General features: G+C 31.7%; 5 protein-coding genes across 6 annotated transcripts in view; 1 reads left to right on the top strand and 4 right to left on the bottom strand.

Annotated features, from left to right (window-relative positions):
* The window catches only part of LOC125826088 (uncharacterized), a 15473-nt gene extending 12169 nt beyond the window's left edge, over window positions 1–3304 (bottom strand). Inside the window, exons 1-4 of one of the 2 annotated variants that reach the window (XM_049505388.1) lie at window positions 3154–3304; window positions 2782–3009; window positions 348–434; window positions 1–66 (exon numbers count right to left, since the gene is read on the bottom strand). The exon at window positions 1–66 is cut by the window's left edge and continues 24 nt beyond it. In XM_049505388.1, coding sequence (XP_049361345.1) covers window positions 1–66; window positions 348–434; window positions 2782–3009; window positions 3154–3228 — 456 coding nt within the window. In that variant the 5' untranslated portion in view covers window positions 3229–3304. Of the gene's footprint in view, window positions 67–347; window positions 435–2781; window positions 3010–3153 lie in introns of those variants that run through there. The other variant, XM_049505389.1, reaches the window with a different exon arrangement.
* Window positions 3305–21614: 18310 nt separating this feature from the next.
* Window positions 21615–30103, top strand: LOC125826429 (uncharacterized). Its single transcript, XM_049505758.1, has 13 exons — window positions 21615–21988; window positions 23291–23418; window positions 23514–23699; window positions 25170–25238; window positions 25320–25376; window positions 26785–26838; window positions 26906–26968; window positions 27075–27137; window positions 28154–28318; window positions 28486–28641; window positions 29588–29668; window positions 29778–29839; window positions 29970–30103. Exons 1-13 carry the CDS (start codon window positions 21817–21819, stop codon window positions 30049–30051), a joined length of 1338 nt encoding a protein of 445 aa, XP_049361715.1. The 5' UTR covers window positions 21615–21816; the 3' UTR covers window positions 30052–30103.
* A 1742-nt stretch (window positions 30104–31845) lies between these two features.
* LOC125826430 (NAC domain-containing protein 79-like) lies at window positions 31846–35561 on the bottom strand. The gene is made up of 3 exons (XM_049505759.1): window positions 35379–35561; window positions 33697–33962; window positions 31846–32448 (listed from the first exon to the last, which is right to left on the bottom strand). Exons 1-3 carry the CDS (start codon window positions 35551–35553, stop codon window positions 31846–31848), a joined length of 1044 nt encoding a protein of 347 aa, XP_049361716.1. The 5' UTR covers window positions 35554–35561.
* A 12284-nt stretch (window positions 35562–47845) lies between these two features.
* On the bottom strand, window positions 47846–52228 carry LOC125826788 (RNA-binding KH domain-containing protein PEPPER-like). Its single transcript, XM_049506130.1, has 6 exons — window positions 51876–52228; window positions 50864–51113; window positions 50641–50789; window positions 50293–50568; window positions 48729–48920; window positions 47846–48216 (listed from the first exon to the last, which is right to left on the bottom strand). Exons 1-6 carry the CDS (start codon window positions 52215–52217, stop codon window positions 48037–48039), a joined length of 1389 nt encoding a protein of 462 aa, XP_049362087.1. The 5' UTR covers window positions 52218–52228; the 3' UTR covers window positions 47846–48036.
* Window positions 52229–67139: 14911 nt separating this feature from the next.
* LOC125826580 (autophagy-related protein 18a-like) lies at window positions 67140–71327 on the bottom strand. The gene is made up of 4 exons (XM_049505931.1): window positions 70255–71327; window positions 69260–69464; window positions 68200–68326; window positions 67140–67366 (listed from the first exon to the last, which is right to left on the bottom strand). Exons 1-4 carry the CDS (start codon window positions 71113–71115, stop codon window positions 67273–67275), a joined length of 1287 nt encoding a protein of 428 aa, XP_049361888.1. The 5' UTR covers window positions 71116–71327; the 3' UTR covers window positions 67140–67272.
* Between the last annotated feature and the right edge of the window lie 762 nt (window positions 71328–72089).

Raw genomic sequence — 72089 nt, forward strand, 5'->3', positions numbered from 1 at the left:
ATCATGCTGAACTTTGACAACAACTTCCTGGCCATCACTAAAAGTTGCACGATGAACTTGAGCTATCTGTGGAAAGGTAATGTTGAAAGTAATTAGAATAATTTAAGTCTCATGTAATGAACAAAGGAAAACTAAAAAGCTAATGTTAGGACCACCATTGTTTTTTATAGCTCGCACCAACTTCCTCTATTATATCCCACATCTATGGGTACTTCTAATATAACTGAAAGAAATAACTATATATATCACTATCAAGGTAGGAAAGCAGTGGCTGAATTACTGCTAAACTGCCTAGTTGGAAATCCTTGTTTCCACTCTGTGCCTAGCTTTTTAGTTCAGACACTTACTGAGGCAGTTGCCAGAGGAACTTTGTCAAAATCCAAGAATAGATCATCCATGGTCTTCCCCAGCTCTTTTTCTATGGTTTTGCATACCTGGGAAATACAATACATTCAATTAGTAACATTTTATCTGATTAATTTTAGATATTCCTTTTATATATCTGATGAATATTAGATATTCTTTCTATCAGTCTGGTGAATGTTTAAATATTCACACAGCATAAACATGAGTTCAACTTCTGCAGATGTCTTGTATGATTTTAGTAAAAAATATATAGAGATATACAATACTCTAAGAGCAAAGAAATCTAAATAATTTCCTGCTAAAGCAAATTTGGCATCCCAAGATAGAAATGACAATCTGAATGATATAGGAGATAAGTAGAGAAACAAATATTTAAGGGATTTAAAAGGGGCCACTAAAATGTAAAGCCCTAATGCTTACTGGACACTAAGAGTTCCCTTAGGACCAAGCTAGATCTTTTCTACTGAGCTACTTTTGACATCGTTCTGTCTTGCAAGGACAGTTCAAGAGCGATAATTGTCCCTAATAAGCGGATGATAAACTGGTGCTTTTCACTCCACTATGGCATACAGGTTTTTCCATATTTCTGCCTTCACAGAGCAAAGGAAGGCCATCTTCTTGTAATTGACGAATTGTCGTCTCCCACAATCATTTTCAGTTCCTCTAAAACTTTCACTTCCAATCAAACGTGGACACTGGATGACAAGTGTGTAAGTGATTACAAAGTTGAGCTATAAAACCACATGGAGCAGTAGATTGTTTTTCTCAGTAGGTTTCGGCTAGGGAGGAGGGGTTCTGAAGAAGAGGGCATATAGGAAAACAAAGGGATAATTACATCAAATGACCATTCGGTCAATTTGATTACCAAAAAAATGGCCAATTTCTTCTCCACCTTCATAGTCGCCGCCAGTTTCTTCTTCCAGTTGTTCTTCTTCTTCTTCTTCTTCTTCCTGTTCTTCTTCTTCCAGTTTTTTCTTCTTCTTTATAAAAATTCGATGTACCGCAAACGTGAATTGTTTCGAGTGAATTATATATCAAAAAACTCAAAACATCAAGAGGATTTCATATCTAAATTTTGGGATTGTTTAGAGGTGATTTTGAGTTGATCGATATTGAATAGGTGTATACTTCATGTATACTCAGTGTATATTTCATGTATAGTTAAGCTATATTCAGTTTTTGAGTGTATCATAATGTATAGTCAGTGTATAACTTATGTATACGTAAGCTATATTGTATAGTCAGTGTATACTTTCTATAACTTTTGGCAAGCTATATTGTATAGTCATTGTATATTTCCTATGATTTTTGGCTATTTTTTATGTAAATAAAGCATGGCTATATTTGTTGTAAACTAATTACTTTATTGTATATATTTGAAACTACCCTGAACACAAAATTGAGGTTTTCGGATAGAAAAGTATCCTGTGAAAATATGTTAATCACTGAAAAGAGGAGGAATCATGTCTAAATATTAAAACAAGATAATTATTTCCAAAAAATACTTACTATACATGCAAAATTCCAGGCAACATAGAATAGATTTCCCTGTGCAGACCTTTGGTTCTCCCACTTACATCAGAGATGCGCCAGAGTATGAATCGTAAGTAAATGAATTCATGGGAGTTATTAGCATATCTTTTCACATCGACTTAACCTGAGTTGCTTCGATGATTAATAGCTAACTTGGTCTTCTTGGTCATGTTATAAAAAGCCCAATCAAAAGATCACTTTAAATATGATCAAACACAGCCTCCACTCTTTTACAGTTGTCTCTCCTCTATCTCCTACCAATCGCACCCTCTCAGACACACAACAAACAGAACACATGAGTTAGGATGTGCAAACCACTTTTTTTTATGCAAAAGAATCTTAAGAGAACCTTCATGATGTTTCTCAATTCTCAACGGATCAACCACAAGAAGATATTCAGGTTATCATTCATATATTCCTCATATGAGAACATTTCATGAAACTGCACATCCATAAAACTAACTCAAATCTCAATGTACAAATCATTAAACTGGAGACCCGCTATCACCCCACCCCTCTTCCAAACCCCAACAGAAAAGAACCCCTCAAATAGAGTGCAAGGAGAAAACAAATGAATGAAGGAGGAATGCCTGAAAAGGAGGAAAGAAAACCTATAACTTTGACTCGTCAAATCCAAATCACCAATTAAAGCTCTCTGAATCATCAATGCAAATAAGCTGAGAGAACCACAAAACTAACACCTCCATGTCGAATGCATAAGATACAAATAATTAATTTCAAGAGATTACAAATGGTTCCTGAAAATGTATTTTCTCTAGATGATAACAGTTCTAGCAAATGACTAAAATAAAGAATGCAATCACTAGCAAAAGGATTGTTATTGCAAACAACCCATTGTTGAAAATCCTTAGGTAAAGTTACCTCTTTTAAAGAGCGGGGAGGAAGAGAGTCCTGTAATTGCTTCAAAAGGTGTGTATAAGCCTCTGGCAGTACATCAGCACGTGTGGATAGGTACTGTCCAAGTTTCACCCACAAACCTTCTAGCTCTACTATTAAATTAAGAACACGCTTAGCATTGCGTTCATGAGCTTTCTCCCATAGAGAAGCTATCTTTAACTTGTTTGCCCATTTTTCTCGCTGCTGTAAAGCCTTCACATCACACAATAGTGTTCATAAGTTTTTCAGTCTGCTTAGTAAAAGGAAATAAGATGACAAAAGCCAGTTTGTCATCTTTTAACTTTCAGATATGACATTAGCATTAGTAACCTAGCAGCTACGCAACATAAATCATACCTTGTAATCAAAGTAAATGATAAGGGCTACAGCAAAAACTTTCACACGCCTCTTATAGATGTTTCCCCATCCCATTGATTGTATCCTGGTTGAGAAATGTATTTCTATCTAAGAATATAGATCTGCAAGAAGAGAGACTAAAGCAACTAAGAAAGTGTTATTTTGGAAAAAAATATGAGTCCTATCATCTTGCTAAATTAGCATGAACAATGGCAGTTAAAGGATCCAAAAGCAGTTATGAAGACCTCGGTCCCGAAATAATGGCTCAATGGCAAGCTAACAGACTATAAACAGTTAGGAAGACTTTAGTTCAGAAATACTTGCTTAATGGTAAACAAACAGAATATATGTTAGTCTGATGACTATCAATATAGTGTCAATAGTGGGAGGTACATCAAAATATAGCAACCCCTCTCCCAACCCAATCAAGAAAAGAAAAAGCAAGAAGAAACAAGTAACAGATTGGCATGCAGAAAAGTAAAACGAATAATCTCCTAAGAACAAAACCTTAGTTTACACATATTCTTTCCGATAGGTATTGACACACATACTTAAACCAGATTACTCATACCTGTGGTGTCATTTGGTAAAAGACCAATCCATAGTAAAGGAGTAATTGCAAGTAAATGTTTTCTTGCAGATATGAGAATAATCATAATGCAGGTACCCCCTCCATTTTCTTCCATAAGACACTCTTTCCTTTTTTATTCTTTTCCAAAGACTGGTTTTCTATATTTATGAACTACTTAATCTTACCATTTTCATTTTTCCTTTAATGGCATGCTATTACAGAAAAATGGCATATAGATGTCACTAAATATTAAGGGTATTTTTGGTGTGTAATACATATTCAGCTCATGTCAAAAAAAAATCTTTTTTATTTTCCATGTAAAGGGAACACGCTCGCACATGCACAAAACCTTATTGTTGCTTCTGTAGCCAGTGTTGTTAAAAGCTTGCTTTAAGTGCTTAGGCCCTAAAGTTCACTGCTGCATATATAGATTGCTTCAATTCGCCAAAGCCGCACTTTAGTGCAAGCAACAAGCATTGAGGCGAGAGCCTCATTGATCACAGGCTCTACGTTAGAGAGAGCAACACCAAACATTAAATACAGTTCAATGTGGGAATGGGACGCACATCACAAGCTCGAATCGTACCACTGAAAAGTAACCTAATATTTAAGTGAGAAAAGGGTACATGGACACGCCCATACTCCTCCGAGTTTCTAACCTGTGGACCAACTAGGGTTGGCCAGCTAATTCACAAGGAATTTTTCGGTTATAAAAAGAAGATCAACATAGCTGTAAAATTAGTATATCAATTGTTAAGAAAACATCCTTAATAAATATGCCAATGAGTAGGAACAAAATTTAGGAGAATAAAAACTTAAAATTGGGTCTTGGCATTAAAAACATAAATTTAAACAGTTTTCAAAATTAAGTGATTACTTTTGCTTCATTTCTTTCCTTCCACTGCTTTTAGTACTCTCCTTATTTGTGCCTTTATCAACTAAACGGGTGTTTTAGTTGTACCTTCTTCTTAGAACCCCAACAGACACTCCACACTGACAACACCTTTTTCATAAAAGCAAATATTTTGATTAATATATATTGGGAAAGGACCCTGCATATATAGTGTAAACAAGAAACAAATACACCTATAAGTGGACATATCCTTTACAGAAACCATCCAACCATCAATACTTACCGGGACAATATCGGCATATATTATATGTACTATGTACTCCACAACTATACGAAGAATGAAGATTTTCCAGTAACATCTATACAGTTACAAGAGTTACCAATTCCTCCAAATATTCTTCTATTTATCTCCTTCAACATTGTTCACATGAGCGGCAAAGGAATGACCTCACCTGACTTTATTATTTTCTTCTTTTTTTCCTTTTCTTCTTGATAAAGGGCTTTCATTTCTATGTCTTTTCCTGCCGCAGCAATAGCCTATGTAAAACTTGTTAGGGTTTTACCCTGATTTTCTTAACTTATTTGAAGTTTATTTTTTCCTAAAAGAAAAGACAAAACATTACCATAATGTTTTTATTTTTCCTGAAAGGAAAATATAATATTCTTCCATATTTGAGTTATTCTTTTCTTGGAATAAAAGTTTGGAACTCTATAAATTGAAGACCATCTTCTCATATAAAAAACACAATAGGATCCACAATGTAGTCGTTTAAAAACTCTGTTTATGGGGAGATTTAATCTCTCTACAGTTTTTTTTTCTTTATATTAGTTTTCATATAATAATATTAGTTTTTGGTATAAGTATTTGTCATCTAATTTATCAATCATATGATTTGCAAATTATAAGCTTCCGCATCACGCCCTAATCACCTTCAGAACCCAACAAAACTATACTACTTCTTGACTGATATGATTCATTTCCCTCAAATTCTCTAATTTAATTATGGTAATCACTTAAGTAAAGGTCATATTATAAGCACCTCGAAGTTACAACTGTAACGAAGTCCCACTGTAACTTGAGAAAGGAGAGTTTACATGCTCTTAGCCTCATTCAAGGTAAAATGCTGCTGAAGAATGGAGAAATATATGTGAATGACATCTTTGATTCAGCCAAGCATGACACTGACACTGAAATTAGAATAGTACCTTTCTATTTCTCTGTATTTTATATTAGTGTTGTATCAAATTTGTCTTTCAGTTCCCCCATTTAACTACAGCCTATGACCTAATAATTGTAGAACTCAAAATGAACAATTGCAGTTCCCATCTGTCCAAACCTAGGTTGATAGAGTTACCCAGTACCTATGTTAGGAGAGGTAGAAAGTACCCGTGGAATGCACGCAAGCTAACCAAGACACCACGGTTATCAATAAAAATGAAGACTTTCAGCATGTAAGTTCTCTTAAGTCAGAAAAGTTTAGGTACAAAATACACTTAAGCAGTCACAAGTGCTAAGTTGACATGCAAGTTTTGTCCTTTGCTTCCAAACAACAAGAAAGGCATAAAGGAATGCTACAACACGTCAAATCCTCTAGTTAAAAACAAATTACTTAACAAAACAACCAAATTTCACTATAAACATCAATAACAACCAAAGAAAACAAAATCCAACCTTTCCAGAGAATTCCAGATTATAAATGAACTTGCATTTATAAAAATTAGCAAAACATTTCCTTTACTCTTTCTACTACATACAATTAACAACAGTACTACTACATAAACAGATTAATTTGATCAAACACCAATTACCCATAAAATTAACTAGTACAAACACAAAAAAAAACCACCTGGGAAATAAATAATCCAAATCTTCAAAAAAAAAAAACTCAATTTTCATATGATAAGAACAACACTAATATTGAATTTCGCAAGGAAAACCTGGTTAGATCGAAAGAGAGTCTCGATTGAACGCAAAATTTGGGGAAAATTTAGCGGAATTTGAAGAGGAAAAGACGGAAATTCTTGGGGAAGCACGAGGTCGACGTCGTTTACGAAGAAAAAATCTATAGATGCCTCTAAATAGGCTTCACTTTCGGTTAACGCTATTTGGCTCTCACCAGCTTCCGACACTGATATCTATTTAATTGTTGTAGTAATTTTCAAAGCATATACATAACTGTTTTTTTCTTGTAAATAATAAAATATGACTTCACATTTGAATAATAGTAGCACGTTTATTTGAAAAAAGTACTTTTTTTTTATTTGGTCCACGATTATAAATATCTCAAAAAAAACTCACTCATTATGAGAAATTATATATGGCAAGAATTTGGCGTAGATTATTAGTTTCATTTCTAAATTATTGAGAATTTTAAAAATATTTATCTTCTTAATTAACTAAATTTAGATACACATTTGATTTGTCACATGACGTAGCAAGTCGTCTCAAACTTTTTTATAAGCATGTGGCTCTCAATAAAAAGTAGAGAGAAGTGTTAGTTACACCCCTAAATTTCTCTATTCTCATAGCAGAACACAATAGAATCCTAGCGAGTTTTGTTTATGGGAAATTTTTTCTTTACAATTTTTATGTTTATTTATTAGTTTTAAATTATGTAGGTCAATTGGTATCATATAATAATATTATGTCTTTTCGTATAGTTTTGTAGGATTTGCAATTGTAAGCTTCCGCATGACGCCCTATTCACTTTCAAACCCAACATATGTAAGTTCATTAGTCAAGTAAAATGTTGTATTTAAGGTTGTCAATAATTCGGAAATTAATAATTTTCGCCGAATTTAAAAGTATTTTTGACTTCTCTCAATTTTTAAAATAAAATAATAAAAATATTCAATTGAATTTATCATTAGAACATAATTGATATGATAACACTAATTGATTTTTTTATGTCATATAGATTGAAATCAGGAGATAAAATAAAATTTAAAAAGACATATATTTTACTACCGACATACACACAAATTAAAATGATCTTTATCACTTCTTTTGAATATAACTATTATGTGTTTTTTGTTTGGTTCCGAATATATTATGTGTATTTGCAAAAAGTATTGATTTGATATAATATAAAAGAACAATATAAATTGTCAAAGTTGAAAAATCATCTTTAAATCATTTGATGTTTACAAGTCCGAATTAAAGAAACTATAAATGACTGAAAAGTATTGTTAGGATATGTGGAATAATAATCACCAAAGACTCAACTTAGCTTATTAGTCAAATTAACTCAAATAATGATTTTATTTTAATATTAATATAATTTTGATATTTTCTCTATCAGAATCATTATTTATTTCTTTTTTGTTGTTGTTGTTCACAGGAAACTAAATGAAGAACCAGTAATAATTAGGGAAAATACATAAAAAACCCTCTGAACTTGGCACGAAAATTTACTGTAGTACTTAAACTACACGGGTGTTTATATACCCCCCTTAACATCTTTTATGTGAATTATTTTCAACCCTCCGAACATCAACCCAGTTGAAGGTTGGGCATTGTTACACACGCGCGTTTTCATTGGTCCACGTCACAAAGGGTTTTAAAAATATCTTACCCGTTTTATATAACCCACCCGTTCCCAAAATACAACCCAACCTTTTTTAAACAAATATCCCTAAATCTCTCTCAAATCTAAAGACCTAATCTAAAGAATAACAAGTCATTAGCGTGAAGGATTTGCTGAGTTTAGGATTTTCGTGAAGAAACAAAGGATTTGTGTGAAGAAACAAAGTTTCCAGGTTAGTAATCTTCGTTTAGATGATTGTAACATTTGATCGAGTTTAGGATTTTCGTAAAGCTTAGTTTTTTTTTATCTTTTTAGTTTGACGATGGATGTGTACGTTAGATTTCACCATGGTGGAAAACTACAACAAAAACCTCGTATTAAGTATGAAGGAGGTATTGTCACTGATTGTTTTGATGTAGATGTTGATAAATTGTCCTACTTTGAATTTGTTGATATAGTTAAAGAAATTGGCTATAATTGTTCTGCTTGTGTTGTTTATATTAAACCACATAAATGTCGACGTGTTGTTGAAGTTAAAAGTGATAGGAATATTATGGATATTGTACATAAATTAAAAAATGGAGATATTGTTAAACTTTATGTGACTCATTTAGTTGAAGAAGCTGTTGTGCCCCCCCCCCCCCCTTCCGAAATTGGATATCTAAATGATGTGGGTGGGGAATCTAATACTACTTTTGATAAGGAATCTGGTCAAACTTTTGAGGGTAGTGAAGGTTTAGGATTGGAAGAGATTGCACAACCTAAAGAACCTATTGTAGGTGAAGAGTTGGGTGAAGTGTTGGGTAGGACTTCTGCTAGTGTTGGAGAGGACTTGGGTAGGGCTTCTGCTGGTGTTGGAGAGGACTTGAGTAGGGATTTTGTTAGTGTTGGAGAAGACTTGGGTGGTATTTCTTCTGCTACTGTTGCATCTGATATTCCAGAAGTTGGGTCTGATTGGGAAAGTGAAATAGAAGCAAGTGATGATTCAGACAATGTAGATTTGTCTGATGAAGGAGAAGATGAGTATGGCAGTGATGTTCATGAGGAGGTTATAAATCTTAGGAAAGAGAAAAGGGCTGCTAAAATAAAAAAAGAGAAAAGAAAAGGGCCCTAGATTTGAAGGAGTTGATTTAGGAAAAAAAAAGAGTTGATTTGGGATATGATGAATATTTATCCAAGAAACAAACTACTTTTGAGGGTAAGATAGCTGGAGATGAGCCCTACTTTGATTCAGATGAAGCTGTTAGTTTTGAAATAGATATTGATGAAGATGTTAATGAGGAAGATGAGGTTGAACAACCTATAAGAAGACAAAGAAAAGCAAGAAGAGCAAAAAGAAATAAAAAGAAAGTTGTATTTGATCCTACCTGTCAGTTAATAGTTTAGGAGACTGGTCTTGCATTTGAAAGTGTTAAGCAGTTTAGAGAAACTATTACTAGATATGCAGTTCAAGAACATGTTGAATTAGATAAATATGTTAATGATGCAACTAGGGTGAGGGTAAAGTGTACAGCTGGTTGTTCATGGTTGTTGTTTGGAAGTATTGATTCAAGAACAGGAGATTTTGTGGTGAAAAATTATAATCCAGTACATAAATGCAATGGCACAACCAAAAATAAATTGGTGAATTCAAAGTTCTTATCAGGAAGGTACAAGGACAGAATTATTTCTGAGCCTGGCATTAGAGTTTTTCAGTTTCAAATTTTAGTGAAGAAAGAGTTGAATGTGTATGTAGGGAGGACTGTAGCAAGGAAAACTAGAAACATTGTGTTGAAACAAATTATGAGTGATCATGTGGAGGAGTTTAAAAGAATTTTAGATTATAGAGATGAGCTCTTAAAGACTAATCCAGGCAGCACATGTGTAGTGAGACTTAGTGAAGAAACTTTTGAAGGTGACAAAAAAATGTTTCAATCATTTTACATATGTTTTGATGCTTTAAAGAAGGCATTCAAAGCTGGAGCTAGAAGATGTATAGGATTTGATGGTTGCTTCTTGAAAGGTGTTTCTAGAGGTCAATTACTTGTGACTGTTTGTAAGGATGGGAACAACCAAATGCTACCACTAGCATGGGCAGTTGTTGAGGTTGAAAACACATTCACTTGGAAATGGTTTATCAAGCTTGTAAGACATGATCTTGAGCTAGGAGATGGAACAGAATTGACATCCATTACTGATATGCAGAAGGTATTTTTGTTTTCTTTTTCATTTATTCATTTGTTTTCTTTTTCATTTATTCATTTATTTTCTTTTTCATTTATTCATTAAGTTAGATCTCATGTTATTCTAAATGTTGTTGTTTAAAGGGTCTTGACAAAGCTATTCAAGATCTTCTGCCAAATGCAGAACAAAGAATGTGTGCAAGACATGTTCTAGCCAACTCGTCTAAGAATTGGAAAGGCATTGAAAGAAGAAATTATTTTTGGAGATGTGCCAAATCTACATATGAACAAGAATTGAAAAGAAATTTGGATCATATGAAGAAGTTAGGCACTGGAATATGTGATGACTTATTGTGGTACAATATAGAAAGGTGGTCTAACTTATATTTTAAGTTTTTCAGCTGTTGTGATAGTGTTGACAACAACATGGCTGAAAGCTTTAATTCATGAATTTTGGGGACAAGACACAAAACTATCATCACAATGCTTGAAGAAATAAGGATCAAAGTGATGAGAAGAATAAGACAATTGAGGGAGTTCTGTGATACTTGGATAACAAACATATCTCCAATGGCCCTAAAGGTATTGACAGAGAACACAACAAAGTCAATGAAGTGTAACCTTGAATGGAATGGTGAATATTGTTTTGAGGTTAAAGACAATTGGGATAACACATTTGTTGTGAATCTAGGCAATCAAACATGTACTTGTAGATCTTGGATGCTAAGAGGTATACCTTGTTGTCTTGTTATAGTTGCACATCATTTTAGAAAATTGGAGCCCATTAACTATGTTGCACATTGGTATAACAATGAGACTTATCTCAAGGTCTATAGTCACTACATTCAACCAGTTACTAACATGAAAATGTGGCCACAGTCGGCCAACCCTTCTGTTATACCACCTGTTATAAAAACACTACCAGGAAGGCCTAGAAAGTGTAGGAGAAAGGAGCAGAATGAAAACAAAACAGGAAAAAAATTGTCCAAGAGAGGTGTTGAGATGACCTGCAGTCTTTGTCATGCAAAAGGTCATAATAAGAGGGGTTGTCATTTGAATAATCAAGCTAATGCAGGCAGAGGAAGAGGAATGGGGAGAGGATGTAAGCCTAGTTCAACAAGGTCAAGTGTTGGTTCTTCTAGAGCACCAACTGCATCACAATCAAGCACAAAGAGAGGAAGAGGTCGACCAAGAGGTTCTACAAAACAGGTAATGTTTATAGTAATTCATTTAGTTGTTAATTTACATCTTAATCAGTCTAATATTTTTGTTGATCAACTTATGTTATAGGCTAGTGCTACTGGAAGGGGAAGAGGAACTGCAACTGGTAATGGAACAAGGATTGGTAATGTTGCTGATAGTTCTGGTGCCACTGGAAGGGGAAGAGGAACTGGAACTAGTTTAGCTGGAAGGGGAAGAAGAACTAGTGTAGCTGTTACTGCTACTGATGTTCCTGGTGCTACTGGAGGAGGGAAGAGGCCAGGAATGGTTGGAATGGGGATACTACATACACAGAGTGATTTTACAATCCACAATGTAAGTTGTCTTAATTATTTACACACTTTTTAATTTTAACTTATGAAGCATCTAAGACAACATATTTTGTGAATCTAGCTTGGAATGCCTATGAACTCTTCAATAGTGACTGAAAATCTTAGGCATCATAAATCAAGATCAGGCTTATAATGGAAAGGAAAGGTTGTTGTAACTCAACAAGGTCTTCAAGAGATGAGAGAAAACAAAAGAATGAGAACAAGGTCCAATGCTGCTGAAGTTTGATATGGAGACTGCTTTAGTTTGATATTTTAGCTATTTTTGGAACAATTATGCAGCTGTGATTGCATTAGTTTGATCTGTTTGTTTTTGAAACAATTATGTTGCAGCTGTGACTGCATTAGTTTGATCTATGTTTGTTTTTGAAACAATTATGCAGTTGTGACTGCATTAGTTTGATATTTTAGTTGTCTCTTTTTGAAATAATTATGCAACCAGTTTTGCATTACTTTTTTGTGTACAATTATGCAATTGTGACTGCAATTTAGCGAATGCAGTTGTAAATAAAACACAAACAAATACACAAACCACCAAATTACATTAATAGAATAAGAAGAACTCATTACAAAAGAGTCTTGCACCTAATTGGTTACAACATAAACAGTGCTACACTATACCAACATTGATCTCACTACATCAACAACTTAAGGTAACTTCATTGAACCTTTCTTCATATTTATCACCCAGAACCAATAGCTTATAGCTATAACCACAACACAACAACAAGCTACAACAAAAAAGAGCACATTCTGCCATGTTCTTCTCTATTTATTCTGCATCACTTTCATATTCTCAACCTTTTCTTGCAACATTTTCAATTTCATACCTAGACAATCATCATCTTGTTTGAAATCTCCCAGCTTGTCAACTTCTTCAATAACCTCAACCAATTCAAATGCAGGGCTGAGGTTTGAGAGGATTCTACTATATTCTCAAGCTCACCCAATTTCTGTATTAGTTTAGGAATCACAAATTTCGACCTCGGATCAATATTTTCTTTATCCTTCCAACACCAAAAGTTGCAAGATCTAGGACCCTTCAATAATGAAAAAGGATGAAGGAATTAGTGGTTAATCAAATTTTTAATCAGCTAAAAAAAATTAAACAAAAATGATCTTTACCCCATAATAAGGACATGACCAATATCTTTTTCCGGGGTTATTTGAAGTCCAAGATGTTTTCAAACGCACCACAAGTCCATGATTACAATAAACTTTTTTCTTCGTAGTATAATCATCTTCTTCCATACAAAGATTTGTCAAATTAATTGATCGCATTGTGTGCTACAATTTTATGCAAGAATTAACGAGAATCTGGAAAAAACAGAAAATAATAAAAAGGGAGGAAAGAAAAATCAAAATAATAGATGAAGAAGAATAGGTTTGAATCTTACATTTTGAAGAACAATTCCTTCAAAGATTCAACTTTCAGGTTTGAATCTTACATTTTGAAGAACAATTCCTTTAAACATTCAACTTTTAGGTTTGAAAGAGCTAAGATTTGAGAAAAATAATGAATTAGGTCACCATTTTTTGGATGATTGGGTTGATGAGGGAGAAGAGGTATTTAGGGTTCTTCAAAAGTGAAGATTGTTCTTCAAATGGGGAATGGGTCGGATATTACCGTTGGAGGGGTAAATTTAATTTTAAAAAAATGTTAAAAGATGACTAACACGCCGTTCTAAGCTGTAACAACACGCGCACAAGGTTGGTGTTCGGAGGGTTGAAAATAATTCACATAAAAGATGTTAAGGGGGGGGGGGGGGTATATAAACACCCGTGTAGTTTAAGTACTAAAGTAAGTTTTCGTGCCAAGTTCAGGTTTTTTTTTATGTATTTTCCTAATAATTATTCAAAATAATTGATGAAGATCCATTTTGATTTGTAGTCGGATGTCGTATATGAGCATTTTTTTTTTAATTTGTGAGGTTCATTTCTTATAAATGACATAAAAAATAATTACGATAAATTTGTTTCATTGATTTCATAAGAAAAAAGTTAAATTGAATACCTTTATTGATAATTTTTTTTGTATAACTTTGTTATATAATTCTTCACAATTGAGTGGTCTGCATGTATCTGAGCTTGTTTCTGAAGTTATATATATATACTAGATACGGATCAGTGTCAGCACGGGGTCCAATATATATTACTTTTTCTATTTTAATTTATTTATGTGATATATGTGGAATTTGAAGTTAATTAATTTTTTAACATGTTTTTATACATTAGAGTCAACCAACTTTTTTATATTTATATATATAGAGAGAGATTTTTTAAGTTGCTAATTATTGTGATTTATAGTTTTTTTTACGTAACTTTCACATAATATATATTACCCCTTTTGTGTTGATTTATGTGATACAAATGAAATTTCAAAAGTCAGTCAATTTTTTTATAAACTCTTTTTGATATTTAAATTATTAATTATTGTGATTTATATATATATATGTGTGTGTGTGTGTGTGTGTGTGAGAGAGAGAGAGAGAGAGAGAGATTTACAATATATTTTATGTATTTTGTATAATATATGTCTCTCTCTTTATCCCAATTTATGTGGTATAGATGAAATTTTGAGAGTCAACGAAAACTTTTTATATATTTTCAAATATTTTATGCTATTAATTATTGTGATTTATATATATGTGTGTGTGTGTGTGTGTGTGTGTGTGTGTGAGAGAGAGAGAGAGAGAGAGAGAGAGATTTACAATATATTTTATGTATTTTGTATAATATATGTCTCTCTCTTTATCCCAATTTATGTGGTATAGATGAAATTTTGAGAGTCAACGAAAACTTTTTATATATTTTCAAATATTTTATGCTATTAATTATTATGACTTATAATACTATTTACATAATTGTTTAATATATATATATATATATATAACAAATTTAAAAAGAAAATAACAAAATTACCAAATTACCCATGGCTACAAGCAGGCATGTGTATTTCTGATTTTATGTGTACATATATTAAAATGAACCCCTTAAATCAAAATAAAAGCTTGGCTTAGCGGCAAAGAGTTTCGGTTTTGGCTGAAATGGTGCAGGTGCGATTCTTGGTTGCAACATTTTTCCATTTGTGTTTTTTTTTTTTTTGCTTTGAAAGGCTAAATGAGCTCTGGTTTTGGGCTCAAATCCAACTCCATTTCATTGTTTTTGAAAGGCTGAATGTACTCTGATTTTGGGCTCAAATCTCAACACAATGAAATACCTCATTGTTTTCGGGTTCAATGTAATGCTTTATTATTTTTGTATCATTATTTTCCTCTCTATGCTATTTCTTTTTCTCAATTTATTTTTAGTTAAATTCATTAGACATATTTTTCCTACTTTTGTCTTTTATTCTTCTTATTTATACTGCTCATTTTATTTATACATAAGTCTATTTCCATGTACTAACTCGAAACTCTTTTAAAAAATGATGAATTATTATTAAATTTGAAATTGATTTACAAAAAATATTATATAAAATAAAATAAATTAAAGTTAATCGAATGAAGAAATTTAAAAGTCATGAATAGTCTTTTAATAAAATTTAATCAATTGACTTTCCCCCTTAATTTTATAGGTTTTTTTTGGAGTTCGATTTTGAAAAGATGAAAACTAAACTAAACTTATTTGATTTATTCATCATTTGTATTTTTCACAAATGACTAACCTAGTTAATTGAAATAAATGAACTAAAAAATTGACGATGTCAATTAGCAAACTTATGAATATACATTAGAGAAAATGGTCTAAAGCCCCTCCAATCTATACCCGAAATCTCAACTACACACTCCAACTTCACGGGTGTTCTATCACCCCCTGAACTGTTTAAAACTAAAATAATTTACTCCCTAGACGCTTACGTGGCACAATGAGTGTATCTCACTCTTTTAGAGAGAGTGAGGACCAACACAGAAATAAAACTTTATTTTTGAAATTTTCATCAATATGTGTATTTTTAGTTATTTTTTTCTTATTAATTTTCTTTCTTCTTCACAACAACATAAATCAAATCCATGGCAACACCAAAGTTCTTCACCATGTTGAAATCATTCCTATCACTACATTAATTGATACACCACAAATCATTTATAGCAATCTCATCCATTACTTTCCATAATCAAGAACTATATATATAAAATCTTTGATTTATGCACCAAAAATCTTTTAAATCAAAGCAAATTAAGCTTGGATAAGCTTAATACATGAACACCCAAATGATTTTCTTCAATAAACTTTGAATATTAAGATAATTTTTTATCCTATATTTAATACCCAACAGATCCATGACTATTTTAATAATTGGTCGTTTTCCTACGCATCTGAAAAGTTAGCGTCTATATTCTTCATCTTCTTCATTCCATTACTCTGAAATTTGGTGCAAAACCAACCTAAATCATCTCCAAATTGCCTTAAATTTTAGATATAAGCATCCCTCGATGTTTCCAACCTTTTGATATATTACCCACTCAAAACGGTGCTCGTTTGTGGCAAGTCGAATTGTTTGCTCAAGCTTTTAAACTAATTTTAATGGAGGTTTCAAGCTCGAGGATTTTCATGAAATTTCGGGTATTTCTTTAAATTTGAAAATCACAGCCACAAACTTAATCAATTTCAATGTATTCAGCCTCAAATAATTAACAACTATCTATGTTATCAACATGTTTCAAATTGAAGATCCAAAATACATTCATAAACTTTGACGTTTTTGACATTAAATTATTTTTTAAAATATTAAGTCAAAAAGGAAAAAGAATTAAAAAAAAGTTTTAAATAAAATTTCTACAGAGCGTGAGTCTCACCCATTAGCATAGATGTGGTTATGACGTTTTAAGGGTGTAATAATTCCTGTTTTAAACAGTTCAGGGAGGTGATAGGACACCCGTAAAATTGGAGTGTGTAGTTGAAATTTCGGATATAGATTGGAGGGGCTTTAGACCATTTTCTCTATACATTATAATATTAGTAACTCAATTCTTACACCCTTTTTAAAGAGTCTTAGGAGTAGAACACTGCATTATAAAAGAGAAAAAAAGCACAAGATTTTTTTGAAAAAAAAGCTCGATGAAATAGGATAAAAGTAGAAAAAACTAAACGCGGCATGACAATGCAAGTTAAACTTATTAGATTCAGATACTAGTTTCCTCCTATCTCGCTCAGTTTTTCATCTTGTAATTTTCACATGTTTACTTCTTTATACTTCGAACCCCCTTCACAGAAATCCTGAATCTGACATTGTTAATATATATTTTTACCTTAAAAGCATGAACTTCATAACTTGAATGTTAAATTACTATAATACCCCCACTTAATACACCCATGTATTTCTATTTGAATAGCATGTGTTCTCTTGGAAGGTTGTGACTTTTCCGATGAGGTGTGACTTTTTCAATGGGTTATGACTTTTCAAAAAAGGTTGTGACTTTTACAAAGGACTGTGACTTTTCATATAAGTTGTGACTTTCCAAAGGGTCATAACTTTTTAGATAAGGCACAATAAACACATGTTCATACTACCCTTTCTTGGTTAGAAATAGCGTGATTTTCTCTCATTTTTCAACCAAGAAAATTTTCTAATGTTCAACTCTTTTTTTTCTTACACTTCAAAAAATTTCATTTATGAGTGAATTTAAAGATCACTGGAATCTCAGGTACCACTATTCTGATGAAGTAAATTATTTTATTCTAAGAAGATATATTCATATATATTGAACATACCACAAAGTTACATGAATTTGTCATGCCTTACATGCATCAACTTTCCCTCATTTTTCATTTTGACACTTTAACTTAGCTTTGTTCCATTTTAACCCTTAAATTTCATTTTTTATGTACTATTTTAACATGAAATACTATTTTTATGATTTCTTTATTTTTATATATATTCTTCAATTGCAATTTCTTATTTTAAAAAAAATAGATGTGTGACTGTTAATTATCGTAAAAAAATTAAACATTCATGAACGAACATAAAAATTTCAAACAATAATATTATTTTTTGATATTTCTCTGTATTTTTGCATGAAAATAAATTGACGAAAGTTCTTTGATTTTCTTTCTTAAACATTCAATTAAATTAAATAACACAACTTATTTATATTTTCTTATCATCTAGGCTATCTAAATTTAACGCAAATACTCACTTTTAATTTTTAATATAAATCAATACGAATAAAAAAATCCATCTTCAAAAAGACTCGACTGACTTTGTTAATAACACTACTAAAAAAAGACTTTTGTTCATTGCTAATAACACTACTAAACAATGTTAAAACTTGACTGATTTTGTTAGGTTGTTGGTGATTTTAAAGAAAGAAAACCAACACAATTTCGTCGGTTATTTTTCACACAAAAATACATAACACTCTTAAAAAGAAATTATTATTTTTTAAATAGAATTATTTTTTGTTAATTTTTAATTTTTAACTAAAATTAACTGACACATGTTGATTTAAAATAAGAAGTTGCAATTGAAGAATATATATAAAAATAAAGAAATCATAAAAATAGTATTTCGTGTTAAAATGGTACATAAAAAATGAAGTTTAAGGGTTAAAATGAAACAAGACAAAGTTGAAGTGCCAAAATGAAAAATGAGAAAAAGTTTGAGGGGCTATAGATGTGTTTGGCCTAAATGGATTGTGGTCTTTTGTAGATTTGAAATTATAAAATAAGATATTATGAGTGAAACTGAATAAATAAATGAATGAGCTAAGTATCATGAGTGAAATGAAATAAATAAAGAGGCACAACAAAAAAACTTAAATGAGATATTATGAGCGAAACTTGAAATCGTGATATTTTCAACAAGTTTTTGAGTTATTCAACATAATAACTACTCCATCTGTCTAACAATATTTGTCCACTATTGACTTTGTATATTTCATAATAAACTATAAATATAAAGATAATTTTACTATATCACCCTTTGAACGTAATAAATTCAATGTCTTGAAAATGTAATAGAGAAATGACTATAATTAATGATAATGATAAGTGTAAAATTATTTATTGATTTCATAAAATTGACAAGTATTATTGGATATCTCAAAATAGTATAGTGGACAATTATTATTGGACGGAGGGAATAGAAAAAATATAATTTGTCATGACTCATGCATGACAACATGTTAAAATTTTTTTTTTTTCTCATATTGTTTATTTGTAGTCTTGAATCATAACAATTTAATAAGATGAACTATATTCATGTCCGCTTTTATAATCGTCGTTTAATTTATATTCAAAGTTAAATAATTTGAGAACAATTTCAAACACTGTTAGAGTTTTGCCGTGATTTTCTTATCATATTTGAGTTTTACTCTTATTTGAAAGAAAAGTTAAAACATTACCATAATTGATTTTACTTTTACTAAAAGAAAAATATAATTTTCTACCATATTTGGTTTTTCTTTCTTTAGATGAAACATTTGGAACTCTATAAATTGAAGAACTCCATTCTCATTCCAAAACACAATAACATCCACAATGTAGACACTTAAGAATTTTGTTTATGGAGAAAAATATTTTCTCTACAGTTTTAGTGTTTTTTTTTATTAATTTTATAATATGTAGATCAATTGGCCAAATATATAATAATATTATATTTTTAGTATATTTTTATTTGTCATCTGATTTATCACAATCATAATTTGTAATTGTAAACTTTTGCATGATGCTCTGATTCTTCCGAATCCAACACATATGTGATGGACTTGCAATAATTTGCGTTTGAAAAGTATGGCTTGCCAAGATTAATTTTGAACATTTTAAATTAAAGTTATGAATTTGATAAAATAAATTTTTAGATATTTTTAACTTAAATTATAGATTGTCAAATTTTTATTATATAGTGACTTGCCAAAGGCCACTTCAAACATTTAAGTATTACCAAAATTGTAACATTGACATGGCCACTTCAATTTTAGACATTTTAATTGACTATTTTAGTTTTAATTTTCTTTTTTCACCAAACTTAAAGGCTATTTTCCCACAAATAACAAAATTGGATATATATTTAAATAGCAAATTACATTTATGTAAATCATCCGTGCTGATACATACTACTGTTGGGTTCTGAAGGGGTGATTAGAGCGTCATGCGGAAGCTTACAATTTGCAAATCATATGGTTGATAAATCAGATAACAAAAACTTATACTAAAAAATCAAAATATTATTATATCAAAACTAATATAAAGAAAAACATTGAAACTGTTGAGAGAATAAATCTCCTCATAAACAAGACTCTTAAACGACTACATTGTGGATTCTATTGTTATTGTGTTAGAAGAAACAAACCTATATTTATAAAGTCCTAAAACCTTTCCTACTAGAAAAGAAGTCCTAAAAGGAGAGAATAAACCAAATATGAAAGAATATTATATTTTCCTTTCAAGAAAAGTAAAAACATTTATGGTAATGTTTTGTCTTTTCTTTAAGGAAAAATAAATCTTAAATTATGGTAAAAAAATAGGGCAAAATCCTAACAACTACCACATGTTGTACATCATTCTTCATTAAATGTACCTAAAATCACCGTAAAAGATAGATTAGGTGGTAAGTACTCTTTTATAATAATTAATTAGAAATTTTAAATTTGAACTCTCACTTTAGATAAAGAATATTTTAAAGAGAAGTATCGAAAATCTTTAAATTTGGTATAAATTATTAGTTTCGTCTTCGAGCTATTGACAGCCTTAAAAACACCCCTATTTAACTAACAAAACTTAGATACACTACCGATTTGTTACATGGCATATAACAAGTAGTCTCAAACTCTTGTAGGAGAATAAAACTCTTAATAAAAAGTCGAGAGAATTGTTGGAAACACCTTGAATTTGGCGAGAAGTTTGGGATATACTAATTTACTCATATAGTAAGATCGGATATATATTCATGTTGAGTTTAAAGGTGTTTCCAATACTTCTCTCAATATTTTAGATTCAAAATGTAAAAATGTAAATTAATCAAATCGAAAATGAATATCGAACATTGGGTAGAATGAAAAAAAAACATGTACCGAGGGGTGTGCATCGGTCGGTTCGGTTTTATGTATTATCGGTTCGGTTTATCAGTTTTTAATGCGTTAAACTAATAACCAAACCAATAAGATATTTTTTATCGATTTATCTGTTTTGGTCCGATTTGATTTTTGATTTAACCGATAAGAAAATACTTATAAAAATTTAATGCGATAAACACAATAACGTAACTTTACAAATGCTCATAATATAGAAACAATAATAGCAAAAAATGAAAAGAATTATCCAATTGTAACACAAAGAGATTAAGATGAATAGAGTTCTTACTTTAAATTGACGTTTTGTATAATGTGAAGTTGTTAACTCAAAGTCACTGTGAAGTGTGAATCGAAGGCTAAAGGATAAAGACAATAACTAGTAATGTATTGAGATTATTATATAATATTTATGTATAAAACTAAAAGTAGTAAATTACTAGTCTTAATGAAGTATCGATTTACCCAATAACCAATAATACCGAACCAATAATCCGATAACTTTTTTTTTATAAAACCATTAAAAAACCGTTTACCTAATAACAATAAATCAATAACATTTTTTCGATTCAATTTATCGATCAATTCGATTTTTTTACACTACTACATGTACCTAAATCAATGAAAGCCAAGTGTGACATGGGTTAAGATTCAAGGGGTGCTTAGATTCCACCATAACCAGCCACGTTTAACATTTAACAAGACAGCGCCAACCAACTACCCACATACCGCCGCGTCATACCCCCCACCCAACCCCACCATTAATACTCTACACCATAACCAAAGAACCCCTTTGATAAATTTTTCATTTTTACGCCACCCAAGACACATTTCTTGGAAAATCCGAAAAATAAACAAAAAAAATAAAATACCCAAAAAACGTATTGACTATATAGTTGTTGTTGTTGCAGTAGAAAAATCCAAGAAAAAAACCCCACTATCATCATATCACCAGAGCCTTAGTTTTTTCTCTGGCTTTGGGTTCAGACATGGCATCTTGGTGGAAGTTCTTGTTCATATCCTTTGTTTTTCTTGCTGTAGTTGTTCCTAAAGTCAAAGCAGATTCTGGGTCGTTGTTGGATGATGAAGTTGAAGTGGTTAGATCGGATGTTCCTACTTCTCAAGAATTGGAACATCTGAAGTCCAAGATCCAATCTTTAGGTTAGTTGGGACTTGGGAATTGCTCCCTTTTTACTTAATTGGTACTGTGAGTATGCATGTTTTGATTCTTTGGGAAGTGTCGTTTTTTGTTGATTTGTAGTACTGAGAAGTGTAGATGTTTACTAAATGGAATTGTTTGGAGGTTAAGTTGATTGGAGACTTACTTAAAGATGTAATTTTTTTTGGAAATTTGTTATTTTAGGTTAATTAGGACTCGTGAATTGCTTACTTTTTTTTAGTTGATACTGTGAGTAACTGAGTATGATTGTTTTGACTCTTGGGGAAGTGCAGTTTTTCTGAATTTCAGTACTGAGAAGTGTAGTTGTTTACTCCAAATGAGTTGTTTGGAGTCAATTTGATAGGTTGACTCACTTAAAGGTGTTATTTTTCTGAAAATCTGTTATTGATTGAGCTGGAAATTATGAAGAAAGAAGGGATTTTTTTGTAAGGCTAGCATATTGTTACAGGATTTTTCGTTGTATTGTGTATAATGTTCAAAACGAAGAGCAGAAATGAATGTTCACAATGAATTACTTTGAGCAGTAAAGAACTTGTGAAATGAACTTCAATATTTCAAGTTGAAGTTCAAATTCTTTTGAGAACTTGTGAAACAAACTTCAAGTTTCAAATGAAGTAACATTATTTTCAAGTGAAGTTGCTAAAGAAACATGGGGCTTAGATTTTGCTATAGGAAGCTGCAGATTCCAATTTGGTAGTTTTTCCAACTCCAAGTTGTATACTCTGTTCAGTCTCAGTAGAAGTGCGTCAATCTGAAGATGAACACAGTGATTTGATAGCTTTGAACATTTGGAGCAGAATGTTATGGCTCCATGTATGTTCTCGGGTTATGTAAAAGATGTCTTGTTGGTGTGCTGTTGAAAAAATATTCCACAGATAAGGAGATACAGTTTTGGAAACTGCACAAATTTAGAGATAATCTGCAATTACACTTCTCTTTTGGAAACTGTACAAATCAGAGATTATATGCAAAGCAGCACAACTAATTTGGAATAGTGAGTCGCAACCAAGAATAACTTTCACATCCTTATAAAAAATTGAGACAAGGTTATAAATTTGGGAGAGTGCCTATTCTGCAGTTATCATACTTTGTACTTTGTTATTGTCATTGGCTAATGATGTTTTTAAATTCCATATTGTTTTTTCCTTGTGTTGTGAGGTAATTCTGCAACAGTGAGTTTTGGATTGGTGCTTGGATGTAGATTTGTTTTGTTTCAATTTGGGCTACCAAATACTAATTATTAACCATCTCTCTTTCCTTCTAATGGGTTCTATTTTTCTCAGAATCAAACATTGAGGAGACTACGCGAGCACTGAAAGGAAAGGATGAGGCGCTTGCAGACAAAGAAAACATTATAAAAGAAATGTCAGAGAAGATTAAGTCATTGTCAACTGAATTGGCCTCTCTACAGGTGAGTCCCTCAAATTAGCAAGTTGGCTTTGTATGCTATTTTAGTTTCATAAAATGCCTTAGTAGTGTTGATGTAAGTCGTATTGTTTTGTATAGAAAAAGGGAACACTAAATTCTGAGGAGCAAGTTGGAAAGGCTCGTGCACTAGCTGATCAGCTTGAAAAGCAGGTTGAGATATTAAAAGAGGAAGTTGAAATGAAGAATAAGGAGAAAAGAGACTTCGAAGCGCATATAGGTGAAACAGAGAAAAGAGTATCGGAGTTAAATTTGAAGGTTGACAAGGTGAGTGTTTGATATGCTTTACCTTTTTTATAAAATAATAAGTAACTCATTTGCTTTCTTTTCTCTTTTCTTTGTAATTGTGTTATCTATGTCTTAATTAATTGCTACAGTAGTTATTCTAGCAGACGGAATTGCACCACAACAGATTCAACAACAAAGCATAAATGAAATTCATGTATTGCATTTTTAGATAGGATATCTTTTACGTATTAAAACAATGAAGGGAAAAAGAAGGAGGAGGAACTCTCATCACAGATGAGCTGCATTTGTTCTTCCTTCTCTTTGAACTTTTAAGATCTGAGGATTACATTTTCCTGATCAGGAAGATTTGGCGATCACGTTCTTTTGCTTGTCCTTGTAATTGAGAGTCTGGAGCCAAGTAACTGAACAGAAGTTTTAAAAAGGCAGTTGGGATATGCTATTCTGTTTCTTGTTTACAGAGATTGTCCTGCACATCATGCTAGAGTTATTATGGCAGCTATCCAACTTGTTCAACCGCTGCAACAAACCGTAAAGTACTAAAATGGAACAACTTCCAAATGCTGTCCCTGCTGGATTTTTTAAAATCAATTTAGTCCGATAGCAGATCTCATAAGAATTATGGACAAATGATTTAAAAAGTTGGCTGAAACATAGAAAGGTGGAAGTGGCTGCAGAACTCTGACTTTCATGAAAAATATTCTTGAAGTTTGATAGAATCTAAATCTTTAAGCAAGGAATGTAGACGATTTGTTAAACTCTAGGTAATTAAGGAGTCAACATTATGGTAATGTAGAATAAAATGAAGCCTGAGATATCATAGGATTGGAATGCTTTCCTCAGCAAACACCTTCATGTAGTCATTTTTAGAGCACAAAGAAGATGCTGGAGTTGTAATGCTGTAATTAATTTATTCCAAAAGTTTTTTAGAGAGTCTATCAAGTAGAATGTTGGCCTCCTCATGTGAACTGGGAATTACAGTGGAGGTAGGAAGTGTTATAATTTTGACAAATTGAATCTGACAGAGAAGTCAACTCAGCTAGGTGGTCCTACAAATGGAGAGAAGAACATAGGCAAAAGAAGAATCAAATGGTGGTATAGAATACCCATTTAATGACCGGATTTTTGAAAGAAAAAGTGCTTACAAATTGTTGTACTCGTCTTCATTTGACCTTTAAATGGTATCCTCAGTTGTTTGCAGTTACAATTCTTTGCTTCTAGTCTCAATTGCGTGGCAACGCATATGTAAAGTTCGATGGGAACCAAACCTTGTCCTCTCGTATCTCTGGATGATAACCCCATACAGGAGTAAGCGCAATGACTGTTTTCTTGTAGATACTGTGAAGATTATATGAACAATAAGCTGCCTGTTTTCAGTTACACAATTGATTTCGTTCTGCCACTGAACAGATGTTAAATTCCCAGGACTAGCTACGTGTAATATTTCAGCTAACCTTATGAAATTATTTTGTTTCTTTTTGGTTTATGCAGCTCGAAAAGACCGTTGACAAACAGAAGGAGAAACTGAAAAAAACTGAACGAGCTCTTAAACTTGCTGAGGTGCTCTTGATATTAAAAAACAGCTACTGAAGCTTGTGTTGTGAATAATAATAACTAAAGTCTCCCAATTTTGCTTATCAGGAGGAAATGATTAGAGCAAGGCTTGAAGCCACATCGAAGATGAAGGAGCTCATGGAGGTAGATGTTCTAGCTTACCTATATATTAACAATGTATTCAGGATTATGATTACTATTGAAGATGGGAGGTTCCATCTCAATTTTTCATCTAGCTGAGTAATGCTGTGATTCATACTAATGTTTCTATCTACCATGATATCGTGGTGCCATCAGGATTCCATCATATTGTGTTAAGAGTTTGATATGCCGATTTATGGTTAGCTAGTTGTATCAGTTCTCATATGCTTGAACTGGTGATATCAATAATTTTATGGACAGCTGGATGGTGGGTAGTTTTTGGTAGTAAGGGGGTAGTGTTGTGGTGGTGATGCTGGTCTTTAGCCTGCGGATTTGATGCTGGAGTAATTTATTTTGACGGCTAAAAGGGAGAAGAAATGTGATGATAGATTTGGTCTAAACCATTTGTGTATTATAGAGGATGATGATTGTCATGTAAGTGGGTGATATTAGCTAAAGTGAAGAACAATGGAAGGATGATAAGAATCACAATGACACAAGGCACATAGATAGTGGAGGAAGATATTCATGAAGGAAATTGTGGGTTGTTTTGGTTTTGCAAGAATGTGGCTGCAAATGTGTGGGTGTTGTGTTGTTTGGCGGTTGGCTATTTGCTACTTGTACATGAGCTTCAGGGAAGAAGAATTGTAGTAGGTATCCTGCATATATTTATTTAGAGAGCATCTCTAAAGTTCTACAACTTGTCTGCCCTTTATTTTAGGTGAGATAATCAAGTACAGTCTTCTTTTATTTAAATCATTGATAGCTGGTAGGGATTTTTTGGGTTCTGTTGATTTATGGTTAGCATGAAAAAACAATTTAAATATCTTATAATTTGGAATTTAGCAATTTTCCCCAAATTTTGTGGGTTATCATGAGCTTGTCTAGAATTGTATTATTAGAGTCATAAAGATCCTATGTGGAGTAAAAAGTTGGATTGGTTTTCACATATATTGTCTATATGAGGAGGGAAGGGTGGTTTATAGTTCCCCTTCTGTTTTCCCTCTTGCTTGGGTTATGGAGTTGTGATGTGTGGAAGCTGTCTCTGGTTTGTGGTGATGTATGGCGATATAGTTGTGAACGTTTTTGGATGAGAATCTGATTCATGGGGAACCAGGTTATGCTTCCTGCACCATGCATAGCCTAGCAATAAGTGGAAAAAAGATCAAAGTCGCATTCTGCATCAGTTGTAAACTGTGTAGGCCTCTTTAAGTGCAGCAATTCACTGGCTTAGTTCTTTATCAAATTTTTTTTTTCTTTATCAAAAAATTCACTGGCTTAGTTACAAGAACAAGAAAGAGTTGGAAAACCGAGAAGTTTGAAGACGTGCTCTTTATCTATGCTTTGTGTTGTAGATAATGATTGATTATATAAATGTTAACCTGGCTCTTTCCTTCTGCTTAAAATCCAGGTGCATGGGGCATGGCTTCCACGTTGGCTTGAAGTTCATATGACTCACTACAAGGTATTTTGAGCAAAAATCATAACTAACCTTCTCATAAATGGATTGCTGACTCTGCTGTGAATTTCAGTCTCTTTTGGAGAAGCATTGGCAGGAGCACGGAAAACCTGCTATGGACACAATGATACAGAAGGTACATGTCTTGTTGCTATTGGATCCTGTTTAACTGTTGATTATTGAACGAATGCTTGTTTGAGTTACTATTCTATCCTGTTTACCCTTTTTCACTTGCTTCTTAGGCAGTTGAGAAAAAGGCCCAAGCTGAGGTATGGGTTGCGCCACATATAGAAACAGTCAAAACAGTAAGTCAGCTTTGCATCATTTAATGTTTGAATCTCTTATTACCATATTAAATTTAATTAATTTATTGGATGAGTTCTCGGAAGTTGTGAAAGCCAGAAATGGTATGATGTCAAATACTTTGGAATGTCCCAAAATGGAAAAGAGTGTCATATATATTGGAAAAAGATGGTGTAGTTCCTTGTTTTAGGGCATACCACTTCTTCCTTCTCTACAATAACATCCCAGTGTGGTCCCACATTTCCATTCTCTGTTTCTCATCATTTTATGTTATGCTTTTAATATAAAGAGAAGTCACTACATTATGTGTGTATATGATTAATTGAAAGTTTGATGCCTAGACATCTTTTCAAGGTTCAACAAATATGAATGAAGATAGGACTATATTTATCTGGGAGCTCCAGTTGTTGCAGAATTAATAAAGTGAGAGAATCTTAGTTTCTTCTTGTGAATTCTGATCTCTGTGTGCCGAGTGACCATCTAAAAACTTTAATGGGCATACCACATTGGGACTGATTTTAACCCAACCCATTTATTAACTCACCCCAATTTAACTAGCCCAATTCCAGCCCACCCCACCCATTTGACACCTCTAGGCATACATTAACGAGTATGTTATTACATTAACTCACCTCTTCATGGAAATAAGTATTTGAACAATAAAACTAAACCAATTTGAGATTTCCTGTTTACAAAGCAGTAATGGTACCTTGCTAGGTAAAAATGTTAAAATGGTAAGAGTATCTTTATTTCTTCCCAAGAGATGAGTTCTCTTATCTGCTAAATGACAGTCACCGGACATCTGGGGGAAAGAAAATCAAGAGTTAGTAGGACAAGCTAAAGAGTGGGGAGTAAGATGACTTCCAGATCTGGGAAGACTCTCTATTAGTTTTAATAGATGTAGATACAATTATCTACTTCAAACATTCATTTTACTCCTTAAGCTAGTTTTTGTGATGTATTTGTCAAGATGGAGGATCTTAATAATGTCTCGTGTTTGCTGTTCTACTCTTTGAAGAAATGGATGCCAGCTGTGAAGGAACAATGGGTGGTAATGACCACTAACCTCAAGCCACAAATGGAACTGGTTAGGACCAAAGGATTTGAGATTTATGAGACATCTAAAAGCGCCATAACTCCACATATTGTCAAGGTTCAGGAGCTAGCAGAACCTCACGTTCAGGTAACATCCCTTATCTGTTCATTTAAACGAATAATATTTTCTGATATATCAAAAGTACACTAAGGAATACAACTTCCTGTCGTTGTACATGCATCAAATGTATAACTTATACCTATTTTTCCGGTTTTATTTGTATGTGATGTGATGAAAGCATAATTTTTTCACAGGAACTTAAGAAGTTCAGCAAGCCATACATTGATCAGGTTGCCACTGCTACAAAACCTCATGTTGAAAAAGTTTGTATTGCTGTAAAGCCATATACAGATGTGGCAGTTCATCATTATGGGAAGTTCCTGGAGTCTGCAACAGTATACCATAGTCAGGTGTGTGAAAATAAAGTGATATGATAGTCCCTGAAATATTCAGATCTCGCAGAGGTTTACTTGTGGTTGAGATATGCAAGTCTAGTCTCTTTCTAAACATTTCCTGTAATTTTACTGCTGCATCAGTTTCTCATGTATTCAGGTTCCGACAACCCCGTAGACCCAAAAATAAAATGGACTAAAATAAATCCTGTAGAGTCTGAAGTTACATTTTCTGTCTGTCTTCTTGGCGCTTCTGTATTCTTATGCGAGAGGCTTAACTTTTTAGAATGATTTTGCTAAGCTACTAAATTATCCACAATAACTTCGCGAAATGTGTTGCAAATCAGTTGATGAAGAGTGCTTGAGCTTCCAGTGTGTATTCCCAACAATTTCCAATTTTCAAATGCTTTTGTGATTGAGCTCTGTATTAAAAGATAGATCATTCACTTGGTATTGTCAAATGAAAGATAAACAGATCTTTAGGCAATTAGGGGCAAGGGATAAGGATCCAGCTAGGACAAATTAGTCTGTATTGTTTATTATGTCTTAATTCATTGAATGGAGGAAATGGTCATTTTTCTTCTGGTGGTTGTGTTGTATTCATCTTCTCTTTACCTTCTTGTGGTGATGAAGAAGAACATACCCAGTGTAGGGGAGGGGGGGTAGAGTGTACACACATACCTTACCCCCATCTCGTGGAGGTGGAGAGGCTGTTTTCGAGAGACCCTCGGCAAGATGATTTAGAAGAACGATTATGTGATATTCTAGGGTTTGAAGAGTACCTTTTGAATTGTTGTTGGAAGAGGTAACAAGGTTATATGGTTGGATGAGTTGAACGATTTAAATGATCTGGTGGAAGAATCGATGAAACAGCAAATGCCTTTGCTACTATGCATATGTTGCTTATAGTATTTAAATTGTCTTGGTCCATATATTCTAAATCAATGTTTCATTCCATCTGAAGCTGCAAGGTACAGTAGATGAAACACTGAAGAAACATGAGCTTACAAGACCTCTTGCAACAAAGGAGTTCGTCTGGTTTGCTGTACGTATCTGATTGTCATATTCTATGGTCTTGCCATCCTGTCCTCTGCCGTTTTATTCAATTTGATGATTTCATACTAAGAAATTTTTGCTGATCTTATGTGGTGTAGGCTTCAGCAGTGTTGGCTTTGCCCGTTATAATTCTGTTCAAATTTTTGTCTGGCATTTTCTGGTTAGCACAGTTTCCTCTGCTCCTTTATTTGCCTTTTTCCACAGTGATCTACCCTTCTATATTGAAGCGTCTGTATATCTACTTAATTCTACAAGGCTCAGAATTGTCTGTATTTTATTATTTGTGACAGTACAAAGGTGAAGAAACCTACTCGACATGGCCATTCACACCATTCACATCGTAAGTCCAAGAGGGCGCACACAGACAAGTAGGGCAAGGTAGTACAATGCTTTCATCAGAAATCAAGCGCTTTACAGTTTGCAGGTATCATGTTAGCAATTTGCCGCCTTTATTTACCTGGGTAAAATTACTTTATGGATGCATTTATATCTTGAGCTGAATTTATGTATGACCTGGATCAGATTCACAGTGTTAGCTTTTTAGATTAAAGGTAAATGGTAGTAGTGGCATGTTTTTTAATTAGATTGCCTCTTAAGAGATGTTCTGAAGTTCCTTGGCATACACGCTTGTACTTGTTGTTCTTTTGTGCTGCTATAAGGTGACTTTTTCTAAAGTAAATACTCCATCTCAGTGTATTATTCATGGGTGGAACACGGGTAGTTCTTGATAGCTTGTAACAAAAATCAATGAGATCAGTGAGAGTTGTTTATTTGGAAAATGTTAGTCGTGACAATTCTTGGCCAAAGTCTGAAGTAGCACATTTCCCACATGCTTTATCCTTGTACCAAGTTACACCCCAGATTTACTCCAAATGATTGATATAGGATTTTTTCTAGGGACTCGAGTTCCCATGCTTTTGAGAATAAAGCAGTAAATCTAGGCCTCAGTAATTTTCCGGTCAGTCTCATTCTTCTACTCTTTCCTGGAAGTCGACAACTTAGCTTATTACCTTTGACACCAAAGAAGAGTTTGACCCAATGCTCAGTTACCCTTATCTCAAAGAAAAAAAAAGAGTCCAACCCAATGCTTTATTTCTGTCTTGGTTGATTCTGATTCGACATTAGAAGAACATTGATTTTCCCCAATAACAAGTAAACTATTGTCTGTAAATACTGCATATTTGATTCAACTGTAGTGTGAAGTGACTTTTGCGCCTGTATGTGGTGAAAAAGGTGATGTCAATTAGTTGGTGACTGGCTAGCCAACATTTCAGCGTTTCTACGTTTCATGAGCCAAGATATGTAAGATTAGCTATAAGAGAACTAGATAGGTAGAGCCAAATACTTAATTGTGAGTAAAGAATGAATTAATGTTTCAAAGAAAAATAGTACGGGAAGATCGACCTATTTGTTCATATCGACTGGTCTATCTTTCGTCGTCTTTGACTAGATTTTGCAGTTTTTCACAATTACAGTATTTACTGCTATGTGTATGACGCTGGGTTTATTTCATCTCATTTGCAGATGGGTCATGTCATTGTTTCACCGGGCGTTTGGAGTATCAGTCAAATCTGCAGATGCTTTTTGTTTTCCAAGTTCTGCATAGATTTTCCATATGTGCATAAAGCATGAATGGTGAGGGTAGTGGGTGTGAAAAATTTACTTTTGTACTATTACTGTTTCTTTGGTTTGGATAGTGTTGGTGTTTTGTGGTCTTTCCACTACTCGCTGTCAACGTTACAATGTTGCGACACTGTATTTTAGTTGTGTATTACATATCGACGTAGCTGTATTAAGATCTCCTCAGTCATATTTGATCATAGGTGTAACGATGGAGGAAAAATTATTCAAAAACTTGAACGGAGGATAAATATAAACAATTTACCAGAGTACACAGGTACATTTGGCCTTTTTTTATCTTTAATAATTTTCTATCTTGTTTGAACTTTGAATTGGTTTTGGATGAAGGTCGAAAATGCCACAAAATTAAAGCCATTCATTCAAACTTTACCCCATAAATAGATTTATCTCTATCTCCAAACTACTAATTATTTTACACAGAGTACTACTTGTCTTCTAATTACATCTACTCGAATTCTTCAAAAATGCACTATATTTATAAGATCTGATATGCGATTTTTTGGAGGATTCGAACAACATAGATCATCAATAATTAGCCCAATAGTTGTCTAAATCATGAGCACTATTCTCCATAACCATAAATCTATTCATGCCATTTCCACTACTCATATCTTCTCCATAACCGGCCTGATCATCATGAGTTGTCATCATCACATGAGAAGAAGAACTCATATCTTGTTGCGGTGGTGGCGGTGGCGGCACTGGCTGAGAAGTAGTGGCACCACCACCAAGATTCAAATTCAAGCCTGAAATAGTAAAACCATTACCTCCACTTAAGTTATAGTTCATTTGGGATTGAAGAATTGGATGCAAGTTCATCATGTTAGACGATGACGATGTTGAAACGCCTTGAAAAACCCTATTGAATTCTTGAATTTCTGGATGGTTGATCATGTTGTAAGCACTTGATGATGATGATGATGGTCTTCCCATGGCTAATTGAATGGCATTATGTTCATGAGCTTGTGGCATCATCATTTGTGAAGAAATGCATATTGTGTTTGGATTGATTTGATCAAGTGTAGTGTAAGGGTTTACATGAATTCTTGAAGTATTGTTATTAGAAGGGTACTTTTTTCCTCCAGCATTACTCTTTTGGAATACACGGCAAACAACCCATTCATCTTGCTGAAAAATATTCCCAAGTATATATAACACAAGTTAATTTGAATTCACACGAAACTTTAATAAGAAAAAAAGACGACTTTTGAAACTTATGTTAAACAGTGTGTCAACATGCAAGTATGTTAGAGTTAGCTAGTATGGAATAAATTAACAAATGATCAATTAAGATCGAGAAATTTAAACTATTTAAGTAGCGCAACCCAATACACTAAGCTCCTGATGTGATTGAGGGGTCCTTACTCCTTACAATTTAGTACGTGTATATATATTTCCTTACTTTTTCTTAAATTTGATTGAAAAAAAGAAGAAAATGGAAGATATAGAATTAAAAATAGGATGAGAATTGAGATATTACTAATTTCTGAAGAAACAATTAATAAAATTCTTTCCAAGAATAATTTGGATTTGCACAAGGCAATGTAACATGAGCAAACAAGAAAACTATTTTCTACAAGACTACAACTACCTCATTTCTCTTGCACTATCAATATATATGTTCCCTCCGTACTAATTTATATGACGTATTTTCCTTTAATTCATCCTAAAAAATACGATATATTTCTATATTTAGAAATAATGCTTTAAATTTCAAGTACTTCCTCCGTTCCTTTTTTGTTGTCATAGTTTCCTTTTTGAGAGTCAAACAATATGAAATTTGACTAACATTTTAAAATACATTTTTTTTATCATATTGATAGAGGCGGACCCACACTTATAAGTAGGGTGCACGTGCACCCGTCAACTTCAGAAAAAATCATGTGTATATATGTATATCTATCTTGAGAAATTGACAGAAACTAGGATATAATTAACAGGGCACCCATGAGGAGCATATGAGTGTCCTTGTGCTGTTGGTACGTACAAGCCAGAAGAATCACCCATGAGACCAGAGTTTAATTCAAATTCTGGGTTCACCTCTACATATTGATATGGAAAAAAGTTGCAACTTATTGTATCTACCGTATAGTTTTTGAATGTCTAAAATTTTGTTTTAATACATTGAATTGATGTAAATATAATTTAGCTTTAAAAATGAGTCAAACTGACTCTCTAAATGACAACTAAAAAGGAACATAGAGTTTTACTTTAATTGAGAATGCTAAAATTTTAGTACTACGAAGAAAAATAAAAGATCCCCGTTGGAAATGAAATTATGCTCCTTGTCCAATTTTCACATAAAATGAAGAGATAAATTGATATATTTATTGAATCCGTCGGGACTGACGGGGCTAGAGAAGTGGAAGTACATACCTTGTGTGTTCTATAGGATGATTTGGAGTGGACTCTATATTCATGCATTACCCAATTGGTTTTTTCACCTCTTGGTGCTCTTCCTTTATAAAATACCAATGTTTTTTTCATACCAACTAATTCTGAATTACTGAAAATCTCTCTGTCTTTGCCAGTAGTCTTCCAATATCCACTATTTGTTGCTCTATTTGTTCTCACTCCTGTTGGGTACTTTCTATCTCTTAGGCTGAAAAAATACCATTCTTTTTCTCCCATTTTTGCCTTCCCTATCATAATTAATTTCCAAAAAAGTTAACTTGATTATACAGCTTAATTACCTTCTCCGTTTTAAAATAAGTGTCACCTTATAAGTAAACATCATGTGTATTAAAGAGAACAATTAAATACAATGTGTAGTTTACTTTCTTCATCATAAGTTGTGCGGCATCTTTCATTTCTCGAGAGTCAGCGTTTTTTCTTTGACACCGATTTTTTCATATACCTCATAAATTTGCGACTTATATTACTTTGTACATAGTTTTGAAATATGTAAAAGAAAAAATATATTTTTTTAAAGATTTTATATTCAAGTTTACAATCAGAATTTAAAAGGTTGACTCTTTCAGAATGATGCCACATAAATTGGGACAAAGAAAGTATTAGTTCAAGAAATGAGTCTTTTCTTTGTCGAGTTTTTTGTAACTATCAATACTTTTTACATAGTTTCAAAATATGTAAATTTTATTTCAATTTTTTTAAAAAGACTTTCATATATGAAAATACGGTCAAAATTTAGAAAATTGACTCTCGAAGTCTGAACGGTGCTACATAAATTGAGACAAAAAAATAATAATTCAAGAAAGAGTGTTTTCTTTGAATTTGGTTTTTGAAAAGGAACAAGAAAAAGAAAACTTCCTTAATTTTTTTTGTTATAACAATTTGATGAAGCTTGCAAGCAATTAAAGATGCACCATAGAGTAGGCTTTAATTTTATTTATTTATATTTAGGGAGCGTGCATAGTTAATAACAAGTTACTGTAAAAAAAAATTATACTATTGTATATAACTTAAATGATATTCCAAAACGTAATTAGACGATCTTGATATATGTTATGATTTTCGAAGAATTAAAGAAGGTATTGTAGGAATTAAGAAAGAAAAAACAAAAAACGCTTCCATTTTTTGCTTAATCATATTGTGTTTGAAATTTATTACCTTGGAGAAAAAACTTCTTATTCTATCAAAATTGGACACGAATTACGACACCTCTTGTTATAAATGGAGTAAGGATATTATCCATTCCGTTTCTTTTGATTAAAAAAAAAAAACAAGCAAAGTTGAGCATGATCATAACAGTTAATGAATGATCTACATGAATTATGAACAAAATCAAGTTTGCTAGCTTCCTCAATTTTCTCAAGAATAATAAACTTATTTATGTCATATAAAAAAAATCATTTCAAAACCCTAGCCCTTGCTTTCTTGATTTATACAATCATATGTATTACTGAGGGAGTTGCTCAGATGGTAACCATGATTGTGAGTTCGGGTCATCAAGAAAGCAAAGAGGGTAAGATCGACCTAAGGAAGGGGTAAAAAAATGTATTACTACTATATAATTTCAATATGCTTATTGTAAATACATGCTTTAGTAATTAACAAGTTTTGAGGATTGTTAATTACAACAAATTAATTAAGTATACCTGGAAGATCCCATGGCTCAGATTTGTTTAAATCAACATCTCCGATAGCCCTTGCAATAAAATTATTAGAATCAGAAATTTTGTTCATAAGATAATATGTTATAAGTTCTTCATCACTTGGATGAAATCGAAATCCTGGTGGTAAATCAATTTCATCCTTCACTTCTCCTTCCATTTTTCAAGATTTTCGACGAATAATAATAATAATAAAAACCCTAAACCTTGAAACTTAATTGAAAACCTAAAGGATTTCCCCAAACAAGAGAAGAAAAAAAAGTTTTAATATATGGAAATTAATTAGGATTTAGGACTATGGCTAGTTAACTAATTTATTGTTGGAATTAATATGTTGCAAAGAAACTTTTTTGTTGCTTAAATGTAGAGAATATAAATGGATCTTTGGATAACTTGTTGCTAAACATTTGCTACAAGTATAAGCTTGAGGGTTTATCTTGAATTATAGAGGAAAATTAATATATAATTTTCTTGTTGTTGAATTTAAAGAAGATATATAATGTGTTTGAGAAGCTCTTACCTACCATGGATCTTAAGGTACACGGTGCCTCATGACCTTTTTTTAAATGATCGTGGTGTCGAGGTCAATTTTTACGCAACTCGACTAATTTTACTTGCCACCTTTGAGTACATCAAGATTAGGACAGATGGGAAGAATTACCTAGTATTTTTTTTGTCTCCGCTAGTTTTGAATCTGAGACTGCATAGGTCTCAACCAATTTATTGACCACTAGAACACCCTGGTCCCTTATGACTTCTTAATTAAGAATTAGTTGATTAACTAAAGAAAACACATGATCTTTTTTTTTTTTTTTAAGCCATTATGCACCTTCTAGGGAAGTACAAAAAAATTAGAGGGGATACAAACCTTACCTATGTACAAAATTAGGTTAAATAAATTAAAACTTTTTTAAAAGGGAAGGGTTAGCCTATATAGATACTTCCGAACTTAGAAGAGAGAAATCAACAAAAAATTACAATAACAATATATCCAGTGCAATCCCACTAAGTGGAGATTGAGGATGATAGAGTGTACACATATTTCACTACCTCGTGAAGGTAGAGATCGTCTCCAAAAGACCCTCGGCTCAAGTGTATCAAATCCAAGTAAAAGAAGAAGAAAACATAGCCGTTAGTAAGAAAACTAGGAAATTAAAGCATCGTAAGGTTTATATGAAAGAAACAACTAATTAAGAAAACTAGGAAAGCAGGGTAAAGTCTACACGAAAGAAACAATAGCAACAACAACAACAAAATAGTGTGATAATCGAAACACAATAAACAACATATGACAAGAACTACAAGGGTACGACTAGTTCTACGACAAGTACTAATTAACACACATCACGACAACAATACTCCACCCCCACTAAATTTCTACCTTAATACGTAACCTCCACGCTTTCCTATCTAGAGTCATGTCATTTGTAATATAAAGTTGCGTCATGTCCTGTCTAACCACCTCTCCCTAATACTTCTACCTCTCCGTGTACTTCTTACCACTAGCCTCTCACACCTCCTCATTGGGCGTCATCACTTGTGCTCCTCTGCATATGTTCAAACCATCTCTGTCTCTCGCTTCCAACAAAAAATTACATTTTGTCATATTTTTTTATGCTAGGTAGTTGTCATTTATCTAATTGAAAAAAAATCCCTACACCTCTTTTAGTAATTGATATTTGAATTTGTTAGGGACCTCGCAATAGCGGTTCCTGGGCCACAAATGCAGACTCGTTAAAATGGATCATTACAAAATATTGGATTTATTAGTTTTGTTAAAATTTAGAGTTTTGCTCCAAGTGTCATAATTAACAATATTTTCAGTTGAAATGATCTCTTATAATCACTTATAAATTGAAAGAAGAAAACAACTTAAAAATAATAATAATCTCTTAGGTATAAAGATGAAAACCTCCTAAAAAAGACAAGGAAAAGGTATAACATAAGCAAGTAAGCGGATCACAAAGAAGTCAGATTCCAATCACAATGAATCACACCGCTTTCAAGAGAATAGTAATCATGTCCCAGTTTATGTCTCTGCTGGTAAAATTAAAAACAAATTTATAAAAAACTACAAAATCAAATTTCCGTCACATTTTACTTGTCATATACTTCACCATTCATATGTTTATTATTAATCACTACAGCAATCCACGCGTACAATGTCGTTATCAGTTATTGTATTGATTTTATTTGTCACCATAACTTAAGTCGTACAAGTAATTACATTTTCTTTTTTCATATTCGAAGGATAGGGGTGGACGTTTGATATTTGATTTGAGATTTTTTGAGTTTGATGATAATTGATAGTTAAAAGTAGAAATTAAAAATCAAATTTTTAAATTTCGACTTGGCTGGTAATTAGGTAAATTAAACTTGTTAAAGAATGACAAAAAGTCTCACATTGACGGTTAATGAGATGAGTGAACTCCTTATAACTTATAAGACTTGGGCAATCCTCCTTCCTTTGAGCTAACTTTTGGGGTGTGAGTTAGGCCTAAGACCCAATTTAACAAAACTTTAGTTCGTTATAGTATTCAACAATAATACCATATTAAAGTTGTAGGCAGTAGCCCAATTGTATTACCAAGTTAATAATACTATTGCTCCAATTATTTCTATTTTTCTATGGGGAAGTATGATATAATAGTAGATCAACAAGTAAGAAGATATCAAGAAAATCAAATGACATAATATATAAATGTGTCTTTTAACTTGGCCTCATTTGACATATATGCCCTCCAACTTTGGCTGTGTAGAACACAACATAAAACACAAATTGCCATGTAGGATGCCACACAGGACACCTGTGTTTATTTGTTCAAATTTATACAAGTTTAAGTGTTAACTTGTGCACACCCAATGTTGAAGGGCATAAATGTGAGTTGAGACCATGTTAAAGGGCCTATTTGTGTATTATGCCAAAACAAATTAACACAACTAAAAGTCATGTATTTGAGTTGTTTATATTTAGTCATTAACTTTCTCTTTGGACTGTACTATTGAGTAATGGATATGTTGATTTGGAAATATTAGATACCAAATAGTACTAATGTCTCATACTAAATCCAAACCCGAATATCATAGTTCTAAAATTTTACTCTCAAATATCAAATTATCAAATACCAAATTATAAAAAAAATTTAACTTGATTCGATAATTAGATTTTCAATATTTTATGTCTAGCTCTACTGAAGGGTCAATTAGTTTGGCAGTTCTTTCCAATTTTTATTTTTTTTTTACATACTAGAAAATTTGAAAAAAAATCTTCATTTAAAATTATAGGTGGTCTAGGCCATTTTGCATCATAAAAAATGTAACAAGGGAGGAACTCAAGCTAGTGAGATTTTTATATATGAGTGATTAGGCCAGAAACCTTTAAATTTGTATGCAAATTAAAGGTATTACTTTAATCATATATACATTCCATGCATGCCTTAGTTAATTAATATTTCTTCTATTTTAATTTATTTGTTTTATTTTAAAAAAATATATTTTTATTAATAATTTTTTAATTATATCTTTTCACATGCCATGTTTAAGATTATAAAATTTTTAAAAATATTTTAATTAGTATATTCTACATATTTTTAGTTTAGGATGACAATATTAAAAAATCGTCTTTACTTTCTTAAATTTTGTGTCAAATCAAAATTAGATAAATAAATAAAAACAGTGAAGTAATGTGTACTTGACTTTAGACTTTTAAGTCAAATTTCTTTCTTTTTATCTTAATTAAAATACATGTCCCTAATATATATAATTGATGCCTTGAGGGGTTGTTTGCTCAGATGATTTCTCAATTTGGAGTATATACCTTTTTATTTTTTCCTTTAGTTTTCATACAAAATAAACCTTTTCGTAGAAACAACAAAAGGCAATATAAACATTTTCACGTATCACTATATAATACTATATCCGTTTCAAAAAGAATGATCTTCTTTCCTTTTTAGTCTGTTTAAAAAAGAATGACCTTTTTCTTTTTTTTGTTAACATTTTAATTGAACTTTCCACGTGACATATTTAAGACCACAAGATTAAAGAACAATTTTGTACATTTGACATAACTTTAATTTAGGACCACAAGATTCAAAAGTCTTTTTTATTTTCTTAAACTCCGTGCCAAGTCAAACTAGACCATTCTTTGTGAAACGGAGAGAGTAGTAAATAGTAATACACATTAATTGTCCTTCACTTTATTTATTTACTTTATGTATAATATGTGAGTTTATGTATAACTACTATATAGAAAATTATCAAGATAATGATGTAATTATCAAGAAAATATGTCAAGTCATACAAGTAACTATAATTTCAAAGTTATCTAGTTAGGGTTAACGAGTTAATTAATTAATTACGATTTCGTGCTTGATTTAATAAAACATTGCACTTGTATTGTTATTTAACGATGACTTTGTCCAAAATTATTGAAAAAGTAGTTGATATGCCTTTTTCAAGGAGACAATCTAGAAAGAAACTCTAGAAACAAGTCTCACACTATGTATATTTTTATTTTCATACATGTCATGATAATGATATTCTTTAACTTTGTCATTTAATAAAGGAGGTATATTAACTCTATATAACAAAATCAAAGGGTATATCAGACCCGGTTTCACTAAAAAACAAAGTAATAATGTTTTAGCAAAGGACATTTTCTAATGTTATGACCTTTTAGTTACTGCAATATATACATGTCATTAGAAATCTCTTTATGAATCTATTGCATAATTGGCTCTACTTTCTAGAATTTTTCACTTTCAACTAATTTTACTTTTATTATGTATATAAATCAACATGTATGCCTTTTATAATATCTCGTAATTTTAGACTAAAAATTAACTTATTAGAAATGAATAATTTGATCTAAACTCGAAGAATATGATTGTACTTTGCGGTATTGGTTAAATTGAGATGGGTTATATATATGATGTTGATTAGAATGTATTGTTGTATTTGATATCGTGTTCGAGTTTAATTTTTAGTTTTTCAAATTATTAATTATGTGAATGTAGTACATAAAGTTATGTATATCTTATCCAAATCGCGAAAAATTTAAAATAGTCAATGTAATGGGCATACGACACACCACCCATTGTGTACAAGTTGATATGATGGAGATAGTGGTGCATTATTCATTTTAATGTGATTTATGATGCGATACAACAACTATCACCTTTAAGTTGGACTTGGTGAAGCTGGTTGCGTGTGACAAAAATAAATGAGGAGAAAGTAATTGATGATATAACCTAGACAAGTGAAAGTTGAAAACATGAGGGGTAAGTAAAAACAACTAATAAAACATCTTAATTTTAATATTTAAAAAATACATTAGAAGCAATATATCAACTCATGTAACATTCGAAAACATTAAGTTCGATAAGTTTATTAGTAGTAGTTAAAAAAAGCTAGCAGTTAAAATTCAAAGTAAATTGGAAATTTATTACCTTTTGTGTATTTGATATTAATTTACATATTTATCCTTTGACCCCACTACATCTCCAATTGAGAATATAACCTCAACATGTCATCATTCACTAAGGCCATTGGAACAAAAATGTACTAGTATTTTACTAAAGGTTTTTTTTTTTCTTTTTTTTTTTAGGAAAGGTAACATTTACTTCTATATATCCACATGCATATTATATCAAAGTGTAGTCTCCCTCCAAAAAGTTTTACTTACATCTTTCCTAAGATCTTCTTGTTACAACCAGTCAATAAACACATTTTCAGTATCTCATATCACTAATTGCTTACACCAAAAATAGTAAAACCTTAGGAAATTTGTCTTTATCTTCTGAATATTGTTCTGTTTTCCTTCTAAACATCTTTGATTCCTTTCTTCCAATTTTTCCACCAAATGTAAGCTAGGATAATTCTCCATCTCTTCTCCTTTTTTCCTACATTTCCATCCTTGTTCCAACATTGCAGGACTTCTATAATTCTCCAGGCTTTGTCAACTTTATCTTCCTCTTATGGATGAACATCTGCCACAATTGATCTGTCCATTTGCAGTGTAAAAAGAGATGGTTGACTGTTTCCACGCGTTCTTCACATAGATAGCATTTAGAACATAGATTGAATTTTCTCTTGTTCAAGTTTTCATGTGTCAATACTGCCTCCTTTGCCAAGATCCATGTGAACTAATTCACATTGTAAGGAATTTCTATTCTCCAGATCATCCCTAGGGCCTTCCTGCATGATGCTCCTCAGTAGACCTGAGTTCTCTATATGCTGATTTTACAATGACCCCTTTTCATAATAGTCTATCTTTCTCTCCTGTCAGATTGGTAGCATATATGTTGTGTCATGAAATCTTGCTATAGTTGTCATTTTTCAATCACTTAGGTTCCTCCTCAGAAACAGGTTCCACCCTTGTCCTGTTCATAATTGTGCTACTGTTACTTCTTGTGCTTGACTTAGACTATGTAGTAGAGGAAAAACATGTTTGAGTGTCTTCTGTCCACACCAAATGTCATTCCAAAAAGCAACTTTTTCTCCATTGCCCACCTTGCAACTCGTTCTCTCCCTGACCAGTTGCCATATATAGGTTCCTAGACCTCCATACACTACAATTGTAACGGTTGGTGACCACCTCTGTCATCCATTTATCCTCCATGCCATATTTTTCTATTAGTACTTCCTTCCATAAAGGTACTTCTGGTGAGACAAATTTCCACAGTCATTTCATCATCAAACTCTTGTTTTGGGTACTCAGCCCTTTGATATTTAGTCCACCCCCTCTTTTACTTACCCACAGTTCCTCCCATTTGACCAAATGATACTTTATCTTATCTTCGCTTTCTTGTCATAAAAAGTTCCTCCTAATTGTATCCAACCTATTGATTACCTTGACTGGAATAGGAAATAATGACATCATGTACGAGGGAAGGGCATCTAGGATATTTTTTGATGTTGTGACCATTATCACTGCAATATACACGTATCATTAAAAGTCCCTTTCTTGAAGATGACCAAGCCCCCTCTCTCTTTCTTGGTCTATCAATCAGTTTATGCACTTCTAGATCCATTGCATGATCTAGTTCTACTTTCCAAAAAAAAAGTCATCCTTAACTTTATGCATATCAATCAATATGTATTCTTCTTCTGAATACCACAAATGCATCTCATTCAATGACTTTTCTTTCAGATAAAGAAAATCCTTGATGGTAAGAAAATATGATATTTCTGTCAAGTCCCATACCTTGTATGTACACCTCTTCAATGAAGGTTGATCATATGCTTGATTGTACATTCATGCACACCCGTACTGCTCAAGTAAGTGCGCGACTCTTTATGAGGACCTTCTTCCCTAATTTCCACTCTTTGTTCACACAATTTTCGAAGTAGAAGGGGAAAGGTGGACAACAGGTATCATGAGCCCTCTGTCACACACATCTATCCAAAAGCAAGTGTAGTTCACCAATATCATTAGATGCTCCTATCTCTCGAAAAAGATTGTGTAAGTGTACAATTTTGCTTCAGATGCTTCATAGATTAGATCAATTCAGTTTTCATTTTTGGTGGACTAGTTTTATATCTTCAGCACACAAGGAAACATCTCTTTAACATCTCCCATCTCCATTAAAACCAAGATCATTGTGCAGTTTCTGTGAAATAAGACAATAATTCCACATGATATATGGACTGACCTCTTTTCTTAATTCCTACATTCTTCTTCGTGATCTTTCAACATATTCATAATCTTCCAACAAAGCTAAAATCTATAATCAAACATTGTTATAAGAATACTCAAGTAAGAAAATTATAAAAGTAAAAGAGAATTTCTAAGAAAAGGTTAAATTGGTATTTCATCAGTACTTCTTAACTCATTTTGTCAACTTCTCTATTAGTACTTCATATCACATTAATTAAGAATGTAAATGGTCAAATTCTCTTTTAGTTTTTAACCTATTTCGTCAAATCTTGCATTTAGTACATTGTTTAACTTATAACATGATTTGAGTGCTACTTCTAAACTAAACATCTAATGTATAACCAGTAGGAATTGTACAACAACATATCTAGTGAAATTCCATCAAGTGGGACTGGGGAGATAGAGTGTACGCAAACCTTACCACTACCTCGTGGAGGTAGAGAGACTGTTTCCAAAATACTATCGGCCCAAGTGCATTAAATCCAAGTAAAAGAAGAAGAAAACAATGGAGAAAGCATAATAGTCAATAAGAAAGTATTAAGTCTACAAGAGAGAAACAATAACAACAACAAATACAATGATAATCAAACTACAAAGGTACGACTAGTCCTAAAACATGCATAAAACCTACGCAAGGCAACACAACATACTATCCCTAATAACCTTCTACGCTAATATGCGACCTACACTCCTACCTATCTAAAGTCATGTCCTTGATGATATGAACTTGTACTTTGATCACCTCTCCTCAATCCTTTTCCAGCTTACCCCTACCATTTCACGTAACCCTTATAACCAACCTTTCGCATATCATCACTGAGCCGTCGGCTCCCCTCCTCTACACATATCAAAACTATCTCAGTATCACTTCTCTCATCTTGTATACCACATATGCCACTTCCACCTTCTCCTGGATAACCTCATTCCTAATCTTGTAACTTCTATTATGTCCACACATCTATCTCAATATCCTTATCTCCGCAACATACAACTTCTAAACATGTAATTTCTAGACTGAACAACACTTCATCCATACAACAAGGATGATATAACCACCACTCTATAGAACTTATCTAACCACAAAAAGAGAAAAAAAAGGACTTACATGAATAGAGTGGAGACTTTTGAATCAATACTTTAACTTGAATTCTTCAACTAAAATATAGTATTGTAACAGAAATCTCAAGATTTGAGTCAAATGTTTAGCCTTCAATATCACTAACTACCGCGCTCTACAATAGAAGAATAAAATGTTAGATTTCGACCCCTTTTCCATAGAATAAAAAAGCTAACTGCACAAGTGCATGATACATGTGAATCAAGGCAGCAACAAAAATATCATATCCAGTAAAATTTCACAAGTGAGATTTGGGGAGGGCAGAGTGTATGTAGACCTTATCTCTACCTCATGAAGATAAATATGTTATTTTTCGAAGGACCCTCAACTTGAATACAACAAATCATAGTAGATATAAAAAGAAAATAGATAGTAAGGAAAACATATGAACTAATATGAAAATAGTAACAACAAACTAGTGCAACGACCGAAACACCATAAACAATAGATAATGCCGAATTCAAAAGCAAAACATTAGAAAAATAAACTAATACTATGACAGGCACCACCAAGCCTAAACTCGTCCAAAAGCAAGACAACACTCCATTATCTATTAACCTTCTACCCTGATTCCCGTCCTCCACACCCTTAGATCAGTATGCTAAAGTTGCACCATATCTTATATAATCACATCTCACAGTACTTTTTGGCCTACCTCCACGTCTCATTTTTACCTACAATATCCAACCTACTCATTATAGTATCTACGCATCTCCTCTTCACATGCCTAAATCATCTCAACATCATTTTTTTTTCCATCTTGGCCAGAGGCGGAGCCAGGATTTCAGGCCTATGAATTCTAAATTTTATAAAGGACAACGATCTTAAAAATTACAAAACACAAATTTTGTTAATGAGATGTTAATCGTGTTTGAAAATATTACCTTAGATATTGTTATTGTAAAAACTTGATTTAATAATATAAAGATTTGAGTAATTTATTTTAAAGTTATAAAATATTATTTAAAAAAAATGAATAACTTTTTAAATATAAATTTTGAACATTATTACTATAATCTTCAATATTGTTCTAAGTGAGATTAAAATTATTAGATTCACCATTAATATTTTGGCACCTAAAACATATATTTTATTAGTTTCACTACGACCCTGAACCATTATTGCCTTCAAAAGTTAAAATTTCGAAAAGCAAACAACAACTATTTAACATAATCAATTTGGGATAACCCTAGAATCAAATATTAAAAATTAATTTTTGAATAGATAATCCAACAGTGTAAAAGAAAACAAATAAGAAAAAAAATTGAAAAAGAAGAGGCGAGAGTACATAGTACATACCGGAGGGCAGAGGTCGGATGGTAGCAATCAGATTAACAATAAAAGTTAGAATCCTAACTTTTGAAAATAAATTTGGGTCAAAGTTTTTTGAGTGTCTGAGTAGAAATCAATGATTATATATTGTTTTAGAGTAGGACACAAACACTATTTTTCTGTTTATTTTCATTTACCAATTTTCTGTTTTTTTTTAATAAATAAATAAATAAATATGTAAACCTATGTTATTATCTTTAGGTTAGAAATTAATTCCAAAAACACTTTTAATTTACCAATTTTCTATTTTTTAAAAATTTCTTATATAAACCTACGTATGTTAGAAATTAATTTAAAAATATGGTGCTCAATGGGTTTCGAACCCACGAAGTGCGAGCAGATAGACTTCACTGGGTGCACTAAGATCACTGGGCTACTCGCCTCATTATGCTTGTGGGTTCATAGTAAATTTATATGTGCTTTATATTTGATGTTTTAATACGAATATAGGATCTATGAAAAAGTCAATGGGTTCGTCCGAACCCCCTTCCGATACCGTAGATCCTCCCATGATCTTGGCCACCATGGACGTCACTATCACCTTGGCTCGAATACCCTCATTCCTATTTTTCGCTCCTAATATGCCCATACATCCATCCCATCATCCTTATTTCCGCAATGTGCATCTTCTAAATATGGGAGTTCTCGACTAGCTAACACTCCGCCCCATAGAACAAAGTTTGTCTAGCCACCACTCTGTAGAACTAACCTTAAAATTTAGGTGATACTTTTTTTTAACATAGAAGATTCTGAAAGCTAGACCCATAGAACAAAGTTTGTCTAGCCACCACTCTGTAGAACTTGCCTTAAAGTTTTTTAGGTGATATATTTTTTTTAACACGCAAGATTCGGAAAGCAAGACCCCATAGAACAAAGTTTGTCTAGCCACCACTCTTTAGAACTTACCTTGAAGTTTAGGTGATACTTTTTTTTTTAACATGCAAGACTCCACTTCATCCACGTCACATAATATGTGACATTATCGTCAATGTCCCTAATTACATAGATTAAAGACCCAAATACTTGAAATTATCTCTCTTGGGATATCTTTTGTGTCAAGCCTCACTTCCACTCGCATTGCAGTATTGAATTTACTATTCAATTAATTTGCTTTGTTCTTACTCAACCTAAATCCTTTTGACTCAGGCTAAGTGTTGATCCCCGATGCCACCTCTTCTCAATTGGAAAGTGCTCCCAATCTCCTACCACCGCTCTAGCCTGAGTCTTGTCTCCATAATACATGTTATTCATCACCTTAATGTAAGTCAGTACACCTTTAACCTCCGGACATCTTTAGAGGACTTTCCTCGAAATTTTATTTATAGACTTTTTCAAGATCAATAAACACCATATGTGAATCAAGAAAATGACCTATATAACCCTTGTAATCGTCACAATCAGACACTACTGTTACTCCATTTCAAAATGATTGATAAATTTTATAAAATATTTAGGTTAGAGAAATTATATAATTCGAACCTAATAGTATTGATTTTTTTACAACTTTCTCTTTTCATTATTTCTTCATTTCAAAATGATTGATAAATTTTATAAAAAAAATTAAATTAGTGAAATTCTGCAATTTGAACCTAATAGTATTGACAAGTTCTGTATTTTTATAACTTTTATTATTATTATTATTTTAAAATAACCATTCGATAAACATCGTTACAAACCTATCAAAAACAACAACTCTTTGACAAGCGTCGTTTTTGAGTCATGAGTAATTAACCTTGTTAATGTTACTGAACATTCAGCAGGTTGTGGAAATCCATTGGGTTTTTGCTTCTACATTGTCTTATCACAATTCACAAGAAAATTATTTTTTATATCAAAATAGAATTTTACAACAAGCACATAATGAGTTCAATATCTTAATGACTTTAGTAGACTATTGGCCTGTTTGTCAAGCTTATTTTCTCTCGAAAAGCTTCTTTTTTTTTTATAAAAAAAATGGTTATTTTTAAAAATGAGGTATTTGACCAATTTTTAGAAGAAAATAAGTATTTTTGAAGAGTAGTAGAAGCTATTTTTCATAAGCTATCCTGAAGCTGGAGAAAGTATTTATTCCCTTAAAGCACTTTTCTAATAAGTGCTTTATCAGTGTATCTTATTAAAAATGAGGTGTTTTTAATAAGATACACTGATAAAAACTAGATACATATAAAAGAAAGTATTTATTCCCTTAAAGCACTTTTCTAAAAAATATACTGAAAAATACTTTTAAAAAGCTTGATTAAACACTATTTGCTAATCAAAAGTGTTATTCAAATTTAATGGTCAAACACGAATAAGCTAAAAGAAAGTAATTATTCCCTAAAAGCACTTCTCTACAAAAATATACTTAAAAACACTTTAAAAAAAGCTTGATTATCTAGAAACAAGAAAAGCAGCACCAAAATAAGTTCCAATACCAACGTTTCTATAGAACTTGAACATAAGTTAATTACATACATAAAATCATCTTAAAACAAAGTTTCCCCAAGAGTTGTAAAAGAGAACTTTTCCCAGTAACTATTCCACAAGGGCTACTGCCCTTAGTATCTATACCTGTTGTATCCTGCTCCTAAACTAGAAGATCCATACCCCTCAAAACTCTGAGATGGAAACGAAGATGATGAAGAATAGGGGTCACCATAACGCGAAAAAGATCCAAACTCAGGCTCACGCGTCCCATACATTCTTGGGGCTGGCTCTTTGTGGTTGTTAATGAACTCCTGCACAAAGACAAGTGAATAAACAAGCATAAGCTAGCTGAGTCGTGCTTTTATCAACATTTTTATCCTTTACCATCTTGTTTCTCCCAATGTAACAAATAGAACAAACTACATTTCTAAGAAGAATCAATACTTGTAAAGGTATTGATCATCATCCATACTTGAGATTTCTATACCAAGACCACCTAGAGTTCCTCTTTCCAAACATTTGAATGGAATGCAACAATCGAAACACGCTGACAGTTTAAGACCACAAAGTTCTGCTCTCAACACCAAAACTACCAATAAGTTTTTAACATATTTAGATCTTTGTAATCCAAGGAAAAAGGTCCCAAAGGGAAGAATATAATCTGGTAGAGTACAGACATAAATGAATAACAACACCAGCTAAAGGGCCATGATCGCCTGCTACAGACTTTTATGAAACTACAAATTACTTGTGGCCACAGAATATATAAAGAAAAAAGTGAGGTGCAGGGCGATGGTCTGACCACAAAAGATGAGCTCCATACCTGAATAAGCTGTTCAGCTGCTTGAACCTCTGACGAGGTACCCTTAATCTCGATAGTGATTTCTTCAGGTACTCGGCTCTCTTGCACAGTAAGAGCTGCCCTACTTGTGCGGCGAATATATGCTATATTACCGCCACCAACACCAATGATGTCCTCAGCATACCCCAGCGGTACTTGCATAACCTTTGTGATCTGAGAAGGAAAAAGGATAGAAACAATCCATAGATCAGAGCTGACACCTTGCAGTAAATACATTTAGCTAATGGTCATATTCTTAGGCTAATGACTAAGCAGAAAGAAAGAGCTTCTACAGATTCAAGTTCAAGAGTAGGATACTAATACATATTTAGGAAAGACAGTAGATATTGTAGAAGTTCAGAAAAATTGAATTAAAAATAAATAATTATATGAATCATAAAAACACACTCACGTGCACAATGCTCATGCAAAAACTGAAAACAACCCCACTCCAGGACATACCCTCTCTCAAAGGAAAAAAGAATATGTAGAGCAAGAAAGAAAAGAGAACACAACTACAATGATTCCAATTAAAAACTAACTCTCCCCGAGATTTTCTTTTTCGTTAACGGTGATATCAAAGACAACTCACACCTACTTCAACTTATGTACCGGATACCTTCAAACTTCCACCAAAGCAATAGAGAAGTTGCATACGTTGTGAATCGAACCTAGAATAACAAAGTAGTCACTCCAACTCTTCGACAGTTGGGTCACCTCGGAGACTCTCCACAAACAGCAATATTTAGGTAACAAAAGAAGTCCAGATCAAGCTACGGTTGAAGTCTCTACATGTAGGACAATAAATACACGGGGTCTTCTTTTGTTCAATATAATTACTCAAAGTAATGTTATAGCCTATTAGCCTGTTCCCAATAATACTCAACAGCTTGAACAATTTTTTTCATGTCTTAAATTTCAAGCCTCACAACTCCAAACCATTTTATCCCAAAACAGTCACCGTGAGATGAATTTACTGTTATAAGAATCTATCAAGTTAACAAAGGCGAAAAGTATATAAAAGTGCAAAAGTCTGTTCAGGCTTCAAGTGTGAAGTGCTACTATAATACACGTTCAGCACAGGAAGCGCAAATGAATAAATAATAAAACTATACATGTAATGCAAGACAAGAAATAAACAGAAAGTACTACTATATGAACAAAAAAGTTGAATGATTAAGATGAAATATAGCTCATGTCAATTAAGTTCAAAAGGCATATTTCTTTTACTAAACTTCTCATTCATAGTCACAAATACATGGATCCGTGATATTTACTTTTTTTTCCAAATCAATCCCTTTAATAACCATATAGATTATGTTATGTTCACAAGAGGGCACACATGGGCAATGAGGCGTACACCTTAGCACCTTAATGCCCAATGTTTAAATGCTACCTAACCAGCACAAAACACCTTGCTTACATAACATTATTTTCAGTAGAAATATTGATTCTCCACAACAAAATGAGACCAACTTAAACCACAGTGAAGCCATAAATTTCATGACTGGCAGAAAATGGAGACATAAAGTATCCATAAACTGACCTGTGTAACTATAGGACCAGCTCGGCCAGCCACAGAAGTATGTATGCCGCCAAGTCGAGGATCCTGTCCATATCGCGGTAGTGTAGACCGCGGGAGTTCGGAGTCCATGGCAGTTTCACAATCAAGTAAGTAAGGGTCTCGGCTCATGGAGAAGGAATAACCAGAAACTGCTGCAGCATGGGATGCAGGTGCAGGACCAGAAGGCTGAAACTTTGAGGACTGCGGTTTATCAGCCCAGGACTCCGCTAGCCGATCTTGAGAGATATTTACATTGTACTGGCAATAGAACACGTACTTAGTAAAAACACAATTAGACAATTAAGCTTTGGTCAAAAGTATCAAACTTACCATCTTTTCAATTACAGGTATCATACTATGATCGACCAAAAACTTTCTCAGTAGTCTAACTACTGCCTCAAAAGCATCAAGCACCTTCAAACCTTCTCCATGAATTTCGATAATTCTTTCATCTTCAGTGGCATAAGGGGCCACATCATCTGTGAAATTCAGAAATTATTAGATGTTACCACATGACTGAATGTTCCGTGTCACACCATAAGAGCAATCTCACCTGCAGATAAGACTCTCAGGGCAGCACCCGATCTTTCCTGTATTGATTTGATCGTAGTACCACGTCTACCAATCAAATGATTGGCTTGTGATGAAGCCACCAATAACCTTGAAAAGCAGAATGCAGCACCAGCAGCTCCTGCTCCTGGATCATCATTGTTTAGCCCGGCAACGCGCTTGAAAATTCTTAAAGCAGCATCCATTGCTGGAGATACCTCAGCATCTGGATTTTCTCTACCAGATATTAGGACCTGAAAAACATATGAAGGAAGTCAGCAAGAAATATAAAATAATATGATTTGAACATATCAAAAAGGCAAAATAAACAATGAAAGAAGAAGCAACATAAAATAATATGATTCCAGACCTACCAAAAAGAAAAAAAATAAACAAACCCTAAGAGGTGTCAGATTAGAACTGACTACCAACTAGAGGTTCCCCTACTCGAAGGCAATTGCGAGAGTGAATCTTAACTCATCTCAGGGAGAAAAAACACCATAAAATGTTTTATGAGGCAGAGAGGGAAGCCTTTAAGGTTAAGGCCTACACCTCAAGCATTCAGATACACACTTTTTAAGCCTTTTGGGTCTATTTTAAGTGATGGATTACAACTAACCCTGGAAAGAGGACCCAATGTAACTTCATAGCATTTAGCAAAGATTTAAAAAATAGATGTTTTTCCCCTAAATCAATAGTTTATACATTAAAAATGCAACTCAAGCAAAAAACCAACTAGCAGTATAATCTCAAGAGATACAAATTCATTTCAACTCAAATGTTCACACAAGTTCTTGATGGAATTTACTGTTCCATCACAACAATCTATGTTTATACACAAAAAAATAAAAAAGACAAACTTCAAGTAAATTTTAAACATAAAACAACGCAAAAAAATACTCTTTTTACCAATCAGAAACATCCAAATTCAAACAACAATCACAAAGAATAACAAAAACCCAAAAAAGAAACAAAAATCAAACGAATTATCAAAAATTACTCAATCCAAAACTTACGATTCGATCAGCATTGCCAAGAGGGCCTTCCAGAACACGAATGCTGGCGCCAGTCTCTTCACACATCCTCTTTACAAGTTCGCCCCTCCGCCCAATTATACCACCAACTTTCGCAAGTGGCACAACTAGCCTGAACACGTTATCCCCCGGCCATCCCGGCCATTTCTGCACAATCGCAACCGATTCCCCAGCAGCCTCTGGTCTAACAGCAACCATTTCAGTAGCAACCGAACCTGTAACCCCAGATTTTACAGCAAACGACTCCGGCGGCGGCGGCGCCACCGCAGATGAGCCTTGAATGGCCGGTGGAAATGATGAATCAGTTACAGTAGAGTACACCATTGATGAGTTCAGAGAAAACAGAGTAAAAGAGTTTTTCAGTGAAATTTTGCTGAAGGGTTTGGTTTTAAGCGAAAAATGGGAAGAGGTGTCTTAATATAACGGCTTGGAGTTACTTTCTAAAAAAAACTTTCATTGTGTAATTTTCCAATTTTGTATAAATAATTAGGGTTTATTTACGAAATTATAATATGAAATCATAATATAAAACATATATTATTAAGTAATAAAAAGCATAGGTTTATTCGTTTTAATTCTTTTGGTAAGTCGGTGTTGAGAGACTTACCGTTATTAGTTTTAAAATTTTGTTGGGTTTATGAACGACTTAACATTATTGCTATTTTGAAAAACCGTTTATACATCCTTTATTAATTTTGATAAGTCGCTCAAAGTTTATCCATTCTGGATGAATGGATACTTATTTTTTATACAACTAAAACGGGTAATTCGTTGGAGTTGAGCGACATGTCGGAATTATTAATGGTTGTCTGTCAAACGACCGCTTATTCGGTTTAATTATTTTTTTGGTAAGTCAGCGTTGAGGGACTTACCGTTATTATTTTTAAATATTCGTTGGGTTTATGAACGACTTAACATTATTGCTATTTTGAAAAAATGTTGGATTTTGAAAAATCATTTATACATCCGTTATTAATTTTGACAAGTCACTCAAAGTTTATCCATTCTGATATAAAAATAATAAGGAAAATCAATTGTTTATAAAAAAAAAAGTGTACTAATAAAATTAATTATGCTCGTTTCAATGATTGAAATAACAATTGTCTGAAGTTTATCAAGCTTTTTTAAAAAAAATTCCATAGTTTTTAATTAACCAAACAAAAAATTTCGAATTCGTAAAGAAATAATAATTCGCGAGTACATTGATAAATAGCCGAGAGCTTGAAATCTAAAGTCAAAAGGATCACTTTTTTCTTATATAAAAATGGATAAACATACACTTATTTTTTATACAACTAAAATCTATATAATTCGTTAGAGTTGAGCAACTTGTTAAAACTAATAACGGTAATTATTTTTTAAAATTTGGAATTTAGAGGATTTCAGTTATTAGAACGAGAACATAATTACTTTTTTAGGGTTTATTTACGAAATTATAATATGAAATCATGATATAAAAAAAAATAAAAATAAATAAATAATATATATATATATATATATATATTATAAGTAATAAAAAACATAGGTTTGATATAAAAATAACAAGAAAAATAAATTATCAAAACAAAAAAAAAAGTAATTATATTCTCGTTCTAATAACTGAAATAACGATAATATGAAATTTATAGAGTTTTTTTTGAATTTTTTTCCATATTGTTTAATTAACTGGACAAAAATGTTGAATACGTTAAAAAATAATAATTTCGCACGCACATAAATAGTCATGAGTTTTGGAATCTGAAGTTAGAAGGTTCACTATCTTATCTGAAATGGATAAATGGATATTTACTTTTTATACGATAAAACGGATAATTTGTTAGAGTTGAGCGACCTGTCGGATTATTAACAACTGTCAAACGACCGTTTATTCGTTTTAATTTTTTTTGGTAAGTTGACGTTGAGAGACTTGCCGTTATTAATTTTAAAAAATCGTTGGGTTTATGAACGATTAAACATTATTTCTATTTTAAAAAACCGTAGGATTTTAAATAAACCGTTTATACAACGGCTATTAATTTTGACAAGTCGGTCAAAGTTTATCCATTTTGATATAAAAATAATAAGGAAAATTAATTATTTATCAAAAACCAAAAAAAGTAATTATGTTCTTGTTTCAATGATTGAAATAACAATTGTCTGAAGTTTAGCAAGCTTTTTTTTTTTAAAATCCATATTTTTTAATTAACTAAACAAAAAGTTTCGAATACGTCAAGAAATATTAATTTGCGAGTACATTAATAAATAGTCGGGAGCTTGAAATCTAAAGTCAAAAGGATCACTTTTTCTTATATAAAAATGGATAAACAAACACTTATTTTTATACGACTAAAATTGATATAATTCATTAGAGTTGAGCAACTTGTTAAAACTAATAACGGTAATTATTCTTTAAAAATTTGGCATTGAGAAAATTTCAATTAATAGAACGAGAACATAATTACTTTTATTAGGGTTTATTTACGAAATTATAATATGAAATCATGATATAAAATATATATATATATATATATATATATATATATATATATATATATATATATTATTATTATTATTATTATTATTATTAAGTAATAAAAAGCTTAGGTTTGATATAAAAATAACAAGAAAAATAAATTATCAAAAAAAAAAAGTGTACTACTAAAAGTAATTATGTTATCGTTCTAATAACTGAAATAACGATAATATGAAATTTATAGAGTTTTTTGAATTTTTTTCCATATAGTTTAATTAACTGGACGAAAATGTTGAATAAGTTAAAAAATAATAATCTCGCACGCACATAAATAGTCGTGAGTTATGGAATCTGAAGTTAGAAGGTTCACTATCTTATCTGGAATGGATATTTACTTTTTATACGACAAAACGGATAATTCGTTAAAATTGAGCAACATGTCGGATTATTAACAGCTGTCAAACGACTGTTTATTCGTTTTAATATTTTTTGGTAAACCGGCGTTGAGAAACCTGCCATTATTAATTTAAAAAATCGTTGGGTTTATGAATGACTTAACATTATTGCTATTTTGAAAGACCGTTGGATTTTAAAAAATCGTTTATACATCCGTTAATAATTTTGACAAGTCGCTCAAAGTTTATCCATTTTGATATAAAAATAATAAGGAAAATCAATTATTTATCAAAAACCCAAAAAAATGTACTAATAAAAGTAATTTTGTTCTCGTTTCAATAATTGAAATAACAATTGTCTAAAGTTTATCAAGCTTTTATTGAAAAAAATCCATATTTTTTAATTAACTGAACAAAAAATTTCTATTACGTCAAGACATAATAATTTGCGAGTACATTGATAAATAGTCGGGAGCTTGAAATCTAAAGTCAAAAGGATCACTTTTTCTTATATAAAAATGGATAAATAAACACTTATTTTTATACGACTAAAATCGATATAATTCGTTAGAGTTGAGCAACTTGTTAAAACTAATAATGGTAATTATTTTTTTAAAATTTGGCATTGAGAAAATTTCAGTTAATAGAACGAGAACATAATTACTTTTATTAGGGTTTATTTACGAAATTATAATATGAAATCATGATATTAAAAAAATATATAAAAAAAATTTTAAAAAATATTATTATTATTATTATTAAGTAATAAAAAGCTTAGGTTTGATAGAAAAATAACAAGAAAAATAAATTATCAAAAAAAAAAGTGTACTACTAAAAGTAATTATGTTATCGTTCTAATAACTGAAATAACGATAATATGAAATTTATAGAGTTTTTTTGAAATTTTTTCCATATTGTTTAATTAACTGGACGAAAATGTTGAATAAGTTAAAAAATAATAATCCCGCACGCACATAAATAATCGTGAGTTATGGAATCTGAAGTTAGAAGGTTCACTATCTTATCTGGAATGGATAAATACTTTTTATATGACAAAACGGATAATTCGTTAGAGTTGAGCAACATGTCGAATTATTTACAGCTGTCAAACGACCGTTTATTCGTTTTAATTTTTTTTGGTAAACTGGCGTTGAGAAACTTGCCATTATTAATTTAAAAAATCGTTGGGTTTATGAATGACTTAACATTATTGCTATTTTGAAAGACCGTTGGATTTTAAAAAACCGTTTATATAGCCGTTAATAATTTTGACAAGTCGCTCAAAGTTTATCCATTTTGATATAAAAATAATAAGGAAAATCAATTATTTATCAAAAACCCAAAAAAATGTACTAATAAAAGTAATTATGTTCTCGTTTCAATAATTGAAATAACAATTGTCTAAAGTTTATCAAGCTTTTTTTGAAAAAAATCCAAATTTTTTAAATAACTGAACAAAAAATTTCAAATACGTCAAGACATAATAATTTGCGAGTACATTGATAAATAGTCGGGAGCTTGAAATCTGAAGTCAAAAGGATCACTTTTTCTTATATAATAAAAATGGATAAACAAACACTTATTTTTTATACGACTAAAATCGATATAATTCGTTAGAGTTGCGAAACTAGTTAAAACTAATAACGGTAATTATTTTTCAAAATTCTCCATTGAGAAGTTTTCACTTATTAGAACGAGAACATAATTACTTTTATTAGGGTTTATTTAAAAAATTATAATATGAAATTATGATATAAAATATATATATTATTAAGAAATAAAAAGCATAGGTGTGATATAAAAATAACAAGAAAAATAAATTATCAAAAAAAAAGTACTAATAAACTAATTATGTTCTCGTTCTAATAACTGAAATAACGATAATATAAAATTTTTAGAGTTTTTTTAAAAAAAATTTATATTATTTAATTAATTGGACAATAATGCCAAATACGTTAAAAAATAATAATTTCGCACGCACATAAATAGGCGTGAGTCATGAAATTTGAAGTTAGAAGGTTCACTATCTTATCTGAAATGGATAAATGGATATTTACTTTTTATACGACAAAACGAATAATTCGTTGGAGTTGAACGACCTGTCGGATTATTAACAGCTGTCAAACTACCGTTTATTTGTTTTGATTTCTTTAGGTAAGTCGGCGTTGAGAGATTTGCCATTATTAATTTTAAAAAATTGTTGGGTTTCTCAACGACTTAACATTATTGCTATTTTGAAAATCCTTTGGATTTTAAAAAACCGTTTATACATCTGTTATTAATTTTGACATGTCGCTCAAAGTTTATTCATTTTGTAATAAAAAATAATAGGAAAAATCAATTATTTATCAAAAACCAAAAAAGTGTACTAATAAAAGTAATTATGTTCTCGTTTCAATAATTGAAATAACAATTGTCTGAAGTTTATCAAGTTTTTTTTTAAAAAAAAATCTATATTTTTTAATTGACTGAACAAAATTTTTTGAATACGTCATGAAATAATAATTCGCGAGTACATTGATAAATAATCGGGAGCATGAAATCTGAAGTCAAATGGATCACTTTTTCTTATATAATAAAAATGGATAAACAAACACTTATTTTTTATACGACCAAATCGATATAATTCGTTAGAAGTGAGCAACTTTTTAAAACTAATAACGGTAATTATTTTTAAAAATTTGGCATTGAGAGGATTTCAATTATTAGAATGAGAACATAATTACTTTTATTAGGGTTTATTTACGAAATTATAATATGAAATCATAATATAAAATATATATATTATTAAGTAATAAAAAGCATATGTTTGATATAAAAATAACAAGAAAAATAAATTATCAAAACAAAAAAGAAAAGTGTACTAATAAAAGTAATTATGTTCTCGTTCTAATAACTGAAATAACAATAATATGAAATTTATAGAGTTTTTTTTTATAAATTTCATATTATTTAATTAACTTGACAAGAATGTCGAATACGTTAAAAAATAATAATTCTGCACGCACATAAGTAGTCGTGAGTTATGGAATCTCAAGTTATAAGGTTCACTATCTTATCTGAAATGGATAAATGGATATTTACTTTTTATACGACAAAACGGATAATTCGTTAGAGTTGAGCGACCTGTCGGATTATTAACAACTGTCAAACGACCGTTTATTCGTTTTAATTTTTTTTGGTAAGTCGGCGTTGAGAGACTTGCCGTTATTAATTTTAAAAAATTGTTGGGTTTATGAACGACTTAACATTATTGCTACTATAAAAACCCGTTGGATTTTAAAAAACTGTTTATACATCCGTTATTAATTTTGACACGTCATTCAAAATTTATCCATTTTGATATAAAAAATAATAGGGAAAATCAATTATTTATCAAAAACCAAAAAAGTGTACTAATAAAAGTAATTATGTTCTCATTTCAATAATTGAAATAACAATTGTCTAAAGTTTATCAAGCTTTTTTTATAAAAAATTCTATATTTTTTTAAAAAAATTAATTAACTGAACAATTTTTTTTGAATACGTCAAGAAATAATAATTTGCAAGTACATTGATAAATAGTCGGGAGCTTGAAATCTGAAGTCAAAAGGATCACTTTTTCTTATATAATAAAAATGGATAAACAACCACTTAATTTTTATACGACTAAAACCGATATAATTCGTTAGAGTTGAGTAACTTGTTAAAACTAATAACGGTAATTATTTTTAAGAATTCGGCATTGAGAGGATTTCAGTTATTAGAACGAGAACATAAGTACTTTTATTAGGGTTTATTTACGAAATTATAATATGAAATCATGATATAAAATATATATATTATTAAGTAATAAAAAGCATATGTTTGATATAAAAATAACAAGAAAAATAAATTATTAAAACAAAAAAGAAAAGTGTACTAATAAAAGTAATTATGTTCTCGTTTAATTAACTGAACAAAAATGTCGAATACGTTAAAAAATAATAATTTCGCACGCACATAAGTAGTCGTGAGTTATGGAATATGAAGTTAGAAGGTTCACTATCTTATATGAAATGGATAAATGGATAGTTATTTTTATACGACAAAACGGATAATTCGTTAGAGTTGAGCGACCTGTCGGATTATTAACAGTTGTCAAACGACCGTTTATTCATTTTATTTTGTTTGGTAAGTCGGCGTTGCGAGACTTACCGTTATTAATTTTAAAAAATCGTTGGATTTATGAGTGACTTAACATTATTGCTATTTTGAAAAACCGTTTATACATCTGTTATTAATTTTGATAAGTTGATCAACTTTTTCCATTCTGATATAAAAATAATAAGGAAAATCAATTGCTTATCAAAAATAAAAAATAAAAAAAAGTGTACTAATAAAAGTAAATATGTTCCCGTTTCAATAATGAAAATAACAATTGTCTGAAGTTTATCAAGCTTTTTTTTAAAAAAAATCCATATTTTTTAATTAACTGAACAATTTTTTTTGAATACGTCAAGAAATAATAATTTCGCAAATACATTGATAAATAATCGGGAGCTTGAAATCTGAAGTCAAAAGGATCATTTTTTCTTATAAAAAAATGGATAAACAAATACTTATTTTTTATATGACTAAAACCGATATAATTCGTTAGAGTTGAGCGACTTGTTAAAACTAATAACGGTAACTATTTTAAAAAATTCGGCATTCAGAGGATTACCGTTATTATTTGGAAAAATTCGTTGGGTTTTGAGTGTCTTAACATTATTGTCCAACAACTTACCATTATTATTTTTGGTAGATCGTTGGATTTTGAACGACCGTTAAACTCGTTAGGTTTTGAGCGCCTTAACATTATTGTCCAACAACTTACCATTATTATTTTTGATGATTCGTTGAATTTTGAACAACCGTTAAACTCGTTGGGGTTTGAGCGCCTTAACATTATTATTGACGTATCATTATTATTTTTGGTAAATCGTTAGATTTTGAACGACCGTTTATATCGTTGTTATTAATTTTTACAAGTCACTCAAAGTTTAGTGATTTATCCATTTTAACTATACAAAGTAAATGTCAGTTTATCCATTTTAGATAAGAAAAGTGGCCCTATTGTTTTCAGATTTCATGCTCACGATTATTTATGTGTTCGCGAAATTATTATTCTTTACATATTCGATATTTTTGGGGTGTTGAGAGACTTACCGTTATTATTTTTAGTAATTCGTTGTGTTCTGAGTGACTTAACATTATTGCCCAATGACTTACCATTATTACTTTTAGTAATTCGTTGGATTTTGAACACTTAATATTTTTTTTAAAAATTAAATCGTTGTAAGTTAAACTACTCAATGTATATTAAATTCATCCATTTTTAATGTTCATTTAACTTCAAAAAAGTAATTTTCTCCCATCATTTGTTGATGTTAGTTGAGTTTCAGATCATCAAATTCCTCGAATTTTCATTCGCTAATCAATTATTTACGTTGTGATATTGAGTTTTTTCATTAATTAATGAACTTCTAGAATCATAATACTTTAATGATTTTGCACATTTCGTATTTTAAATTGTACATAGTTAAATACTAGTAGTTCTGTTATATATTTCTTCTGTCCACTTTTAATTGTCATGCTGTGCTTTTCGAAAGTCAATTTGACTAATTTTCAAAACTAAATTAGATTACATTAATTTGATATTTTAAACAAAAAATTCAGATATTCAAAAACTATACAAAAAGTACTATAAATTATACTTTTTTGCATATCAATATGATGAAAAAATGCATCGTAAAATGTTAGTCAAAGTTATTATTTTTTTACTCTAAAAAAAATTATGACAATTAAAAGTGGACGGAAGTAGTATTTAATTAGATACATCATTTTGTTTTTTTTTAAAAAGAAATTATAATATTGAACATGACATTTCTTTGCACGGAAAATAGAATATTAAAATTTATGATTTAAAACATTTCAAAATACTTGTGTGATTGTAAAAACATTAAGAGTATAATAAAAATAATAAAACAGCAACTAAGTTATTTTTCAGAATTAGAAAATTTATGATTTAAAACATTTCAAAATACTTGTGTGATTGTAAAAACATTAAGAGTATAATAAAAATAATAAAACAACAACTAAGTTATTTTTCAGAATTAGAAAATGAAACTTTTTAAAATAAAAACTATATATTTTTTTAAGTACATAAATAAAAACTAAAGAAATATCATATCAAAAGAGACAAAGAAGAAGTAAGAATGCTGTGAGTTCCAAAGATCAACGGTTACAAAACTGTGACAAGAGTACAAATTGATCACGACACGTTAGTATTTAACTTAATTTAAAATACTAAATGTGTAAATTCACTTGATTACAAGAGTATCAAAAGAGACAAAAAAGAAGTAAGAATATTGCGAGTTTCAAAGATCAGCGGTTACAAAAGTGTCACAAGAGTACAAATTGATCACGATGCATAAATATTTAACTTAAGCTAAAATACTAAATGGGTAAAATCACTTGATTACAAAAGTGTCACGAGAGTTCAAATTCATCACGAAACGTTAGTATTTTACATAATTTAAAATATTAAATGTATATAATCACTTAACTCACGCAATTTATTTTTTTAAAAATAATAAATTGTTCAAAGCTCATCGACTAACTAAAATAATATAAAATTAATTAAAATTAATAATTATTTGAATAACCGTAATAATTTGAACAAGTTTCTCAAGGTCTAGCGATTTGTCCATTTTGATCATATGAAAAAATAAGTATTTATTGATGTATTAGATTTTAAAATGACCCTTTTGACATAATTTTCTAAGAGCATAAACTTAAAATAAAGTTAAAGTTAAAATAAAAATACAAATACAAATACAAAAAGTTAAAGTACCGTAAACACAAAATAAATGAAAATTAAGCACTAATATATAGTATCAATAAAAGTGTATCAATAGGTCTAAAATACTACATAATCTTCAAAATACAAATCATTAGGTCTAGCGATTTGTCCATTTTGATCAAATAAAAAAATAAGTATTTATTGATGCATTTTAGATTTTAAAATGACCCTTTTGACATAATTTTCCGAAAGCATGAACCTAAAATAAAAATACAAATACAAAAAGTTAAGTACCATAAACACAAAATAAATGAAAATTAAGCACTAATATATAGTATCAAAAAAAGAGTATCAATAGGTCTAAAATGCTACTACATAATCTTCAAAATACAAATCAATAGGTCTAGCGATTTGTCCATTTTGATCATATGAAAAAATAAGTATTTGTTGATGCATTTTAAATTTTAAAATGACCCTTTTGACATAATTTTCTATGAGCATGAGCCTAAAATAAAAATATAAATACAAAAAGTTAAAGTATCATAAACACAAAATAAATGAAAATTCAGCACTAATATATAGTATCAATACGTCTAGAATACTACATAATCTTCAAAATATAAATCAATAGGTCTAGCGATTTATCCATTTTGATCATATGAAAAAATAAGTATATATTGATGCATTTTAGATTTTAATATGACTCTTTTGACATAATTTTCTGAGAGCATGAACCTAAAATAAAAATAAAAATACAAAAAGTTAAAATACCATAAACACAAAAGAAATGAAAATTAAGCACTAATATATAGTATCAATAAAAAAGTATAATAGATCTAAAATACTACATAATCTTCAAATTTTATCATCTCGATGGATTTTAATTTCAATACTACATATGCATATAAAATTACATATAAATCAAACATATTGAATACATATGATATATGAAAAATCAATCAATTTTTTTTTTTTAAAATCAACACATCTCAAAATCATAAAAAGAAGGTTTACGCCTTTTCTTAAATATGCTTGCTATCAATGTAATATTCAACAAAATAAGTGGAAATAAATTTATTTTTTCGCACAAGTTATAAATGCATATTTTTATATTAAAATTATTATAAACTATGTCGAACAAATATTTACTGCTTAAAGCATGTATAACTTTAACATAAATAATCAAGAAAAAAACTTCATAGCATTGTTAATTGTATAACATAGAACAATAATTCTTCAAAGTTTAAAGGGGGGGGGGGGGGGGGGGGGAGGGGGGGAAATGAACATGTCAAAAAATTAATGGTATTCACTGTGATGTCAAAATCTACTTTGTAATAATTTCCTCAATAAAACTATCTAATATTACTTCAAAAATATTCAAAAAATTGAATAAAAGAACTAAAATAAAGAAAATTAAAAGAAAGAAATTTCAGAAAGTACTAAAATTTATCTTAATTTGTCTTCCTAATTTTACTATTTGACACGTTTTCATAAATTAAACCTTGAATGTCCTTAGGTCAGAAAGGGAAAAAACCTAGGGCTTTCTCTTTCTCTGACGGCTCCTTTCGGCCTCTCATGGCTGCTACGGCCATTGGACGACCTCCTCTTGAGTTTGTCCAGCCCGCCCCACCACCCCAAATCACCACATACGTCACCCTTATCGGTTACAATACTCTTAACCCCAAGCAATCTGCCCTAAATAACTAAAAAAACAATCATAAAAATATGTCGAAATTGTTCACGGAGAACCTACTATCACGTTTTAACAAAGGAAAGACAAAACTTTATGATCGAAGAAGGATTGCATCAAGCAGTGGTTTAAATTATCTTATGGTATGATAGATTTGAGGGTATTAAGGTCGATTTTGTCGAAACATCTTGGTACCAAGGGCAACTATTTAATTGACTTACTTGCTCCAAGACAAATTTTGTTGAAATTTGATCAATATGAAGATTTTGTACTAGCTTTATCTCCCTCAGGATTATCTTCTCTACAATGGAAAAAATCACCAATATATGGTACTTCCATGGTCCATTGGATATAATCCTACGGAGGAAACGACTTTAGCTGTGATTTGAATTTCTTTACCGGACTTATCTCCTGATTCGTTTGCAAAGAAGTCTTTGTTGTCTCTAGCATCAGCAATTGGGAAATCAATAGTCATAGATAAAACTACTCAAATCAAGTCAAGACCAAGCATGACGAGGGTCAAGGTTATACTTGATCTATTTGAAAAACTTTCAAATCGTATAAGGTTGCATTTTGTGGATGAAAAACTTGGTAAGTTGATCGAGTTTTTTCAGGAGGTTGTATATGATAACTACCTCTGTATTGCAATTATTGTAAGCACCAAAGTTGTGATGAAGTTAGTTATTGTTTGATCTTGAAAAGAAATCAAAATAACAAACAAATTGATGATACCATTGAGGCTACTTTAAAAGGTACTAGCAATAGTGAAAAATATGAAGGTGATGCGAGGGAAATACTAAATGAAAAAAGGGTGGTGGATGTCGATTAAAGTAAAGCTACTACTTTAGATCGACAATTGGTTGTTGCCACTTCTAAGCAAAATCGTGCAGACTTAATGAATATTGATACAGGGGAAACACCAAGAGTTGGGGTTGATGCGCCGCTAGTTGATTCATGACAAAACTAATAGATACAACTGATGTTGAAGATACTAAAAAATTCTAGGCAACATTTTTTGCAACTTGAAAACGAGAATGCAACTAAAAACTAGACACTAGTTGCACACAAAAATTCAACTAGTAGTCGGACCACAACTAGTTAAAATAATTCTCCATGTAGTGGAAAGAGTGCGACTAGAAATTTTCAGGACAATGAGAAGAGACAAGAGATTAGTAATGTCTCAAGAAACCTATTATGTTTGAATAACTTTGATGCTTTATTGAATGCTACTGGAAAAGATGGTAATATTATGGCTCCAACATTATATCTTTCTAATACTGGGGTAGTTAAGATTATTGAAGAAAATCGAAATGTCATGCTACTCAAATTCAATCCAATGGTTAAGTCACTCATGGTCACATTGAACACCTCGACTCATAAGATCTCTTCTATCTTCGGAGTCGCTTGGTGAATCTGCACAGCTAGTAAGATCAACAAAGAATGACAATGATTTGGTCCAAGAAGAGCAGGTTTCACCACCTGCTATAAATAGAAAATTAAGCCAGAAGCACTTACTTGTGCCTAAATGTCTGATTGCAAAGAAGAATGATTCTAAGGCCTTAACGTCGAATACAATTGATTTGGGCGAGGATTTTCTTGATGAAGATAGGGAAGAGCTGGACATATGATTTGGTAGAGTGGCTAGGGATGAGGATATATCATCTAGGTAACAAAGAAGTGGAAGCAATAAAAGCAAAAAAGAAGACACATGAAAGGCAACATAGTTGGGACAGTAAAGCGACTGAGGAGTTTGTTTCAAAGCCCCTACCGATGCGACAGGCAAAGCAGAACTATATGACAATATCAATAGGTTCAACAAGATCTAATAAATCCATAAGAAGGTATGAATTATCAAGTGTTGTTGGATATGTTTGAAGAAGAAGATAAGAGAAACATGCTTTCGTAACAGAAAGTTTGAGGCTGATAGCTCAACCTTCTTCTTGATTGTCATATTTTTACATTATTTAAGCATCCTCATTTGTAATATCATCATGGATTGTATTACAAACTTTGCGGTGATCTGAAAATACTTAGTTTTTTCTAGCTCTTATTTCGTTCATGCTTGTTAGTTAGTAGAAGTTATGTACCTCATTAGGATTGATACGGTAAGGCGTAGCCCCACTGCTTGTACTTATCTCTATTGATATTTTTTTATTTTTAATAAAAGACCGCTAGATACTCTGTCTAGTGGTAAATTTGAAGGAAAAAAATAATAATTAAACCTTAGTCATATTTATTGTCGTTTTGTTGGACTCAGATTAGATGTCTGCACAAACATCATATCTTAATTAAGAAAGGAATAGAAGAGGCCTAATTAAGAAATTAATTTATTTTTGAGGAATTAAAAAGGGGTGATTAGAAAAATAAAGACAATACTAATTTTAGGAAGATATCACATCATCGGGCTCGTTCAATTATGTGAGAATTTAAAGGGATAATTTTACAGAATGTCAAACTTATAATCTAAAATAAATGGAGTAACTACTGTTTGATTTAATTGTGCCCCGTAGCAAACGTTTGTCAGTCGCCTCTCTCCCTCCAAATTCTCGATTGCCACTCTCCCTTTCTCACTCGCCTCTCTCGCTTTATACAACACAATTGTATAAATTGTGTTTCTGTTTGTATAAAGCGAGAGTAAATTGTATATACACATACAAATACATATATATTCGTCCTATACACTTATAATTATACAATAAAAATATTCCCCTGCCCAGTTCTCTTTTGCCTTTCTCTCTTTCTCGTTTTATACAAACACAGATTATACAATATAAATGTAAAATTTATGTTTGTATAATGTATAATTTATGTTTGTATAAAGTGAAAGAAAATTATATATACATATATATTCGTCTTATACACTTATAATTATACAATACAAATATTTCCCTACCCAGTTCTCTTTTGCCTTTCTCTCTTTCTCGTTTTATACAAACACAGATTATACAAATATAATGTATAATTTATGTTTGTATAAAGCAAAAGAGAAAGCGATTTTTGATATACAAATATTTTTGTCAACGATTTATACAAACGAGAGGCTAACAATAATTTATACAAATGGCCTACCGGCGAAATTATACAAATCTGAAGAGGAGCCAACGAATTATACAATTGCTTCTTTTTGTATATACAAATATTTTTGTCAACGATTTATACAAACGAGAGGCTAACAACAATTTATACAAATGGCCTGCTAGCGAAATTATACAAATCTGAAGAGGAGCCAACGAATTATACAATTGCTTCTTTTTGTATATATATATATATATATAGCGAAATAGACATAGCTTTCAATTGTATATGTATAGTGAATTATACATATATATGTTTGCTATGATGCGCAATTATGCAAACTTTGTTATAGCATACAAATATGATTTTTTTGTTTGCTATATGTGAAAGTTGCTCTTTATATTACCATAGAATAGAGCATAAGATAAGAATACATTATTAATAATGTGGGAATTAAACATTTAAAGAAAAAACATGCTCTTTTAGTATAATTAATTTAAGTAATATATTTTCTTTATTAATGTTCACCCCCATAACATAAATAATCATATATTGAATATTAGAGGAACCCTTATTTACAACCGAAATTCTTTAACAAATGAACAATAAAAATTTCAATTCATCTTATACAAATATGAAGATCGAGAGTAACTCTAATAACGAGCCATAGTACTGAATAGAAATTGAGAATGAAGATACATATCTTTTGAATACACACTCAGTAACAAGAAGGCAAAACAATTATATTTCTACTAAAGGGAAAACTTATGCATCTTTACTATACAAGGAACTGTTTGTTGTTGGAAACTCTGGATATGCATTTTCATTCTACTACATCAAAATCTTCTTTCTTTTTTGTACATCAACAAGTTGAAGACTGTTGGTTGTATATGCTAACTTGCTATGTTATGTCAAGCTATATATGCTGTGCTTAAAAAGCCTTTAACCTACTATTTGCAAAGAAAGGCAAGCTAATTGGGAAGCCATAGTATCCTTCTTGGTCACGAACGTCATCCATACTTTCAATTACAAGGTTCTTCAGGCTCCAGAAAGTTGTGATATTCCAACTGAGTCATCTCTTTGCCGGATGCTGGGTCAAACTTGCATCTGAAAAAGCTGCAAGACACAAATTGAAATGTAAGAATTATAGCAGGGATCTTCGCACCTAAATCCATTATTCAGATGACTTGAGTTTTGACAAGAAGTTTCTAGTCCACTCAAAACAGAATGATCGTTGTCAATCTGGAAAATCTGATTTTCAATGTCAAAATAGATGGAAGAACCATCTCCATTCCTATCATTAACTAAAAAAGTGTAAACAGAGAAGAAATTCTGACTGCCTCTAACGCCGAATAAATAATTGTGTATATGCCATTACTGATGAATCGTCACGATAGATCCCAGTTGAAGTTAAAACTCAAATCTTAATTCATGTAGAAAATTACATAGGAAGGACCAATCATAATGGGAGCAGACTAAGATGTCCTAGAAAGACCGTGTAGTCCCCGAGATAAATCAGTTTGGACCCTTCAAATTTTCAGTTGCGGTGTCACTATTGATAACCATCTTTTCTATTGTTTTAAATATGTTGATCTTTGTAACTCTATGTAAGTAAATTGAAATTTATCTTTCTTCACTCGACAAAATTTAAATAGAAGAGAGCAAACATCATAATAGCCTTTCCTCTCTTTCGCTTAAAGAGAGGTCCCTGAGGAGTTCATGACCAGATCACATCAGTTATTTCTTCTGTACAAGCATTGCTCTTCAATATCTTTTACCAAGATAAGTGTTAGTATCTAAACATGTTTAATTAGTTCTATGAAAGCTAAAACAATTAGGATTTCGATGAAATTTTAATCTAAGAACGGAAATCAAATTCTTAGGTGGCAAATATTGCAAAGATGATTATGTTACAAGAAAGACAAAAAACCTTGCAAGAGTTAACTAACCTTCCGTCCCAGCCGAGAATTATAAGTGTATTATTTTCGTTGCCAAATGTAACAATGTATTGAGAAACACCAGGCAGTCGGAATTGAGCCACAGACCATTCTGAGCTAAAATACTTGGGAAGAGCTCCTGCAAGAATTAAGCACGAATTCAAGAACCACCTCCGTACTCTCACCTTTAATAGCTCATCACTTAATCATAGAAAGAAGTAGCAATAGTGTGTGTACCAGATGATAACCTAGTCTACATGAAGAAAGTTCCCTTGAAATACATAACATTAACTATGAAAAGTCCCCAAGGTATATTCTTCAGGCAAAATCACAGAGGCGGAAACAGAAATTATAGACTGTAATTTGTGCATATCACAATGTCCAAAGAAAGCATTTTCCATGACAAAAAAGTTCAGATGAATCAAATAAGGTTAAATCTATTATGGCCAGTTGACAAGAAATCTCCATCAACCATGACAAAGTTAATTAGCCAGCCGCTTATGACTCATCACTACAAACAAGAAAGCAAGTAATACTATACTATTATACTCCATAGTGGCAATAGAGGATGCTGTATAAAAAACAGAATTCACTTATCACATATCTTATGGAGTCAACATATAACACTGATTATAAACCACACAATGTTGAAAGACCACAGTAAAAATGACTCACTCCGAGAGCTTTTTAACTATGTGAAACAATTTGTCAAATAAATTCTTCTAGAATATTCTGTGGCTTGATAAATAGACAAAGAAGAAAATGTAGCATGTAGAGGCAAGGTGTCCTTTCAAGAAACAAAAGTTTGCTCTCTATGGTAGTAATTGCAATTCCCGCATGGAGTGCATGTAGTAGAATATTTTCACTATTTAAATAGATGCCTCAAAATCAGCAAATGAAGGTCATGTTCTTAGGGACAGAGTTAAAAATTAGATGCAAGATTTTTTATTGCTTAACAAGGATTTGTAAATATACATATTAAAATACCAAAATAATTTTATTGAGCATGAATGGATACCCATCTAAGTTTTTAAAATATAAACTAGAAACCTTAAATCTGCTTTAGAGATACCTCTGATGAAGGAGAAAGAACTAGAGGCTGCCACAGGAACACGGAAGTTGGAAGAACAATTTGACTTGTCAGTACTCCTGTTCCCTAGATTGACCTTAAGGCTGAAAACATGAACAGTGCCTTTGTCGCTGGAGACAGCTAGCCACTGAGCAGTTGGAGAGAATGACAAACTATATATTTCTGCTCTATCCAAACCCCTTCTTACCTGAATCATACATGATTGAGCAAAAGACAAACATGTAATGCTGTTAGTTGGTCGAAAGGAAAAATAAAAGACTCAATTAGTTGGAAGTTCAAAGAAATCGTGTAGGCAGGCAAAGAAGAAATAGAAAGCCATAAAAAAGTTCAATCTTACAATCTTTATCAATTATGTCCAGCTTCATACTATGGATGAGGATGACAAAATGTAGAAATTACTCTTGTAATTATGGGAGGAAAACTCATTCAAGATAGAAAAAGAGGAACTAGCAAACGATGTCTATTAAATTTGTTTTGGGTTCAAGGGAGTAAAAGGGTGAAAAACCATACAGATTTCTAGATTTCAAATACTTTATTTTATTTTGATAAACTGTAGTGGTCGACCCAGATAGGGGGTTGATAATATCAGAATACTGCAAGCTAAAGGTAAAACCTAATGAGGAAATTATAGAGTAAGTAAAACTGCTCCAGTAAGTTGGCAAAGAACTATAAAATATAATTTAGATGATCAGCCAGTCAGCATCATGCTGAATGATCATAAGAACAGAAATGAAGACTGACAACAGTTAAAGGGAATTTAAAGCAACTGGAGATTACTAATAAAGCAGCAACATAAAAAATTCTAGTCCATATAACAATGTCAATATCCCCTCCATCATTAAGTATTCTTATTTTTTGGCCCGACAAGGGAAAAAAATACTATGAGTAACAGAGATGCTGCGATTACTTCAGGTTATGTAACAAAAGAGTATGCAACATAGGATCAAACTAAAACAATGACGACACAAATTCCTTACCTCCTGCAACAATGTACCTTCTAGCGTGTTGAAAATCCGGATTAGTGTACCCTTGGTGCTTGCTGTTGCTAGCAGGTTGCCTTCCCTCGTAAGAGCAAAACATGCAAGAACTGAATCATGTGCTAAAATAGATTTTGTGCTTTTTGAAGCATTATGTTTGACCCAAACTTGACCCTTTTGCAGACCAGGGCACACCAATACAAGTTGATCAGCAGTTTGTGAAACCTCACAGAGCCCGTTTGGGTTTGTAGTTGTTTCAATTTGAAACAACAACTCCAGATTAGAAAAATTGTAGACAAATATCTTATGCTCAAGAACTACCACGAGGCAGTCCTTCCGAAGCCTGATGCGGCGCACCTCCGACCGGAAACAGAGCTCATGGATGCAACGGCTTTGCTGATCATCCCAGATCATGACCTTGTTTCGGGGATATTGTGGATGGTCTCCATGTCCAACAAAGGCTAATATATTGCTCCGAAAGAGCATTTCAATAATTCCAATACCACCTATATTTTCAAAGTTTCGACAAAAGGACTCACCGAAAGGGACACAGTTATATACTCCAAAACCGCGATCAGTGCCGATAGCAAAACAGCCGTAGTCTTGATTGAAAGTAACATGGTATGCAGTTGCTGAATGATTGACAAAGACATGATTAGAATCAACACCTGATTCGGGGTTTTTGATAGATGAACCATGAAGAGACTCATCATTTACTTGTTCAACAGCAGCTTGTTGTGGCTGCAGCCGATGTTGTTGTGCTTCTGGTTGCTCTAAATAACACTGGAGATTTAGAGAGTGAAACTTTGAGCTAGTATTTGGGAGTGGAAAGGGAGGGGAGAATGGTGAAGGAGTATCCATGGAAAGGGATACGTAGATGAAATTCAGTATCAGGCTTAATTACAAAGTAAGAATGATATATTGTTTCTAACTGAGGGCATGGCACTAAAACAAAGCTTTCAGACAACGTACAGGACCACATTCATACTCATCAATCTGCATCAAAGAAGAAGAGATGTAAAACTAGCTGTACTAATAAACAATGAATAACCAACATTACCATTTGCAAAAAAAAAAAACATGAATAACTACCAAAGATCACAACAAAATCACTGCAAGGGAAACGGTCAAACACTAGACAAATAAAGATTATTGTTTAAGTAGGATAAATAGCCAGTCAATTTGCTCTCCCCAGGAGTAGAGGGCTTTTGGTCTAGGGAAACTTTAATGAATCAAACACTCACATGGTTAACTATAAACTGACAAGTAAATACTTACATTCTCTGTATAGTGTTGAACTGGTAGAGCATCAAACAATTTCTCATACTAGTAGGTAAGATAATACGCTCACGTAGAAAAGGATGACTGCAAAACTAATCAGCAGTGGGAGAAGAGCTAAAGAAAATGGTAACAGCACATGATCTACGTATATATATTTCCTTAAAAGCTACAAGTCCTTCTGTCAGCCCAAAGAATGCTTAAGATCAAGTATAAAGCACATTGTGAAATGATTTTAAAACCCGGAACTAAATGTGTTGCACAATGCATCAAGAAACTCACTGAATGTGAGTTTAAACCCATAAACTAGGAGCAAAACAGGCTAAATGTTTTGTGTCGCTTAGCAGGCACTTCAGTGCAGTCACCAAGGTGCCAGATATTATTATTTGTACCTTTGTGCTTATAATTGTTATTCTTGAAAAACGAATACATGTTTGCATCTTTTTCTTCATTTGTGCCTTTCTTCATTAAAGCCTATGATTTACGCTTAAAACCCCAACAAACCTTAGCACTTTTCGCCTTTTATAATGCTACTTGGCGAGAGCAGTACTAGGATC

This window comes from Solanum verrucosum, unplaced genomic scaffold (assembly GCF_900185275.1).
Source record: "Solanum verrucosum unplaced genomic scaffold, falcon-dt-bn FXZP01000060.1, whole genome shotgun sequence".
Classification (NCBI taxonomy): Eukaryota; Viridiplantae; Streptophyta; class Magnoliopsida; order Solanales; family Solanaceae; genus Solanum; species Solanum verrucosum.

Coding starts and splice junctions, on each gene's coding strand:
- LOC125826429 (XM_049505758.1), top strand. CDS start 21,817: ATGGCATCTTGGTGGAAGTTCTTGTTCATATCCTTTGTTTTTCTTGCT. Junction 21,989..23,290: donor GTCCAAGATCCAATCTTTAG/GTTAGTTGGGAC, acceptor TATTTTTCTCAG/AATCAAACATTGAGGAGACT. Junction 26,969..27,074: donor TGGACACAATGATACAGAAG/GTACATGTCTTG, acceptor CTTGCTTCTTAG/GCAGTTGAGAAAAAGGCCCA.
- LOC125826580 (XM_049505931.1), bottom strand. CDS start 71,115: ATGGATACTCCTTCACCATTCTCCCCTCCCTTTCCACTCCCAAATACT. Junction 69,465..70,254: donor AAGGTACATTGTTGCAGGAG/GTAAGGAATTTG, acceptor TGTATGATTCAG/GTAAGAAGGGGTTTGGATAG. Junction 68,327..69,259: donor TTCTTTCTCCTTCATCAGAG/GTATCTCTAAAG, acceptor TAATTCTTGCAG/GAGCTCTTCCCAAGTATTTT.
- LOC125826430 (XM_049505759.1), bottom strand. CDS start 35,553: ATGGAAGGAGAAGTGAAGGATGAAATTGATTTACCACCAGGATTTCGA. Junction 33,963..35,378: donor TGAGCCATGGGATCTTCCAG/GTATACTTAATT, acceptor TAATTATGATAG/GGAAGGCAAAAATGGGAGAA. Junction 32,449..33,696: donor CATCCTATAGAACACACAAG/GTATGTACTTCC, acceptor AATATTTTTCAG/CAAGATGAATGGGTTGTTTG.
- LOC125826788 (XM_049506130.1), bottom strand. CDS start 52,217: ATGGTGTACTCTACTGTAACTGATTCATCATTTCCACCGGCCATTCAA. Junction 50,790..50,863: donor CCTGAGAGTCTTATCTGCAG/GTGAGATTGCTC, acceptor TGAATTTCACAG/ATGATGTGGCCCCTTATGCC. Junction 48,217..48,728: donor CAGCTGAACAGCTTATTCAG/GTATGGAGCTCA, acceptor GTCTTTGTGCAG/GAGTTCATTAACAACCACAA.